The sequence below is a fragment of the Hyalella azteca genome, unplaced genomic scaffold, assembly GCF_000764305.2.
Source record: "Hyalella azteca isolate HAZT.00-mixed unplaced genomic scaffold, Hazt_2.0.2 contig10992, whole genome shotgun sequence".
Taxonomy (NCBI): domain Eukaryota; kingdom Metazoa; phylum Arthropoda; class Malacostraca; order Amphipoda; family Hyalellidae; genus Hyalella; species Hyalella azteca.
Window position 1 is genome coordinate 494,418 of NW_025941005.1, and position 72,089 is coordinate 566,506.

The 72,089-nt window shown below is 37.2% G+C and overlaps 2 protein-coding genes across 2 annotated transcripts; both read left to right on the forward strand.

Moving 5' to 3' along the window:
• The first annotated feature begins 25,138 nt into the window (after nucleotides 1-25,138).
• LOC108669799 (protein sidekick-2) lies at nucleotides 25,139-36,476 on the forward strand. The gene is made up of 5 exons (XM_047882668.1): nucleotides 25,139-25,432; nucleotides 31,519-31,729; nucleotides 32,224-32,351; nucleotides 34,686-34,854; nucleotides 35,443-36,476. Exons 1-5 carry the CDS (start codon nucleotides 25,184-25,186, stop codon nucleotides 35,580-35,582), a joined length of 897 nt encoding a protein of 298 aa, XP_047738624.1. The 5' UTR covers nucleotides 25,139-25,183; the 3' UTR covers nucleotides 35,583-36,476.
• A 25,385-nt stretch (nucleotides 36,477-61,861) lies between these two features.
• On the forward strand, nucleotides 61,862-66,839 carry LOC108669800 (cilia- and flagella-associated protein 157-like). The gene is made up of 6 exons (XM_047882663.1): nucleotides 61,862-61,978; nucleotides 62,968-63,098; nucleotides 64,017-64,107; nucleotides 64,911-65,096; nucleotides 65,676-66,277; nucleotides 66,629-66,839. Exons 1-6 carry the CDS (start codon nucleotides 61,862-61,864, stop codon nucleotides 66,837-66,839), a joined length of 1,338 nt encoding a protein of 445 aa, XP_047738619.1.
• The last annotated feature ends 5,250 nt before the right edge of the window (nucleotides 66,840-72,089 follow it).

A 72,089-nucleotide genomic window follows, 5' to 3' on the forward strand; every position in this document is an offset into this window, starting at 1 on the left:
TTGGTAGTAAACGAGTAAAATTTAATAAAAAATGTCACTCGACCGTAGTTACCTTGGAAGATCTTCTAACACAAGGCTAAAAGATCCATTAATGTCAGCTCTTTTGAAATTCGAAGGCTGAATTACAGAGAACGCGATAGCAGCAGTCATAAATATTTGAAATTGTACATTAAAGTTGGCAATGGCGAGGGTTTCTTTAGGGCAATAGGCAGTTTCGCGGCCGTTCATTGCATTCTAATTGATTCCTTCGCAACCTGATACCGTCTTAATATTCCAGCTATTCATGCCGCGCAATTTTACTCTCTTCTTTCTGCAAACATTAAATGCTTTCGCAATGAGTATTATTCTGGCATTTCTTGAGCGCTTGGAGCTTTGGGCAAGATCATTTTATCCAACCGCTATTTTTCTGATGTTCGTATTAACCAAAACCAGCGAGATTCTTTTACTTTGTTTAGCAAAAATATACGTTTGTAATCACAGTTTCATAGAGATGCTTCTTGTGAAATTTTTGTTCCGACCTTCAGTCGCCTATTTCTCTAGCAACAGTTTACCTGTCAGTCCAAATCTTGCGTTTAGTTCATACCTGCCTTAGGAGTGAATTATTTCTGTAAGTTAGTTTCACACTCCTTCTCTTTGTTCATAAAAATTGTTGCCTCAATAATTAGTCTTGTTAATATTTTGAACCAAAATGTTTAGATTATGAAATTCATTACCAATATGTTGCCAAAATTTTTAGGTTAATTGCTAATATTCTGTATTCAACTTATATAAACTATATGTGTTGTTCGAAGATTCTGAAAAAAAAAAATTTGGAAGCGCATGCATCAATTTTTCGCCTGGGCTCACAACGTTATTTTGATGTAACTATCAATTCTAGTGACATAAGCGCGCATGCCAGAGGTTTGCGTGCAATTTCAGCTCGACGTGCATCTAACCATGTTCTGGTCAATGAACTATAAAATATCCTCAGTTTGGTATTTAAGCTTTTTATTTCTTATCATACTTGCTAAAAATTCATTAAAAATGAGGAATATTTGGGTCACAGAAATCTTGAGGCACAGCTTCATTATAATTTTTTCGGCACTCAAACTCCTCACTACGCGGGTAATTTAGCATTGAAATTTCGTCGCGCACTGACAATGATTGGCCTCTAATGCATCAGCTCGAAGAGCGGCACATAAATTCGGTGTTCTGTATATTTATTTAAAATGGTAGAGCAGTAAAATTCTCTCTAACTTTCTCATGAATAAAATATACGATATATTTTGTGAATAAATTATGAAATTGTGTCCGGACACTTTGAGACGGGACTCGGCAATCGCTACATGAACGAAATTTTTTTTATTCATTACTTCACACAGCCTTGGTACGTACCCGTAGCGCGCAACTCAGTTTTGAATAACATTTCATCCCTCAATCACTTTTATTCACATTACTGAAACGGTAAGGAATTAAAATTGAAATAAAAAGTCTCAAAAAATGTTTCATAATTGTTCTTTTTCATGGACGCTCGTTGGTGTCTCTTATCCGTCTAATCGCCGAGCTCATAAGGCTCGGTTAATAGTTATGTCTATTAGAGTCCTGTGACTGTGATAAAATGTGCACTTAGAAATATACATAAAATCCTAGGTGCACGTAGAATCCTACTAGGCACTAATATTACAAATAATGTTAATTTATTTCCGATAAACTATTCTTTTATGGTCCATTTAATTCAGCGCTATACCCAAACTGACATAGAAAATTATTATTATTTATAGCTGCATCGTTTGAACCGATTTTAGTATAATAATAATGTACAATAAAATCGGCGTGATTCGTTAAATTGGTTTTATTACGTGTGGTCGACGTCTTAAATTATTAAATTAACGAATATTTAAAAGTACGACTGGAAGTGAATGCTTGATGGGTTGACTAACTATTTGTGATAAAAAGAGATCCCACATTTAAAAGTTCATGCAAAATATCATTGAAATAGCGAATTAAATTGTAGTTATCCATAATCAACAGAGAATCTTTATTAGTCTATCCGGTTCGAATGTGTATGCATTTCTATGGATATAACTCTAATCAATGATATATGGATATGCATATATATAAGTCCTTCTAAGGACTAAATTTCGAACTGACTGTTTCATGAATGATTACAAGCAGTCCCTTTCAATTAAGAATGATCGATGGGTCAGTAACTAAATAGAGGATTAATTAATAAATTCATTTTGTGGCCTGAACGTTTTTTTATTACAAATGCATCACAATAGATCATGATCGGTAGGATCCATCATAAATAGCATAGGTTTGAAAATTTTCAAATTTAGAATTTTTTGTGCATCATGAAAAAGGTGCAACGGAAAATCGTCTTTCTTGGTGACGCGAGTGGAATTAAATGAGAGTTTTCAATCAAACATTATTCGTAGCTTTGAGTTTCATCTCAAAGCTTATTTAAAGTTTATTAAGTGCAAATCCCAATCAATTAGATAATTTGTGTACATGAAAAGTAATGAGCATATTCCAGATTTCAAATTTTCCGTCAGCCTCAGTTTATCTTCTATATATTTATTTTTACATTACTAAAATTTTTAAATATTGCCACCAATACCACAATTCAAAAATACTAGTTTATTGTTATTTGATCGCGCTTTATATTCACACCAACACCAGCCGCTGACATTTTCAGGTCCCCAAATAATTTCGAAAGCGTAACAGTGAGGCAATTAAACGTCCAAGGACGGCCGCGACGTTGAAGAAATGCCGCCTTGGCACTGAAATTGCAATTAATTGGCCTCGCGTGCGATGTCTTCATTTATGGCTAGTGCCGGTAATGATCTATGCCCGCGCTTTGCCAGGGATGTTTTCTTAGAATTGAATAAATCATTCCTGAAATTTTGGATACGTTGAAGAACATAAGGGCTTTTTGCCAGGGATGTTTTCTTAAAATTGAATAAAGAAATCGAACTAAAATTCTTGATACATTGATATTAAAATTCTTGATAATAGTAGCAATTCTGCATGTAAAAATCTAAGGGAATATACAGACTTTGGCGACAGGTTCATGAAATTTGTCCCGCAGTGCAGGGAAAATGATCCATTTCAAAAAAGTTGTGAAAGAATTACAAACTTATTCATGTAAAAATTAATTGTGTCAATACTAATTTGTTTTTGCTCATAGCGAAACGTAAATTGCTGCATTTTGATTATGTAATAATTTACATTTCGAATTTGGTAACGAACATGAAAATTTTGTTATTAGCATAGTACAATACAAACTCGAAACTTTTTGCCCTTTTATATTTTCAATTCTCTTGTAGTTCAAGTGTCTAAAATTTAATATAAAAACATCATCTGCTTAGGCATTATCAACTTTATTTATATTAAAATGTTTTGGTATTTATAGCTCCATGCATGCTTTGATGATCGAAAAAGATCAACCGCCGTATTTCCACGAGAAAGCTCGTTTTTCCGACATAATAAAATCAAAAAATAAAACAAAATTTTCATCCCCGCAAAATTTTTGCAGCTGCACATGTATTCAACAGCTCATTATTTTGAGCCCTAAACAACATGTGGCGTTCCCTGATAACTAGTCGCTTAGAATGAACTTATCTCGTTTCGATTAACACAAAATCCGGTTCCTGCGCATCAGTCGCGTGCAGCGCCGGCATTTGTTGTCGGTGAGGGAACGACAACAACTCTGCCCTCACATCGCTGCCCTCACATCGCTACCCTCACATCGCTACCCTCACATCGCTGCCCTCACATCGCTGCCCTCACATAGCTGCCCTCACATCGCTGCCCTCACTCACATCGCTACCCTCACATCGCTGCCCTCACATCGCTGCCCTCACATCGCTACCCTCACATCGCTGCCCTCACATCGCTGCCCTCACATCGCTGCCCTCTATTTTACGGGCTCTTAGAGGGCTTTTTGGTGAGGTGATTGGACGCCTGTCAAGAGAAGATCGTTCAAGAAAATTACTCTGTGGAGTCAAGCACTTAACTGTGAAAACTTTCACTGGGGTGATGTGCGATAGGTGAATTTAGTCCCAAAAAGCGGAGCTGGAGATGAGTTATAGCGTCGGCGCACGAACGGCTGAATTACGAACTGTGTTGCTGAGGGTTAAGTGGGGTAAAAAACATGAATTTATTGGTCAAAGTGTAGCGAGTGAAATATAGTGAATAATCAATGCAGCTGGATGAAGTTATTATGCTGAATCGTTGGTCAGAGTTAAATTAAAAGTAAAATTTCTTTGGTGAATGATGAATATTTTTTGTTAGAAGGTCATTACTACATGAGTTTCATCGGTGTTAATCCTGCAACCGTACTTCACTATATTATTATATCATTTATCGATTATTATCAACACCACCAAATGGTTGAACGCATTTGCATCGATTTTGACATCTTGAGTCCAGATTGATTTATGTGGCAGGTAAATTGAGTGCACTTACTGTTGCTGTTGATCACGTAAATAAATAATACTTTGTAAATTATCAGCCGAACAAAATATTTAGCGGCACATGAGTCAGAAGTCGTGGGTTGTGTGCTAGTCATTCCCCACAGAGAAAGTAAGCTAGGAAATTAAACCTGGCTGTATATAAGGATTTTATATGAGTGCAAATATGTAACACGGTTCTTGGAAAATTAATTCTAAATTAATGAATAATTGTTTTGATAATATCATTGGTGACGTGAGCATCTGGTAAAGGGTAAATCTAATGAATAATCGCTTTACGAGTTATAAACAAAAAAATTATAATACACTATCACAGTTATTCAGATAAAGGAATTTATTCAAAGTACCTAGAGCTTCTCTAACCTGCTTGAGGATCGGCTGAAAGAAAATGAATAATGACTAAACATGAAAACATATATTTACTAAACAGTGTTGAAAATGTAGACGAAAAGTTATAATTTTATTACGGAGGAGGTTCACCCTCCGGAAAAACTTTTTTGTTTACGGACGGATCACTCTGAAACTTGGTACAGATATTTAAAACAGAATTCTAAGACATTTTTGTTCGTGTGATTTTTCGGAAAAATTGATAGAAAACGTGAAATTCATAGAAAACGGACAAAAGAAAGGGTACTGTAGAAATCTATCTCCTCCCATTGTTTTGAAGCTACAACAATGAGACATATACCATTCTATTTGTAAAGACCATACCAATCGATGAACGAAGCAAGATTTTTTATTTTTGCCTTAGTTTTTTTACGCATTTCATTTTTTTTCATTTTTTCTCATTCCCCCCCCCCTTCCCCCCCATTTTGAATCCAAACTATGCACAAATCTAAAAAAAGGGCTTCGTTACTCGATAGGTATGGTTTTTACGAATAGAATGGTATATGTTTCATCGCTGTATCTTTAAAAAACTCTAGGAGGAGATAGGTTTTCCGTGACAAAAAGTTGAACTTTTCAGGACAGCGCGACAAAGTTCCGCGCGCCTTGAAATAGTCACTCAATGTAGCATAGAGACCAAGCTACAGGCTTCTGTAGCTTAATTCCACTNCATGTAGGGAAGGTAAAACATAAAAATAACTGTAACTTCTATTTACTGTATCTAACCCTGGGGTAACCCATACTAGTTCGGTTAGGTTAATTGCGATAAAGTTGCATTGATATGTTTTAAAAATGTTTTATTATCATTAAATGTTAATGAGTAAATCCCAATAGCAGAACAATAAATATTTAGAGATATCCAATAATTTTGGCAATTGTAGCGGCTAATGTAGCGCGCTACATTTTACTGTAGCGGTAGCGGTAGCGCCCGTTACAATCTAGTGGGTGTAGCGGTAGCGGTAGCGCCCGCTACATTTAGAGCATGTAGCGGTAGCGGTAGCGCCGCTACATTTCCAAGTAGCGCTGCCCAGCTCTGCTGTGCAGCCATTACTTAACATATTTATCGAAACAGCAGTCACAATTCACAAGCTATTAATCAATCAAAGGCCCCATCTTGATCGCAAGTTTATTATATTGCCGATAAAGAAAATGAGCGCTGGCAGTTCAAGGTTTTTATTTAGGCCTATTTGACTTGATTAATGGCACTGGATGAATTTGTTAAATTAATAAGAATATTTACGCTAAATCTCTGGCATTGTTATTCGAGGAAGTTAATTTTTCGGCATATCCTGGTAATTACTTTATTAAATGTGTATATTTAAAGGTGTCAGTGCAAAAAAAGTATCATTATTATCTCGGGTAAATAGCTCCTAATATCAGACAGCAGGATATAAAATGAGTGCGATAAAATAAAATCAAAATTTTACATTCAGTTTAGCGTAAAAGAACTTTGGAGGTTCAACTCCGCTGTAAAAGGAGGCTAGAGAAAAATATTTAAACGGAATGTGCCGCAAAGATCAAAATGTCAACCAAATATTGAGAGCAAATGGTGTATTGGAAATCCTGTTTGAAATGTTCCGCTCTCCCAAAATCCATTGAATGACGATGAAGAATGAGGCTGATAAACGAGGCGCGCCTTCCGACAGCGATTGAAAAAAACTGAAACGCCCCCAATTCTTCGATGATTTTCAGCATCGGAACAATTTATGGTTTATTCGAAAGTCCATAAAGAAAGAACGCGAGGAGTTACGTCGGACGCGACGGTTATGGTAACGGGTCAGCCAACTGTAACTTCCAGAGTGATATTTCGGGACGACGAGTTACTCAATAACGTCGTTGGGTCTTTGTTTGTTTTGTCGTGATGCCCGAGACTAGAGCTATTTTTGCTGGTCTTGTCTGTTATTTGAAGTTATTTTTACTTGTGCCGGTGTCTATTATAAGGAGCTATTTCAAACTGGTGCTGTTATCTTTTAATAGAAATTATTTTTACTTGCGCTGGTGTCTGTTACAAAGAGCTATTTCTACTGGTGTTGTCTGTTTTTTTTTTTAATTATTTTTACTTATACCGGTTTCTGTTATTAGGAGCTATTTTTACTTGTAGCTTTGCCTGTTATTAGGAGCTATTTCTGCTGATCTTGTCTATTATTAGAAATCATTTTTACTTGTGCCGGTGTCTGTTATTAGGAGATATTTCTACTGGTGTTGTTGTCTGTTATTTGAAATTATTTTTACTTGTGTCGGTATCTTTTATTTCCGCCCAGGGGCCATACTTTCAAAATTCGCCAAGTGAACGTAAGTACTTACGCTCTATTTTATTGTCTATGATTGGTGGTTTTTACTTGAAATGCCGTTGATGATTGGCTGATGAACTTACGATCTCTTAACTTTTTTTGAAAGTATGGGCCCAGGACTCGATCGGGGAGCACGTAAATCAGCTTCTCTCCGTCCGCTTTAGCTCAGGTTTTGTAGGGCAGTCTTTGGACAGTTTAATTGCTACCTCGGTATGACTTGGCTCGGCCAACCCTTGTCATACTCTCAGGCGACTGTTTGAGTCGAATATTAGAAGTTATTTTGACCGATGCTAGCGGCATTTATTTTTTTTATCGATGCTAGTTATTTATTGAGAAGTTCTTGTCCGCTCTTTTAATTAATTTTAGCTGGCGTTCGAAAAATTTATTGCAAGTCACTGCATGGTGCCTGTATCCGCCACAGGAATTTGTAGCGCTTCATTTAGTTTCTACGGAAAGTGTCGTGTAACTCAGGATATAAAGTTACACGAATATTTTCGAAAACATTGTCTTCAGTTTGTTCACATTTCAATTAATAAAGAAAATTAAGTTGCCTTGGAAGTGAAAAAGGCTCCTTTCATTTACAGAGACTCAATTTTCCGCTGGAAGAAATAATTTGAACTTCAAGCATTGGACTGTTCCAGCTCCATTTTTAGCAGATTGACACGGTTCTGTACAAAGTTGTTTCAATTAATGCTAGAGTTTTTAATTTTTTCTTTCAATGTAACCTTATATGTATACCTGCTTCTCCTAATCGGTTCTGAATTTGCTTCGTCTTTTAATAGCCTCTCTTGATGAAAGCCTTGTTTACAACAACTTTAAGGAGGTTGTGGACGTCACGAGGAGAAAAATACCGGGCATGTTACCGAACATATTGTGAAGTGAAAATTAAATTATCAGCAAAACGTCGCCAAAAATTTAGATGTTATTCTTCAGGTGACACTTTTTGCTGTGTGGCACTTTCCTCGCAAAAAAATAAATTTTACTAAATCAGTCTGCACAGCATTGAAAACCTTTCGTCATACATCCCAATTCTGACTGTGCCGTTTAAATCGCATGGGTTCAAAAATCATAACATTCATTTACCCATCATCGTTAATTAATAAATAACTGATTAATTTAAAGTATTAACAAACATTAACGAGTATGAACACAACTAAAGTACACGGCACCGCAATTCATTACTCATGCGCGCAACATCATTTCTCGCAGAACTACACGCAGACTTACACAATTAATCACAGGGAGTGAACAATCTCCCCTCAGCGCTTGGGTCTCACAAAAGGCCAGCAGTCATAATAGTCTGTAATTAAGGGAAAAACTGCCCTTTTTGGGCGGCTTGTCTCCTCCTACCTTTAGCGAGCCAGAACAAAGCGTATTGATTGAGCACCCACGGCGAGCACCCCATGCAACTTATCGTTGAGTCATCCTGCCACCATACCTTATTTTATATCGCGAAAAAGAATTTAAACTTTCAATTATTCACCTATTCAGAGGCCATCTTCTTATGAATCTACATTTTTCAATACATCTAGTCAAACGCCATCTTCTTCTATTTCTTCTTTAACTTTCAATTCATCTAGTTAAATTCCATATTCTTCTTCTTTTTTCAATTGGTCAAACGGCTAAAACCCCATATTCTTTTTTTTATGTTTATTTTTCAAATCATCTAGTCAAACCCCATCTTCATTTTTTATGTTTATTTTTCAATTCACCTGGTCAAATCCCTTCTTCTTCTTCTTTATCTTAATTTTTCAATTCACCTGGTCAGACCCCATCTCCTTTTTAATGATTATTTTTCAATTCAGCTGGTCAAACCCCATTTTTTCGTCTTTAACTTTCAATTCGCCTGGTCAATTAATGGTCCTACTTCCCTGATGTATTACTAGGTTTCAAATTTCAATGTTCACTTAATGGACCTAAGAATAAGCAAGCAATTCTCATAGACCTTAATAGTACCTTGTGATCCATCGCATTACATTGGTAACTATAGCGAGTAATGAATACTTGAGGCCAGTTACGAACGCAAGTCCTGAATTACCCATGCATTAGACCTCACATGCGCATACGTCACAACAAACTACGCAGTTAGGGATAAGGCATGCCAATTTTTAATCCAGCTCACGTCACTCTAGGACATTAATCATCACAGGCTAATGTTCGATCAATTCCTTTGAATATCTCATGCACTTCATTTCCATCCGAGCATGATTTATTATAACATAAATAACGCGACTTCTGTTACTGATCTTTATTCTTTGACTGGAATAAGTTTCTTTCTCGAAATTTATACAAACGGTAATAATACAGTAATTAAACGGTACAAACGGTAATTTATACGAACAGTAAAAAAACAGTAAAACAGTGAAAACCAAAAAAAAAATAAATAAAAACATTAAAAAACATGTTTCAAAATGCGCGATAATTACTGTATTATCTGTTTAGAATGGCATCCAAAGCCATACTTTTTTATAACCAAAAGATTTTCTGTGCACGCTTCAGGTTTGCTACTCACATTTGCACGCGATTGTTGAGGTGTTAAGGCTGCTCATGGCATCACATTCACAGCTCATGGACTGCGGCAACGAAATGACGGTGGGTGGTGCTCACTATTCTTGCTACAGCTTCATAATTATGACCGAAGAAGCTGCATAAATCAACATGGGTCATCCATTAAGCTTATTGCCGTGACCGCGACTTTTGTATTAGGCTGATCAAAAAATAACTGCGCTCCGTACGCATCAGGGACTCTGATCGTCTTCATGTCACGATATGAAGCATGATTCTGCATTGAATAGAATGAATAATTATGGCGGTAAATTTCGCGGAGTGAGATGGTGTTCGTTAGGAAGCATGGAAATCGTGAAAATATTCGCGCTAAGAAAAGGAGCAAGTAGTTATTTAATTTCAATTCTAGTTTCTTGAAGTTTGCGTCAAAAACCAGATACTATTTTCAATTGATTTTTGTTATCCGAATTCGCGGTGTAAACGGATTTAAATAGAATTCATTTTGGATAGAATAGAAATTTAGATAAAAACAGTCCACATAATTTGACATTTGATTTATTCTACTGAATAACATACGACAAAAATTATCATGTTTAGCTCAATTGAATGCCAGAGTGAGGAATCAATTTAATCGATATTGTGTCATTCTATTGCAGTACTCTCCACGCGACCCCCACAGTGCAAATCCAATCAATAATTATTGTCATAGTTGTTATAATAATATTTTAGCAGCGATCATTTCTACGATGTTACCGCATATATGGACGCTATTAACACCGTTGCAGTACCCGGTTCAATTTTTGGGGTTAACATTTACTATTAATATTAAAATTTAATTACGTATACGCGATTTTTTTATTTTATCTATTCAAGAGATAAACTTTTAATGAATCTGTTTGTAACAACTTTAGATGATGTTTAAAAATTGTCTATGTTTGAAAATAAAAAATAAAAACTTCCCGTAAGAAATGAACAAGCCACGTGGGATTTTATCATGTGCTAAGCGCCGAGTTTGGGTGACAGAGCATTGTTGATGTGGCTTTAATTGCAATCAAATTGAATTATTCAAATTTTTTATTTAAAAATTCGAGTATCTAAGCATTACAAAAATTAATTTTAATTTTAAATAAGTTTATTATTATCAAGTTTGGTATAAAGTTAAAGTGTAAGTTAAATTTACGTATTTTAAATTAAACTGAGGAACTTGGAAAAGATTAACTATGTTAATAACATGCAAAAGCGGTTCCTTATTACCTCTTCATGACAAACCAACATCACGTTTTCTAATTCTTTATTGATGTGTTTCATTATTCACTCGCGTAAATTAATTGTACTAATCTTCATGGTCATAATACATGACAATTTTTTATGTACTACTCCCCCTTCATTATTATTCCTTGTCAATAATATGGAAAACTTCGGTCTGAGATGTAAAATTTAGGGATCGAGACACGCGATGGATTAAATATTATATTATAAATATATGTTTGATGTACTCATGCCTTCATACGGAAGTTGATGATGTACACTGCATCGAACTATTAAAGAAACTATTTTTAAAGGGGATGCAAAAACATCATGAACCTTTTATTTACTGAGTCTGGAATGAATACATGTGAATAATTCATTGTAGACATTCACATATCATTCATTAAGTATGGTGCAAAAATCAGTATTCTTGGTAGGTTTTTGTGACGTAGCTGCTTTAGGAATAAAACACAAAAACGTTTTAATGGCGATTTTGAGAAGAAATTTAGTAACAACTTACATTTCTATAACCTAGATAGATGATAAATTCATATTATTTTAGTGTTATAATACAGAAATCTCCTGGAATATCAGTAGATTCCTTTTCCCAACAAGCTCCAATTTTAAATTTCAATCATCCTTCGCTTTAAAATATGAGATCTTTAATAGACTTCAATTTTGTCCCTCTTCACACCTTGTTCCTACCTCCATTGTCTCCTTCTTTATCGGTATTTTATTTTCTTTCTGATATTATCTTTCGTCGCGAAATTTAGAAAACACCTTTGTTCCGTCCAGCGCTGCCTCCTCTCAAGACTTATCCACACTTATCTATCCGTGCGCTGGATTTGACCACGATAAGCTACCTACCAAACATCTGACGTTGGATCAACGTTGATTTGAACATGTCACATTGTATCAACTTTCATAATAAAACGTTGTTTTACGAACATTTTTCAGGTGGCTTGAGGTGCTGGTCAATCTTTTACTCCTAAGCTAAGGCGTTCGAGTCTCAAACATGTTGAGATTTTTGATGACGTATCAATTAAAGATTCAGAACCGGCTACTGAAACGACAACAATTAATCCATTTATTTTTACGGTAGTTTTAAATTTTTCGCTCTAGCTCTTCCTTGCCAGAGCTTCCGATCTAACCTACCAGGCGACCGCGCAAATTGGGTTGCTCTAAGGCTCCAGGGGAATCGCCGCCAAGAAGTTCTGACTGTAATTCCCTTTGGATAATCACGCAGATTTGTCTGCCATAATCATGTCCGGCATCGCCTAAGCCCTAATCCGCTAAGTATCCATGTCACAGGTCCTTATTACCCAATGTATTCCTGCTTAGTACTTCCTAGCCTTAAGAATAATTCTGAAGCATAATTTAGATTATTATTAATACATAATCAAATATTTAAATAAGAGTAACAATAATAAATTTAAAAACGAAAGAGATGGCATCGAAATTTACCATATCTCTTTGAAGGAAAATGTTTCGGAGAGTAGCTCCATTGTCAGTTTGACATTCCTAGAAAGTAAATGCAATCAGTTACATATAAAAAAAAAATTCACAGTCAGATACTAAAACCTAAAATTGACAGAACAAAAGACTAATCAACCTAAATAAAACTGCAAGGCTGAACCTATCTTTTAACAGACTAAAATGCACAAGAACTGATTGCTGCATTTAAGCTAGGCTTCTGCTGGAAAATATAATGGAGTTCTGAAATACGTAAGTCAGAATGACCGGAAGTGGATGCTAAAATTCTGAAGTAGTTGTCGGAAACCGGAACACGCACTGCTCGGCATTAATTATTCGCACAGCTGGGTGAGGGATGCGCAATTAGATTTTCTTCTCGATAACTCTTTCCTTTATGCTCCGCCACTCTAGAATAAAAGTTGCGTGACGTAATACCGACGTATGCTGAAGCGCATTGCATACAACTGAACTCTTGAACTAGAGATGATCGCATTAAGTCAGGGAGTTGATCGTTATACCTGATGAAAGATCTGATCTTAATATTATTCGCCGATAATTTTCCATTCCAGCAAACAAGTGATCATAGTACTTGTATGTAGATTGATGTTGCATGTGCTAAATTAACTGCCATTCGGGGAAAAAAATATGGACGCAAAGAATGAGTGTTAAAATATAAATGAATTTAGTTCATGCTAAAGAAGAATAACTTGTTAAAAAACTTGAACTATAATATTCAAAATCTACAGAAACATGCACAACTTGCCTAATTTATTATTTCAGAAAATTAGAGGCTTACTATTTACTTGAACGAAATTCACACTCCTGTTAAACTTACGATCAATTTTGCTTCATTCTTTGCTTATTTGACTACTACGAATATTGTATATGAGGCTTGCAGAGCGAAATTTACTGTGCGGGTGACCAGTGTTCTATTTGTTTTCTTCGGCGTTGCAAAGAACTCGTAATGCCATTTTTCTGCGTATCTATTTCGCTACTACGTTACTCTGCACTGCATAAGTCACCAGGATCAACGCATTTCTCGGTGGGCAGTGAAAATTTTCTGTCATTTTCTAACAATTTGTTTTGTCTCTCACAGGTCCTGGTGAAGAGCGCGATGCAGCACTCGTACAAAACGCTGCTCTGCGCAGCCGTCTTCTTTGCAGGTCAGCGATATTGAGTACTGAAACTTTCTCATGTGATTTCCCAGTCCAATTATCTGACTATTAGTATGTTCATTTGTAAAACTATTTCATTTGTAAATTTTTCATTGCAAATATGTGATTCATAAAAGTTTATATACGCAATATCAGGATAACAACTAATACCATCACAATAATTTCTTCAAGTCATTTTTCGTATGAATAAATGAAGTACTCTCCGTACTATTCGTGTCTTGCTTCCCGCCACAATTTCCTTCTTTCTATCCACTGTTATCTATATGCTTCCAAAATCATTTTTGATGCGTCTCGCTAAATCTTATATACGTCATCAACACCGCCTTCAATACAGGCTGACAACGAACTACGAAGTGCCCGACATGTTACGTTCGTGGCAACCATCAATCCCGAACCTTTTTCCTATTCCTGAGCATAAAAATGTCCAGCGCTCGGTGTAGCCGCTGGATCGTTGGACGGGCGTGTGTCCGTCTATGTTTAGCCAGGGATCGAAATCAATTAATTGGTCTTATTGGACGACAGCGACGGTATTGCGAAATGATTCATCCAACTGTTGTGCAATTCCCGATATGATTCCAACGATCCCATCTGGCTTGATTGTGGAGACAGCAACGTCGGATTTTGATGCGAAAAAGTTTTTAAGGTCCTTCGAATTCACATGAGAACACGAACTCTAGTACTCAACGTGGATGAATTCAATAATGTTGAAATATACATTGGTAAATCATTATGAGGTATGCATCTGTTCGTACAGTAGTGGTATGAAAGGACTACAGTTGTGGTATGAAAATTCCTCCTGAAAGGTTGTGATTGAGACGACGCTCATCTCTTCTTGCTTCACAACTACTCTTTGCCAGGCGTAGTGGCCTCGGATGGATTCTTAACTACACTTGGTCCGAAGTTTATATCGAACGACAAACTTTGTCAAGGTAGTAAATGATTCTCGGTCGTAAAATACCAACATGAAAAAACAGACAAATGTTCAGGTGCTTTGCTGGCGCTGCACATGAACATAAACACGGCGACATTATTTGGTGACCAGACAAGTTCCAGAGAGGTAGCGACTTTAAGGGAAGTGAAGTGCGCTGTAAAGAGCAGAGACGACACTAAAATAGCAGTAAAGGTCAGTCGGCAACCAAGGTGGAATTGTGGTGTGTCTCACGCACCTTCTGATAGGCCACACGCGAAGACTCTACTCCCAGAATTATTCGGGAAGTCATTGCCTGTTCTTGCGGCCGCGCGCTGCCAACGAACGCGTCTTGCGTCTTCAAGCTACGCCACCGGAGACAGAATTTATTTAAGTATTTCGGACTAATGGCTGCAACCGCTGACGATACGTAAATTTCTACAGAGTCGGTAAATCTCAGGTGCACGCCGGAGTTAGGAAAGTGTTTCAACTGATCGCAATAACAGATCAGGACGAATAAATGCTTAAACTGATCGCAATAACAGATAAGGACGAATAACTGAAAACATTTTATAGTTTAACCATGGTTCTTTTGAGTGAAGTTTGAATGATCTTTAAGGTGAGCGAAGGCTTTATGCTGCAACTAAGAAGCGTGTTTGCGCGTCGATCATGTTGCGCCTCGAGCTGCATTTAGGCTTAAGCCGCTCAGATAAGAGTCTGAATCTCTTGTTTACCCCATGGCTCTTTATCTTGGCCAGCATTAGCGTAATGGGCAAGCCTGTCAGTGCCTGCCCGCTGTGGAGCTTTTAACCATCCCGCAGCATGGCCTACTTTTTTAATGGTATACATACAGCATTGAATAGGTCAAGCTTTTAACCAGGGCTGTGTTAGCGAAAGATTCGAGTAAAAATTATGGTAACTTTTCGTGTTGATGGAAATAGTTTTAAAATATTAAGAAAATTCAAAAGGTCGTCAGATTAAACTCTATGGTTGTTGCAAATGCGGTAATATGCAGGTTCAATATATTAACGTAAGAATTGAATTCACAGTAATAGTATTCTCACTTCCCGGAATGTGACCAATAACATTCAAAATGCATAATATGAAGGAGTCATTATATGAAGGAAAAACAATGATCATTCCACTTCTATATCCTCGATCGTAAAAATCTTCATCTGATTAAATGAAATGGTTATTTCCATGGGTTCACATAAAATTTTTTCGTGATATTTGTTGATATTTTTAGGTGAGCTCCTGAGATCAGCCAACAAACCTCCAGTTAAAACTCACAAACTTTAATCATGAGTATCACTCCTTTTTTGTGAATTTCTCTTGAATATAATAAAAGAATCTTTCAAGCGACGAACTTTAAGAATGGCCTTTTAACTCATTCCTAGAATAATTACAGGCTTTGCTCGTGCGAAAAGATTGCTGCGGGCATATTGCTCGCTCATCAAGCGGCAATCAAGGATACACCATCAGCCGGATACGCAATCCTCTTACCATCCTACGCCCCTGCACGAAAAATTCCCGATTTTTCCCTCTGATATTTTTAACGCTTTTCAAGAATAGACGAGAATGGATCTTCTTTTGCTTGCTGCAGCGAACAATGCAATGGTTTTAGTCCCTTTGAGAGAAGGCGCAAAATTTGTTTGGTAATTCGATTACCTGAATACGATCTCAGCGTAGCAGATTTTTGCGTCGGCTATTCTGTTGAAGACTGAACACATTTTATTCTAGAAATCTGCAGACCCAACAGTTGAAGAAATTAAATACGCAGAAATTTTTAGAATTACTTTGGAATTGTGTTTCATTTTGCTCGCATACTCTTTGTTTAATGTGGGACAATATTTTCTCATATAACATTTATGATATAGGGTAACATGGGGCAGCGAGCCCACTGCGGGTCATGAGCCCATAGCGAGTTTCTCGCTAAGTATGGCAGATATTGGTCCGTGTTCTCTACCGCCGGTCGACAGTTTCACTGGGATGAAGTGTACGGATTTACGTTTTGCTAAATGTTTGCGTTGTTAAGTTATTTGTGAATAACTGTTTTAGCCCAAATAAAATATTTTTTGCTGCTAAATAAAACGGTTTTCGATAACTTTAGATGAAGCTTATGAAATTACTGTGAATTATATTTTGAAAGTAATATGTGTAGGGATAATTTTGAGATCAAGTTTAGACTATTAGCTTTTGAAATAAAATGTTGACACGATATAAATTGAAATGATACCTAGTGGGGCAACGGGCCCACGCGTGTCACGGGGCAAAGCGCCCATGGTGAAGTCTAGTGTTATACATCATTAGATTTGTCTCAATGATCTTTTTCAAAACAATGACTAGCTTTTTTAATTACAAATTACACTTCATATTGCGTGATTTTTTGATTTGCCGCCTCAAGGCAGCAGGTTTAGTTTCTAGTTATGCGTATTTATGACCCCTTATCGAGTTATTGACGCTTGCCTTGCCAAAAGTTGATTTCAGTCGACACCAATGAGCCAAAAGTCGATGAGTTTTTATGGTGTTGGCTGAAATCACGATTAGGGACGAATTCTCTGCACATAATATCTGGATTATGGACGAAACTGGAACGAAGTTTTTTTCTGATCAACTAAATATATTTTTTCTAGTCAAGGATACATATTTTCATGTCAAGGACGAATTTTTTATTGCAAGGATATATTTTTCATGTCAAGGATATATATGTTTATGTCAATGAAATATTTTTCTTCACGTCAGTGATAGGTTTTTTAAGCCAAGAGTATATTTTTTCAAGTTAACGATATGATTTTTTGAGTTGGTAATAAATGAATGAATGTCATATTTTAATTTCATGTTCTTATTTTTAACTGTAAAGTGTTATTTTATCATTTTTAAATGAAAAATATGCAATTGTGGTTAAAGGAGCAAGGGTGGGCGCCTTGCCCCAAGCTCATGGGCCCATTGCCCCACCCCTGGGGCAATGGGCCCATTTCGACACTTTACAAAATAGTGTTTCATTAAAAATTGAATAACTCTATAGGAGTCTAATTTAAATCATACATTCCTCATTAGTTGTACCTTTAAACAAAACAAAGAACCACCTCGTATCAATTAAAACTTCATCAAAAATTTAGTTTAGAAAAGGAGGGGCGCGCTGCCCCATATGTTGCCCTAAATAATATTGTTATCAGTTAGAATGTAATCGATGTTTAATCGATGATATTTTGTGTTGATGTAACGTGTAACAAAAAAAATAGTATTATTTCCATTCCATGGTGGAATGAGAAAAAAATTGAGTTCTTAACTCAATCGTACTATATAAGTCTTTGACATCAAATTTTGGCTCTTCTCTTAAGAAATTTACTAATTCTGTTTTTTTTTTGTACTGAAATATTGGATTGGAATAATTATATTATTAAAAATTCACGTATGTCTCGAAGCCTCAGAGGAAATGATAGAATATGACAGACGGATGAACAAGAGTCATAGATGAATATGAATTAGGAATGAATATGAACAGTGTGGTTATAACTGGAAATGGGGATATATCCAACAACAGTGTTGCTTCGTGCGTTTCTTAAGATGTTAATACTTCTATTGTGGAGGTTGCTATCGTTGTTGCGAAAGAACGAAATGAAAATTACTCAATGGTAATTTTGTAAACGGTTAATGTTCAACTGCTAAAGACTTACATTTGATTACATCCATGCCCAGTTTGTAGAAAAAAAGTACCGCGGTGTTAGAATAAAATTAATAAATTCAAATTAGATTGCTCGTTGTTTACAGGTAATTGCCGTGAATAATATATCAGTATCACGATAAGGTTTCAGTATCAGCTTTGAATAATTTCCAAAGTCAAGGAAAATAATTTTATGATTTGTTCATTAAAGCATTACTAATTAATGAGCGTTAGCTGGCCGGATTTTGGGAGAAACATCGCTGACTCCACGGCCTCTACTCACCTTTAAAGCGAGCGTGCCGCCACCTTTATTTCTAACCGTGTGGTATGATAACCCATGAATTTTCACGTTACATGGAGAACGTCAATAATTTGGCAGGCGTGATGGTTAGAGAGGTATGATAAAATGACAGGTTGGGGGGCAACTCCAGAACAAATGGAACGATTTTCGAACCTCATAAATTGGAATGTGGGTCACGAACAAACCCTTAAATCTGAACCTGAATTCATCGCAAAACTTTTGTGTAATAAATAAATTGAGGACACGTTTGTTTAATGAAACTGTGACAAAGACATACTCGTCGATAACGCTCATCGATATCTCATGAACTATGATGCGATCGATCCCGTCGATCGAGTCAGCGCATCGATAAGCTATGATGCGATGAAATGCAAGTAGCGATAAATTTAACACACGCAATAAACTGTAGATTTTCTGGAATAATACAAAAGGGCGATGCATGTCTATTTGATTTGTCAACTACGCCTAGTTGGTCCCTATTATTAATCTGAATTTGCCTTACATATGTCAATAAAAACGAAAGGCACATAATATAACATCGTGAACGGATTAAAACCTAAAAAATATAAATTATATTCTGAATCAAACTAGATTTTCTGAATCATGAATCAACAATCAATTCCATAAAACGCTCTCTTTATTCATCGAAATGTGTCTTTTTCTTATCAATAAACACTCTTACCCTGTGAAACATTGTCATTATGCTATCTATACTAGAAGAATGGCTAAAACAGGCTGGCTATAATTTCACTTCGCCTCTGACCTTTACCTGCGTATGGGGAACCATGCTCTGGTTGAGTATCTGGTGCCTTTTAAACAACTGATAAGGAAGAGATTATCTGCCGATTTTATTTAATTCCTTGAGTGTGTCTCCTGTAATGGGAGCGTCAAGTCTATGAAACTGCCGTGGAAAATTGCAGCCAACTAAGGCTTTTTACTCGCTAATTTTCGTGGTTACATTGATTGGTCCACGAATTTTCGCTGATTAAAGCATACTTTGAAGACGAACACATTACGCTGCTTTTTTATAATGATACTAGAACTGAGATCGAACTAATAATGATAGATGCCAGCAATATGCGAACAACGTTGCCGTACTGTGTGTTTAAATGGCCAACGTGCTGGCGCTCAATCAGTCTTTAATGCTCGATAGTGGGACACATTAGAGTTTACCTCTCTATACCAAAACTACGTCGAAATATTAACATTTTAAGAAGCATGATGTCACTTATATATCTACATTTATCAAATCTAAAATATTCTAGAAAATATCAAAGTTAATAGCACGCTGGCTTGCCTTGCACGATATTTTTTTAATCCATGACAATAATCAAATACGCTACATTTCGGGATCGTTCTGCCCTGGTCACGTCGTTAAAAACTGTGATAACTTCAGCTTGCCATAATATTCACTCTAAGCACTGCGCTGCTCATATCAATTAGGTCGTATTGTGCTCCAATTAATAACCCAAATAATTGTGACAAACGCGATTACTATCCTAAGCCGCACGACCCCAAAAGAGTTTACTAGATTTTTTCTTTGTGTGTTGTAGTCATTGTAACACTCTTCATTTTTTGCTTTCAATTTTTCCTTCAGTATTTTTTGTGACTTTATTTGCAGCTTATACAAAAACCGATATAAATTTCTGACGTAGTTATAAAATGTTATTATGCATTACTTTTCTATTGGCAATTATTGGTTCTAGTTTTAATTTTTGTCGAAAATGGTAATCTGGATACAAGAAATGGTCGAACATAAAACAAATATTTCCTCCCACAAGTATCAGTGAGGATCGTAATTCGTTCACCATTAAATCACGTACAGCAGCACACCGCATGCAGCGCCTCTGTGATGTGATGCATGGGGATAATCGAGCAGTATTCTCTGTCATCAATGTCGATTCATCATTATTTTCACGACAACTTAAAACCTCAGAATTATCGCACTCAAAATTAAGTAAAAAAATTGTTTCCGCTCGGAAATATTGTACAAATTTTTGATTTTGAATCAGTTTAAAACTATTTTTCCCGCTGCTGCTTCGGTTTTGAAATCAACTTTTTGTGCGCGAGATCAAACACTTGCTAGAACTTCGATGATTTCAGAGACTTTGGTTAATTTTATCAGAGAATTGCCTTATGTCATGATCGACCTAATATTTACTCAAGAATGTTTCGAATCTGGCTCAAAATCCATACGTTATCAATCACTAACATTAACCAAACCGGGACTCGATTATTCACATTTCGGGCTTGCATAGATGCCAACATCAAATGCCGTCCCAACCTCTACGAAGTCATTTGACTTCACGGAAGCAATTTGAGAGCTGGCAGTAGAAAAAGCTTAACAAATGAGAATATCAATCAAGCCAGATGATTTAATTCCCTTGTCGTTCTCGACCTTTCACCTGAAAAAATCATGCGTGACATTCATCTTCAGTTGATTGGCAGATATCAACGATGAAAGATTTGACTGACGAATTCTAGACCGCGCAGTAAAATCCACGTGGGAGTAATTCTGATGAGTACCGCGGTTAGTGATTCACTGGCGAAAAATTTAAGTTCTGGTCTGGATAATCGTCGCCATCGTTATAATTTTCGACCAACTGAAATGGACGAATTTAACGGAGACATCGAAATTTTATAATGAAAAGGTCTCAAAAACAATATAAAATGAACGGCGATCAGGGGAGCGATTGCATTTTTTAAGAACTTACGCTGATAACCTTTCCATGTATAAAGGCTAAATGTGTTTGGTAAATCTTTCAATATAGTGAATCCTCAATCAATCTCAAAAAGTTCGTACCAAATGTACGTTTTGTACAAAGTAGTTTAGAGCCACTAGACCTCCAGTACTATTTGATGCTCCAAATTTTTCCGAATATGCCCAAATCTGGTTAATATCAATAGCATTTATCCTAATTATTTCTCATTCATTTCATTCAAGTACCACACTCCACTGTTTTTTATTCTCTTATTCGAGCAATCAAGCAACCAAAACCTATTAATTTTGGTCTATTTCAAGAGATGACTTTTTACTGAAGAAAATACAAGCTCACATTGCCTACTAGAACCTCCTCCATCGCTTCACACGCCTGCTGTCATTATTTTGTAGGCAAATTATCAAGGAAACCCGTTTTTAATTTCATGCCTTCATATAACCCATGTTCAGTTATATTTATGTAAAATTGGTGTCATTGTGGGCAAATTAACCTCCGAGGCAATGATCAGGTTTCGGTATCACGCACACGATAATGTCTGTAAGAACGGCAGTTTGACTGCCTTTAATGTTGCCATTAGCGAGCGGTACAAATGATAATGTAATCGCCAGCAGGCTTGACGGAATTCACGTTCACGTGTGCTTAATGTAATTCAACTAAAGTCAAGAAGATTTTATTTCTCACGTTTGGAAATTTATTGGCCCAAAATTATAATGGATTCAAGTCTAATTTTAAGTAAACTGTTCGAAAAAAAGCCATGAAAAAACGGTTTCACCGGCGTTCTAGTGACCGGCTGGCCAGTGAAAATAAACCGATTCGCGTTTTTTTTTTCAGACAATGTATTGGCTTCTAGTGTTAAATTGGTATAAAAACGGCCACACGGCGTTTTTCTTTACGAGCCGGCCGGTCACTGGAACGCCGATAATACCGTTTAACTGATTTTTTCAAACATTTTATTCATTCATTTCGAACTTTCTATTTGAAACTATTAATTTTAGGCTGATGATTCATTGATGTTAATCTTGAAGTAATTGTAAAATCGCTTCCTCAGAATCATTCACATATATAATATACTTGTTTCAAAAACCTTTTATCAAATCCATCTTAATAATTCTACCTCATAAATTGATAGATCATACATGAATATTGCATTTTATTTCATAAATAAAGTTATGTAACGTCTTTACCAATTAGCCGAAGTAATAGTTTCTGTACACGTTTAAAGTAAAATATGTATTTTTGCAATCATGCCATTAGTACAAAGAGATCAGCAAAAATACACATGGCAACTGAAAGGGTAGATGAATGGTTTACTTATTTTCACATAAAAATACCTCTATAACAACCACAATCCAAATATCTTAGGAATAAATGACAGCCATTTCTTCCTTATGGTTTAAATAAAATTTATCGTCTCCACAAAAGAATAAACGTTCGACGAAATTTCCGCCAAGAAGTTACGTGATAACGTAACGTAAAGCTGTGCCAAAACACGGAAAGTTCCTTATTGCGCCTGTGAAGACTGCGAACCGTCGCTCATTTAGCTTTAATAAGGTAATATGCATGCAGGGTTTGTGTGAACAACCTGGCCTCGGCATCGACTTTGCCAAACGGTCGCCAATCGAACGATTCATTTTCTTATTTTTGCACGATAATATATGCTTATGTCTACCCTGAAATTAGGCCCTCTGTGTGAATTGAGACGTCATGAATGTATAGTGGTTCAGAAATTTGTGGGCAAAAATAACTGAGAAACTTTTCATGTAAAATGTTGCCCCTTTCCTGGGAAAAATAGTGTACAATAATTTTAGTTTCCGTTTTTAGTTCTTATGGGAACTTGCCAACTGAATTGGATAATGAAGTTATATAGTAATGTATTGGTTTTCAAAATTTTAGCGAAGACCGTCATTTGAAAATATTGATGTAGAACAAAACCTTATCTACAACGATGTTCCCCTGAATAAAGTTGTACATGGATTCAGTATACATTAATGAAAATCAGTATAATGCTGAACACCATTAACGAAACTCAAACGGTGTTAATTGAATTCCCGAATTTCAACCATTCATAATTGGTTTTTGGTCCTCGTGTATATATCGTCGGGACACTAAATTTGCCCAAAGAAAAATTTTTTATTCAATAATCGTGAAGATATATTGTTTTAATAACGTATTCTCAATATAGATTAACTGCAGTATGCTGAGATTTTTGCAACGCGTGATTCAGAGGACAAAAATGGGCACCTTAAGTGAAATAATTATGCCGTGAAAAATCTGTAGATTTATATGATAGTAACATATTTAATTATTAACAATTGTGCATCCAATGCTAAAATAAAGACGAGTCATTCTGATTCATTTAGACTGTGAATATGTTGGTGCTAGATCAACGTATTGTCAAGCCAAAGGCAAAATTTTGTCAACTTCTGTTGAAAGAAAATCGTAATTCTTGATTGGAAAAGCATGACCGCAGGTTTCAATTAAGCATCAATATGAAAATTTATTGATGATTTTTGATGTTATTGACATTCACCGCCTGAAACGTAGTGCCCATTATTTTTGCTCAATACTCAAATAGATTAGCGTACTCCAATTCGTGTTCTTATGAATATAAGAGAAACTTAAGATTTGTTCTGCCCACGCAATTTCGTGTTGAGCGAGGCCAACTTAACGAGTGAGGCTCAGTGAGCACCAGGGGACGAGTGAGGCTCAGTGAGCACCAGGGGACGAGTGAGGCTCAATTAGCACCAGGGGACGAGTGAGGCTCAGTGACGTCACCCCCAATTAGCCGTAATGAGCGCAATCGTCCCAGCTTCCTCCTCCCTCTCTAGCGCTGTAAATGAGTTCTGAGATGTGATTATAATATACACGGTTACATGAGGTGCTTCTTACGTTAATTAACAAGAATTCGATTCATAAAGTTTTCTTTAATACATTCTAGGAATCCCGTTCAGAACTGAGCTCATATTGTTATGTAATTTCAGCACGGCAGCTAAGTTTCAGCATCGAAAATCTTCTGAAGCATGCTCGTGTATTTATAATGATGCCTAATGGACATTTATTTATCATCTGCATTTATTTACTCGATAGACATATTATGCAATAATTTAAAATCTCAGTGCATACATGAAATTCTGATAAAGCATTTCACTATAAAGCAAATAATACTACAAATTTCTTAGTTTTTTCGTATTAATTGGCTTATTTCTTATTCATAGATATATTTCGATTATGTGTCTAAGTACTTCTTGAAAGTTTACACAATATAAATGCATTTGTTTGTCAGGCCAAGTCTCGAATATGCGTGTGTAGATACAATAAATTCCCTCACGTTCTACTTGTAACTGTAAAAAACAAGCGAAATCCATTCGTAATTGACCAACAATATCATGTAATTACGTTCATAAGGCTCAATAAAAGCCGCAAATACGGGTAATTGCCGCTGGCTATTATCAACTTACACGCGGGTGCCGTATGATAATGATAATGGAACGTAATAAGTCACGGTGAAAATTTTCATTGGTTAAATTATTGGACTGACAATGTATGCAAATATTGCATTCGCGCCACAAAAAAAAAACTAGCTCAACTTTTTCATTGTATAATCTGTAGACTGCGAACCACGCATACAATTCTTTTTATGTGAATGCATTTAATGCGACACGTTTATTTTGAGTTCATTTTTTGAAACTCCATTCATTTTTAAGTAAAATAGTTCGATCCGTTGTGAAATCTGACAAATCATTCTTTCCACTTTTTATGTCATAAACTCGGTTATTTTGATATTTCCTGCAAAATTATGATCAGAAGAACATCCATGTGTTAAGTTCTAACACCAAATATCTTGTTTATTTGCCGCATTATGAAGTTAGTTGTTCAATAAGTTATTCAACCAAAAATGCCTGTATGAAATATCTTGTTTATCTCCCGCATTATGAAGTTAATTGTACGTTATTTAATCAACAATGTCTGTATTTCCACCAGGCCCGTGGCTAAGCATCGTGTGCAGCGCGCGTGGTCAGTTCTACCAAGCGGGGCGTAGCGTCCGCAGTCAACCCACCTCCATGCCCCACGACCCCACCTTCAGCAGCGGCAGGATCCAAGAGGGGTCAAAGGCGTCTAAGGCGCCCTTCACGGTCGTCAGGGGGCAGTACTCCAAGTCGGAGCTTGTGAACACCCAGAGCCTGGCCCACAGCTACATCTACGACCCCGACATGCCCATATTCGACCTCGATCACAGCGCCAACGTCACTGGACTTCTCGGCAAAACTGCTGTGCTAAACTGTAGAGTCCGCAACATCGGAAATAAAACCGTGAGTGATTAGCTATGTTTTTTCATTTTATTTACTTTTTTGATAAGTTCTCCTACACAGCGGATTACTCCAAAGTTTTCCAAAGGCATATCGTCAAGGAAGATCAGGAAAAATGATCTTTATTCAGTTTTTTATAAGTTCTCCTACACGGCGGATTACTCCAAAACTTTCCACCGGCATATCGTCAAGGAAGATCAAGAAAAATGATCTTTATTCAGTTTTTTATAAGTTCTCCTACACGGCGGATTACTTCAAAACTTTCCTCTCCCAGACCGTCTAGGAAGATTAGAAAAATGAGCGAAAAAATGCCAGGATTCAGAAAAGTTTTCAAAACTTGTCGGGTTTGAAAACAGGTGCATTTTGATGAGTTTTAGTTTATGATAAGAATCGTGTCGGCTGTAAAGTAATTTAAAGCTCAAGGTTCGAAGCTTAAGACTTCAATAAATAATTGACTTTCTTGACTCTATAAAATGTAAGCGTTCTACTCACAAACCTCATGTGATGCCTCCTCGAAATTTTATTTGAAATAATATGTAACTTGATTTGAAATTAGCTTTAATTAAGCAAGTCACTAAGTTTTAATTTATCGCCATGATTTTGAATCAATATTTAGTGCATTTAGTTTATAACGATAAATTTTACATGAAAAATACGTCAGAAGCTTCAAAATACATTTGATTACAAATTTTTTAACGTTAATGATTAAGTTCAAACAATTTTAACGTGAAATTTAATGACATTTTCAAAGGTCCTTACAGCTTCTTTAATCTTATATGCGCGCCCAATGGCATCTCATTAACGAATTTAACGAAGATATTTACTTCGCGAGAACGACTTCGTTGGAATTAAAATCAGAAGAGGGTTTCGAATTCGCGAGTCCGTATAAAAATGAGGGGAAAGGCCCTCTTCAAACGAGGGGATCTTTAGTCTGGGTACATAACTGGGCCACGAACTCTGACTGAATGTTAAATCGGAATTCAGATTTGATTTAACATTAATATTATATAATGATCATGTTAAACTGTGGTTAAATTCAAATCGTTGCCAATTTAACGTTCTTATCGTTTAATTTTGACGTACTGATAACGCCCTCTCTGTGACGAAATCACTTAGCAGCTGAAACCCATTGTTTCAACTCAGAATTTTTCATATCAAACTTATATGGAATAGCATTATGGCATTGAGCCTGAGTCAGAGAGCAGGTTTGATTACAATTACAGTACACACCGTGCTTGCTCTGCCAGTTCTCTCTGCCAGTGCTCTCTGCCAGTTCTCTCTGCCAGTTCTCTTACTCTGCCAGTTCTCTCTGCCAGTTCTCTCTCTGCCAGTTCTCTCTGCCAGTTCTCTCTGCCAGTTCTCTCTGCCAGTTCTCTCTGCCAGTTCTCTCTTCCTGTTCTCTCTGCCAGTTCTCTCTGCCAGTTCTCAGAACTGGTGCTAGCAGCAGGGGCAGTAAGCAAAGCTTAATGCTATATTAAACGTAATATTAGAGCCCCTAATCTCACCAAATGCTAAGGAACTCGTTCACTTTCATGTCTTCGTAATTATGAGCTTTTGCTGCAAAGTATCCTGTAATTTTGGTTGCTCCAGATTACAGTTCCTACGAACTAATGACTTCTCATGATCCAATAAAATGCCTAGCAGCTTAATTCGCTTGATGCTCCACCTTCTCCTATATAGCGTTTATGATGCTTTTCATTTTGATGTCTCGTTAGCACCATGCGATACACTTTATTTGTGCTTGTTTTCATAAGTAGAGGGGTAATTTGATGATAAAGGCTCCACAGTGATTATTACCCGTCATTTCGGTCTAAGTACCGCTCTCTGGCATCCGTTTTTATTAAAATAATTATAATTTGCTGTAATTTTTTTGAGTTGGTCAGCCAAATGAAAAAAATTCATGACGTTTTTGATAACCCGAAAATCATTTTGCCCGAGGTCACTGTGTATTATATGTATTAGTTGAACCTAAAAAAACTGCCTCTAAATAATCGGATTCAGGAACTAATTAATTTCAGAGCCTCAAAATTCCGAATAAAAATAGTGAAAAATTGTAATGCTAACCAAATAAATCTTCAAATTAGTCAGCATGGCTACGATCAGCGATCAGAGATAATATTATTAATAAATAAAAATAAATTGTATTAATAAAAATAAATTGTAAAAATAAATTGTAATAAAATTGTATTGATTTTGAATATCAAATTTTAAATGGGAACCAAATACTCAATCAGTAGATCTCGTTCAGTTTCTTCTATGTTGCCTGGGCCACATTTTTTCGTCTACATAGGTTGACTTGGTCAATTTTTTCTTCTATATTGGCTGGGAAAATTTTTCATTTTATATTGGCTGGGCCCATTTTTTCTTCTATATTGGCTGGGAAACATTTTTTATTCTATGTTGGCTGGACCACATTTTTCTTCTATGTTGGCCTGGCCCCATTTTTCTTCTATGTTGTTAGGGCCACATTTTTTCTTATATTTTCACTGGGCCACAAAACTTCCTAACAAGATTCCTCATTAATTTTTTTCTACAAAGGAATTGGGTTAGTCAGCCCGAACCTGCGTCGTCTCTTTTTGCCGAACTTTCACTGTCGGTAATCAGAAAAAAATTGTGATGGGAGCTGTAATTTTAAAAATCTGTTTCTTTAATGTTTCACATCTTGTTTCTTGAACTTATTCTACTGAGATAAATACGAGTTATTTTCAGAGCTGAGCAGCACTACTTTGAAATGTAGCGGCGCTACCGCTAACGCTACATGCCCTAGATGTAGCGGGCGCTACCGCTACCGCTACCGCTACAGTAAAATGTAGCGCCGTTACATTAACCGCTACAATGGCCAAAATTATTGTAAACCTCTAAATATTTATTGTTCTGCTATTGGGATTTACTCATAAACATTTAATGACAATAAAACATTTTCAAAATATATCATTGCAACTTTATTGCAATTAACCTAACCGAACTAGTACGGGTTAGATACAGTAAATAAAAATTACAATTGTTTTTATGTTTTACCTTCCCTACATGGATGTTTACTTTAATCTACCAATCACAAAAATTATCCACATAATATATAAAATCAGTCTTTTATTTGTATATATATGTGGATTATTTATGAGATTAGTAGATTAAAGTAGACATCCATGTAGGGAAGGTAAAACATAAAAATAACTGTGTAAGAATAACTGTAAACAAAGTGAAACATGAAAAAATACCTGTAAGTGGTAACTGGTAACAACTTAACTAGTAACAACTAACATGTTGACATTAGTAACAGGCTGAGGTTGACAACATTACACCGAAATCTTTCGTACAGTTTTATTATGTAATTTATATTATGTATGTATCATGCTGGTTTTTAAATAATATTTAATACTATTAAGTAAAATGTAAAGGCTTCATCTATAAATGTAGCGGTAGCGCTGTAGCGGCCAAACCTCGTATCGCTGCTTAAATATGTAGCGGGCGCTACCGCTACCGCTAAATGGCCTTAAATGTAGCGCCACGCTCCCGCTACTGAAAATGTAGCGGCCGCTAGTAGCGCCCGCCACATGTAGCGCGCTACTGCCCACCTCTGGAACTTATATTACAAAAAGGGCGCGGGTTGTAGTAAAGTATTCCAACAAATCGTTTTTGCCGACAAATCGTGTGCGAAAAGTTGTAATGAATTAACGAAAAAGTTATTAAATGAAATAAAAGTTTAAAATAAACAGTCGACGCAAATGTATGTTAGTTCTCTAAAATACTTGCTCAACACGTTCATCCCCGCTCAATAAAAATTGTAATTATTTATTCACACAATGATAAGTTAAAAGTTATTCCTCAGCTGCTCCCTCAAATGATTAAAACAATTTATTTCAAACCGAAAGTTCAATAAAGCGAGACCGATGTTGATATTTCAGACCCAAATCTTTTAAATTTTTGTAATAAAAAACAGCTGTCGGTGCTCTAACTGAATAAATATTTGTTGTTCCGATGAAAAATGAAATAAAATCACCCATATTTATTGTAATGAATAAATGTTGGAGTTATGAGCTACAGTGTCCTCACAAGGCCGAATAAAAACATCGGAACTTGCCGTCGTGACTCTTAGTCGTAAATGGCAGGTAGTTACGATAAGACACAGCCTAATTGACTCTTTGACGTAAACTGACCAGAGACCCGCAACACTTTAGGTTTACGAGGAAGACTGAGGACTAAACTTTATCATTTACAGCTTCATGTGAACTGAACACTGCAGTCATGAAATTTCACTTTTTAGCGCATTTTCTCATTTATGGAAAAAATGCCCTATTGTGCTCGTTATGTCCGTCCGTCCGTCTGTCCGTCTTTCTGCCTATCCGTCCGTGACTTCACATTTTCGTCGACGAGAAAATGCGCTTTCTGTCACTCACTGCAGTGAGTACTGAGTTAAATTTTCTATATTTTTGATCATTTTGATCATCTCTTGGCAGAGGAAGTAGTCAGAGAAATAATCCTCTTTCCATTTTTATTTATCAGTCGTAAAAAATAACTGCAGATAAAGGAACGCGTGACATTGCAGTGAACGTAAAATGTCTGTCACTTTTCAATGTCAACAAGCTGGTCTTGACACCTTGCAGTGTAACGATGACAATCACTTGTAGTGTCTGAGGTAGTCTTGCAGGAACAGCGCTCTAATTAACAATTATTCTCATGTTATACACGCACTCATTCCCATTAAGATTATTTCTACCTGGTGGTCAGTTTTAGTTTAATTAATATCAGTGACGCTTTACTCATCAACGGTCCCGTTTAAAATTACCCGTCCACTTCCCAACCCGCTGGAAAAATGCACTTGCAGTTGAAATAAATGTATATGAATAGAAAAAATTAAAAATTTCCATTTTCAAAATGTACATTTCGTTAAAATAAATATTATTCTGATCTATTCATTAATTCCAATAAATAATCTGTTTCAAAGGGATTAAAAATATCCCTAACGAATCTTGCAACGAAATACATTATTGTACGAATCATATTGGCTGATACATATTATCAGCTATTCTAAAATGGCCATCGTGGATATGTACCTCGAAAGTTCTTCTATTTTCCTGCACAAATGACTCGAAATTCTGAAGAATCTTGGTGCACTCTTTATTTATTGTTGACTTTCGGAAGTGCGAGTCGTTTGTGTTTTTTATTGCTAGGATTTTCGGTGCGCTCATGGTACGAACTTTCTAAACGCGTCACATCTCTCATACAGTGAAGTTTTTTACGTGTTCGTGTTAGTTAAGCCTCTCCGGTCACACAATGTAATAAGCGAAACCCAAGGTGACTCATAGAGAGCATTATTCAACAAGATCGCAACATCCAGAAACAGAATAACACCAATATATAAACATAACTAACGTCATCATTAGGGATATTTTAATATGTGAAATGTCTTACAAATAAAGTAACTACTTTAAAACTTGCATACAAGGAATACAGTAGTTCTAGGTCTTAAAAGCACAATGAAAGAGCCAGTCCCCATTATAGCCAATACTTATTGTGCCAAGTAAGGTACTGACATAAACTATGGTGCGCAATACTTAGTACATGTTAAAACTGAAACAGAAATTTTACGACACACATTCATTTCTTTCTCGAATTAATTTTCTGCGTTCAATGCAGCTACAAACCTATATCAAACGCATGCACATTCATGATGGTGGTAAGTTAAATGCATCTACAAACCTGTATCAAACTCATGCACATTCATGATGTTGATGAGTTCAATGCATCTACAAACTGAAATCGCTCTATTTCTCACTCACTGTGAATATATATTTATTCAAGATACAATACAATATACACTCTCCAGGTGAGCTGCAAACCTAGACCAATCTCTTACTCACTCGTTATGAATATATATTTATTTAAGATACAATACAATAACCACGCACCAGGTGCGCTGCCAACCTAGACCAATCTCTGTCTCACTCGTTATGAATATATATTTATTCAAAATACAATACAATAAACAATATACACCCACCAGGTGAGCTGCAAACCTAGACCAATCTCTTTCTTACTCGTCATGAATATATATTTATTTAAGATACAATACAATATACATCCACCAGGTGTCATGGGTTCGCCACCGGGACATCCACCTGCTGACAGTGGGCAGGTTCTCGTACACGTCAGACCAGCGCTTCACTGCACGTCACGCTGACGAGTCAGAGGACTGGCTCCTCAAGATCCACTACTTGCAGAAGCGCGACGCTGGCTGGTACGAGTGCCAGATCTCGACGACTCCTCCTGTCAGCCACATGGTCTACCTCACAGTCGTGGGTGAGTTTGTGCAAGAAAGCAAATTTTACAGTTTTAGCGCATTTTCTTATTTATGAAAAAATTCACTATTGTGTTCGCCATGTCCGTCTGTTCGACCGTCTGTCTGTCCGTCCGTGACTTCACGTTTTCGTCGACGAGAAAATGCGCTCTGGGCCACTCACTGCAGTGAGTACTGAGTTATATTTTTTGTGCTTTTGTTCATCTTTTGAATTCCAAGTTTCTGTTTATATATTTTTTTTTATTTTTTTAATGAATGCTAGGAATACTGTTGATCTTGAATTGTGTCATCAATTGGAAATAAGAATAAGATGAAATTTTTTGTTGTTTTTAAAATTCATTTCATATCTGATAGGCAGGAAAATTCTCTTAAACTACTATTTTTATTTTCCCAATGTTATTATTATAATGACTTATTTAGGCGCTCACAATGTATGTAACACCAATTTGCTTAACTGAAGACAAAACTTTAAATAATAAGTTCATCGTCACCGCAGAGCCGGAGACGAGCATCCTAGGCGGCCCTGACGTGTACATCAACAGCGGCAGTCGTCTGGTGCTGACGTGCTCAGTCAAGTACAGTCCCGACCCTCCTGCCTTCATCTTCTGGTACCACAACGACAGGGTCAGTGCAAGGGTTAAATATTACCTAGTCTTCATAATTAGTTTAATAATTATTATTGCTACCAATATTATTAATGCTACTAATATGATACCTGCCTTCATCTTCTGGTACCACAACGACAGGGTCAGTGCAAGGGTTAAATATTACCTAGTCTTCATAATTAGTTTAATTAGTGCTACTTATATAATGCCAGGCTTCATCTTCTGGTATCACAACGTTAGGGTGAGTGCATGCGTTAAATAATGCCTAATCCTCATAATTAGTTTAATTTATACTATATATATAATACCTGGCTTAATCTTCTGTTATGACAACGATAGGGTTAGTGAGGGGGATAAATATTAGAGAATCTTCATAATTAGTTTGATAATTATAAATGCTACTAATATAATACCAGCCTTTATCTTCTGGTACCACAAACACAGAGTCATTGCGGGAATAAAAGATCATTGAATTCTAGTAATTACATTTAAGCTACAATTAAATAAGATACATCGCCTTCATCTAATGGTAACATGACGATGCTGTTAGACAACGCATGTCTTCAGTCAAGTTATCCAAAAGAATTTAATTTTCGTACTTTGGTGAAGCAATGCTGCAAATATGCAATAAAACCATCCAATAACGGTACCACATGTTAAATTAATGCTGGAAATATAAAATAATTAATACGCCAAGCAGACTACGCCAAGCAGACAAATTCTACGCCAAGCAGACAAAGTCAGGCATTGCATGCGTTCCTCACTGAAGTATTAATAATTTATAATAATAATTATGTAAATAATAAGTTTGAAAGGTTTTGGAACAAATATTGGACTATATGACAAGATAAAATACAAGTTTAATATATCCTGTCTTCGCACATCGCGGCACCGAGAAAACAAAGTAAAAAAGCTCATCTGTTATTGTTAATTCAGGTACCATCAAATTCTCTATTATGGGTAAAATTACGAATAATATCATGCAAAGATTTAAACGTATGGAACTGGTTATACATCGCGAGCAAGATCTAAAATGCTTTACTTAAATTTATAACGATTTTCCTTCATATCTAAAATTACTGAATTTGTATTTGTGTACTTTTTATAATCCTCTTCAGCTCGATGATAACGTTAGATAATTTCAACAATTTCAATGCTGTTTACTTTACTACCGAGGGAAAAAATATTGTTTAAATTGCAAACCTATATGTAATAGTGATCAAGTCAACCGAATGGCGTTATTAACAGGAAAGGAAACCGTATAGTATGAATAGTGCAGGTAGCGTGCCGACATTGCCGAGTTATTCACGTACGAGTTTTTAACGATAAATACTTAAGAGAAAGATTAAATCGAGCTCTGAAATCCATTGCGCTCGAGGAGAAAGAATCGAACGTCATGTTAATCTTATTCGATTACTGACAATTTATTAACAGTTTGTCAGCATGACTTCTTAAATGGGCAAGTTCTTCGCCATCATGAACATATTATTCGCTGTTATGAAGCTGCGTCGATATGAAACTGGGCAGGGTGGCCTAGTGGTTAAAGTTCAGAGTACCAAGATTGGCGCAGAGAGGTGCGGGTTCGATCCAAGCTCTGTGCGTCAGTTTCTGGTCAGAATCGGCGAGGAGGCCGGGCGGTTAAGTACAGCAGAATTGTTGCAGTGAGTTGCGGGTTAGAGACTGCAAATGCTGTGAATAATCTGCGATGTTAAGAATCGGCGACAGGCCTACAGCATACTAAACGCTGAAACCGCTATAACTGCTGGTTCACTAAAAAAATACACCTCAATTAAGTGTCGCATGACAGAGGTCCTCAAGTGTTCTCTGCCATCCTCAAGAGGAGCTCAACTGACAGTAAAGCGATTGGTGGGGGTTGAAGCGGTAACAAAACAAGAGGGGTTGAGTCCCGACTGCCTAGTTAATCCCCCTGGGGCTACCAAGTGTCGTGTCCTCAGCATCCTTAGTGTATTTTGGACGTAGCAGTCCCAGGCCACGCTGGAGATTCAGTAGTCCTCAACCCCGGTAGACAAGTCGACCTCTTCGCCAAAGTCCCGGAGGCTAATCCTCATGCTCCAGTCTCGCTGGTGTGGAGAGTTTTATTTGGACCCACGTTAACATTTAAACCATTAGTTTTATGCAGGAATATCTCTGCTTTTTTCTCTAATCGACAACCCACGAATTGCAGAAGACGCTATCTTCTGTTTTGAGGACAGAAGTTCGTCAAGTTGAACAGCAAAAGTTTTCAATATTTTAAATAAACTTCCAATGTTATATATGTTTATTAACAATTATAATTTGTTGCCTTTGATATTAAAAATTATAATGAATTGTTTCCTGTGGAAAACATGCGCAGTTGGTGAGTTACGACCACAGTGACAGCGGCGTGCAGGTCGTCATTGAGAAGGGTGCAGTGAGCACCTCGCGCCTGCTGGTGAAGGTCGCAGGCACCCGCCACTCTGGCACCTACAGGTGCGACCCTTCCAACTCTGGCAACCAGAGCGTCACCGTGCATGTGCTCGAAGGTTAGTGAGAATCTCAGCAGAAATTTTATCATTTGACTAATTTATTTATATCCCTACTCATTTCAACATTATTTATATCCCTACTCTAATCAAACCGCACAAACCTACAACCGACCCAATCATGCCCAACCCAATTTTTCATTTCCTAATGTCATTTCAATTTCGCCTTCTTCTTTCTGGCCACTCTGTGCCACCACTTGTTCTCATCCACTCTTTCCTAGTTGCACCGCACCACCATTATTTAAATCAAATTTAAGTACTTGTATGATTAGCCTTCTGAAACCTAAAATTCTTAGAGATTTCGTAAACAAAGAAAACTCTAAATAAATTACCCATATTTCTATTGAAACTGTTTTCGATGGAGACATTTTGAAGTTATCGTGCTAAATCTTATAATCTTATCCTTAACTTTTTAGAAAGATCTTTCATTGGTTCAGAGTGTGAACATGGAAGTTGATGAGTAAAAGTTTCATAAGAATTATGATTCTGAATATTATGATAAAACCTATCTTAGTTACACTTTCCATACATTTTTTACACCAAACAAAAATACTTAGAAAAACATTGAATGTACTCAATTATTCACAGGCGAGAAGCCAGCCGCGATCCAGCACGAGAATAACAGCGCGACAGCATCTAGTCCCCCAAGCGGCGCTTGCTGCGCACTGCGCACAACAATAGCATCATTTACCCTAATATCAGTCTTAGTGACGGCCATCTTGCGCTAGACTCCGCGAGCCGTAGCCAGCTACAGCTAGAACTAGCACTCATTCTATGCTCCTTGTGTAAGTATGTGTATTTAGCTTTGTTTGCCGATGGGAACAATTCTCAGTGAAGTGATGAGATTGCTTCCGAGGTCAAATTTAAAATTGAAATTACTGAGTCTCGGTGAATTATCTGCAAATTGATCGTTTTATATAACAAGATCTATAATGTTCGGTATCAGTGCTTTGGCATCGGTGCTTCTGAATGCTTTGTAAATATTTCGATGCCAACGTGGGAACTATACTTTATATTGAAACAATCTCTTCTCGTATAAAAAAAATATGTAAAGTCCGAGTCTTACGTTGAATGATGGTTTGCAATCGAATGGAATCCGCAGATCAAGCTGCATTTTCCCGAGTGGACTAGGCATAAATTTGAAGATTACATTGAAGTACAGTGCACTAACCCCTTAAGTATCAAATATCCCCGCCCTGTATATGCTCCTTAGGAAATGTTCTCAATGGTACCTTATAGCAAATAGTTTATAACCGAGATGGAATAGTGTAAATAAAAAATTCTTGAACGGAACTGAGACGAAATACGAGAAAGAAAATCCCTTCTTTAGTATGAAAGTTCAATTTCATCACGTGAAACTGTTTCATCTCGATATGAAAGCCAGTGTAAGAAATTCTCAATGTAATGTATAGTTCCAAATTCCACAAGCATTCGATGTATAAGAGACTCTTGGTGAGGTGCCTCTATCCCAACATCGTTTGTCATAATACCATTATTCAATTCTTTTCACTAATATTTATGAAGTAATGGAACTGAATTTAATTTCATCATTATATACCATCTCAAGGCATGCCTCATTTGTGTCATTTTTTGTCATATAACGTCACGGATCAATTTTTAATTAATTGCTGTTTCCAAACCCCTTAAAAAATGATTAATAATATAGATAAATAATCTTATCAGACCTTATTTCTCAGAATGACTATCTCTAAAGCCCTTTTTTCAAATATATAGCCGTTTGACCCTCCGTTGTTCCATGTGCACAATTTCATCCTTTCCCCCCGTTAAATAATTAATTTATTCACATAATATTAGTGATTATTTCTAAAATACAATTTCTCACACCCTAACAAAGTCGCCTTGCCGCTTGATTACAGACACCTCGCTCCCCATGGTCAGATTCTTACAGCATGGCTCCCGCGGGATCCTTTTGTGATTTTTGATCGATCCTTAGGGCTCATTAAACGGCTCCTGATAGCTATCATAAGCTTCATGTTAGTGCCATTACAAAAATTGCATAGCAAATCTTGCGCGAATAGAGTCTAAAAAAGTCATGAAGACAATGGCATTTTTAATTTTGCTTGTGCTGCGGTGTTCATTCCCCAATTTTATTTGTCACTCATGCACTTGCCTACAGTCCTCAAAGTTTATTGTAATGTTTGGATGTGTTTGGCTTCAGCTATCACTATCTCGTTTTATTATTAATGATTCCGCTTACATGCCCGCCACAACCACCCTGCCAACAGGGCAACATTTTTCCTGCTATAACACCAACACCAGCACTGCATTCGCCTTGCAGTTTATGCCTTACAAAATTCTTACGTACTTTGGAATTCCTTCTAATTATTACTAATTTTGTAATTTTGCTTTTTAGATGACTTATTTAAAAATTCTGCGCTGCAAGCAAACAGGTGTTCTCTCCAGCCCGCTGCTCCTGCTGCTTCGATGGAGGAAATATATTGCGTTATTATGTCATTAACATTCATATTCTTGCGTGATTGTGGCGTAGTTTGATGGGACCTGGCGTTACGGTGTGACTCGTGACGCGCTTCATTTAACGGGCGGTGATACGCCTGACTTTACGACACATTACGCGCTTCATTTAACGGACGGTGTTACGCCTGATTTTACGACTCCTGACGCGCTTCATTTAACGGACTGTGTTACGCCTGACTTTACGACTCGTGACGCGCTCCATTTAACGATCATTTAACGGACTGTGTTACGCCTGACTTTACGACTCGTGACGCGCTTCATTTAACGGACTGTGTTACGCCTGACTTTACGACTCGTGACGCGCCTGCAAATGACTTGAACTGTCTACTGTCAAGTATTCATACGAAGAAACTACAATAATATTCAATTTAATAACTGTCTGAATTTCACATGAAGTTCATAATTACATTGAAGGTGGCATGAGTCAAAATAATATTTGAACCCACAACAATATTGTTTGAATATTCGACCTACAATAGCCGCATTATATTGTTCATTGTCTTGTCACTAGATATATTTGAGATAGTTTCATGCACAGCTGTTGTATTTTAAGAATAATCAAATCCTAATTTATGCTGCAATGATTGAAACTGAGTCGATTCTCGGCTTGCCCGAATCAAAATTTTGAGCTGCAAATGCAGTTTTCTGGCTTTTCGACAAAATCAAAGTAAAATATATGTTAGACTTCCGACATATAAACAATAAATTATAAAAAATAAAACTGATATTACACAGTATTTAACACATTACTTGTTCGTTTCATGTACTGATCACTTTATTAATTAACATCATCTCATGTCCCTCATAAAAATCTCAAACTTATATATTAACATCTTCTCTTATCCTTCATAAAAACCTTAAACTTTATTTATTAACATCTTTTCTATGCCTCATAAAACCTTAAGCCCTATTTATTAACATCTCTTATCCCTAATCAAATTTGTTAAAAATTGAAAAAAATACCCTCTACATTTTAACCAAACTACCGAGCGAAAACCATACGTAACATAATAACCAATGCCAATGTGATTTACCTTCTCAGTTAAACGCTTTACAACCATCAGTAAATTTAGCTGACCCCCAATTGCCTTGGGGAACATTGGCACGCATGGTGATTTAGTGACGGCCTTAAAACTACCTTAGGCTGACCATTGATTAATGTCACCACACTGCATGATGCATCTTGTTGCATTAGCGGTCAGTGACCTGCACTCGCCTTGATTTATTAATTATAAACAATACACATTCCTTTGACCCCAGTAACTAATGCATGTGACGTCGAAAATAAGCGGAAAATTATTAGAAAATTTATATATCTTCTCTCATGGACGTAATCGCCGAATAAGTGTTCCCATTATAATACAGTATTTCGTTTGCAATCCGAAAGACATAGTCAATATATGACAAAAATTAGATTTGCTATTTGTACCATGCATTACTTTGTCAAAAAATGTAATTAATTATAGCGTGCAAACATTTTAATGTTATATACGGCATCAGGAATGCTAATGTTGACGCTATTAATAAGATTTAAAAGTATGGATGAATAATATTATTGTAATTTCCTACCTTAATTACAGTTCTTACTAATTAGAGAAGATTGAATGTCATACCGTTTAGTAGCAACATTATTTATGCGATGAGTCATACTCGTGTAAATGAAATAATTGAGGAGATTCATAAATGATTTATAAACACGTTCAAATTTGAATTCACCATTTAACGAAGCATGGAGATTATCTGAAAAATAAATTACCGCTGACGTATATATGGAGGAAAATGTTCAGGAGGTTATATCAAAAATGTTCCAGCAAAAATACTTGCTCTTTTTAATAATTGTCTTAAAAATAAGAAAATTCTTCAGTGAGCCTAAAATTTTCAACGGAAAAAGATCGAAGTCGATAACGATTGATCGATGTTGTTGTATCTAAACTTCAAAAATTGGCAGGAAGATTAAAATGTAGATTAGAAAAGTGTTGAGTGTCGTTTTATCTTTAATGTGTGTAAATAAAAGTCTATCAAATAATTTATTGCGGAAATAATAAAGAAAATATATACTAGGTGTAATCAATTATATATAAGTGACGTAAAGTTTAAAATAAAGCAGAATTTCTGTATTTCTTCATTATTGTCTTAATTTTATAGTTCCTGCTTCTATCCTGTTGGAGTTGTTGTTATGAAATTTCAATGAAATTGTCATTTTAGGGGAAAATATTGTCTCGTAAATATTTAAAAGAGTATTTATAAGCAATATTTTGAATTAATTTTTTTTACTCAATGTCAATTCAAAACGTGCAACTGGCCAATATTTATTGAATTCTTAGGTGCTTTGTACTGCGAAACTTTTCTCAACATATCTTAGACACTTCACAAATATGAGCAGAATGTTCACTGAAAATGTAATTTAGTAGCTTTGTCGGGATTTTTCTTGGAAAATTAAGGGTTGGCGCTAGTTTTTTTCTAATCCGAGGCTTACTGGCCTCAAAATCGTCAAAAAACAGACGCCGAAGACCTTATTTTAGGTGTCCGGCACCTATAAGAACATCAAGTTCTCACGTCTAAATTGGCTTTCAATTCTTGGTTTCCTTTTTGTTTTTTTAAGGAGAACTCAAAGAAAATTTATTGTGATTGTCTCATCAAAAGTGCTAGAATTACTTGATGAACGTTCCAGAAATGTTATGTTTTTAACAAACGAATACGGTGAGCTATCATGCGTCAGTAAAAGCATTTTTCGCAACCCGCTGGCTGCTCCTGCCGATTTTATTTTATTTCTTTATTTTTGTGTTGAATTAAAAACGCTTTGGACCAAAACACTGAAGACTTGGCGGTTTTAAAATTAAGGCCATAGTTAATCATGTGTTTTAATAATAACCAATTCTTTGATAATTAAACAATTTTGCCCACATTCGAACTCATAAGGAATCTCAATGTTATTATTACTGGATAAGTTGCTAGGACTATAGAACGAAGACTTTGTTATAAATAACCGTTTTGTTTGTTAACAAATATTCGGAACACGTGGGAGACGAAGCTAACGAATTAAAAGCGTATATATAGCCAAGATATTTTGGCGCGTAGAAAAGAAATTCTGAGATCCAATGTGAACAGAAACGAGATTCGCATGTGCCGAGTTCAAGTTAGTTTATGTATTGTGTGTTATGTAATTACGTGGTTATGTGCCTAAATTTTTATCCTACATCTGAATACAATTTACGGTTTTATTTAATTATCTTAAATTTAGTACATATTACGCATGCTTCGTTTTACCGTGAACGCGAATCAATAAGGTAAATTTCGCAGTTGCAATTTTTTTTTAGATGACTAATAACCGGTAATATGGAATTAAATAATAACTGTAATTAATTAGTGAGAGTATCAGCATCGAAATTACATGGTTCTTTTGATGATACTTTCCCTACATATCCTTACTGTAGAATTGATGCATGTCTACTAGATATGCGTAGTGAGAAGATGATTAATTCGTTAAACATTGAGTTACATGTTATTATTATGTTATGTTTAAGCTACAAATGTACATATGTATACATTAACGCCGGCATATGTTCATTCCTATATTTTTTCATAAATAAAATTTGAAAGCTATTGATTTTCATTAGAAGCCACCTTCCCGCCCTGAAAATCACGCTTGATATTTGTAATTTGAAAAACAAAAAAAAAATTTTTTACTAATTCTACACATGTTGTCTCTGATTAAAGTTTTAAGTGCCAGAGTGAATAGAAAATCAAAGTAGCAAACAGAAAACAGAGTTCTCACCACATGGTCTATGTATCACTAACAAAAAATATAACTCAGTACTCACTACAGTGAGTGACAGAGAGCGCATTTTCTCGTCGACGAAAACGTGAAGTCACAGACGGACTGACAGACAGACAGACGGACAAACAGACTGAAAGACGGACATGACGAGTACAATGACACCTTTTTTTCATAAATGAGAAAATGCGCTAAAAATATTGTTTCTATTTCAAAATCCCTTAGTATTACAGAAAAAAGTAGTCAGATTACAACCCGAAATGTATTATTAAGAAACATCTTTTACCTCAAACTGATATATATAAGCGTGTGTCCAAAATGTCATTTATATTTTTTCCCGCATTTTGTAAGCGCGCATGCAGAAAACTTAGCGAATCATCGCCAAAATAACGATGCACCTTTTTGCCGTAATGTGGGTCATCCTGACCCAGTTCAGCCCGACTTCAGGGCGTGTCAGTACTGAGACTCTCTAGTCATGTTTTAGTTAATAATAAAGTGAGCCGCCATGTATTTGGACGATTTGACCTATTCGGTTTTCTGAGGGCGACGTGCGTTTGAGCCGTTGCCGTTCAATTCACGCTTCACATTGGATGTGGTTGTTGTTGTTGTTGTTGTAATTGCCCATCCTGGTTGTGGCGACTAGGGAGGGGGTGATAGGTCAGTTTTTCCGGGCATTCGGTACCACTGGTAGTTCTACTCGGTAGGCTCGCTGACCCGCCAGAACCATTTGATTGCATTACACAACACCCTGGACAAGCCAGGTACTCATTTATCAACCAGAGTTGTATGAATGGTTGAGTTGACCATGAGCTGAGCTTCCCGGTAGAACTTGTCCTCAGTGGGACTCGAACCCGGGCGCTGGGTGCGAGAGACAGAGTCTCTCACCAACGCACCACCACAGCTGGTGGTCACATTGGATGCCCTGGCGTTGTGTCTGTGAATAAACATAACTCAGTACTCACTGCAGTGAGTGACAGAGAGTGCATTTTCTCGTCGACAAAAACGTGAAGTCACGGACGGACGAACGGACAGACGGACGGACAGACGGACATGGCGAGCAAAATAGAGAATTTTTTCCATAAATGAGAAAATGCGCTAAAATGACACCGCATTGGAGGCCGCGACCGGATGACGGTCACTGGCCATTACATGTGCAAAGTACATGATCAGAGAGATCGATGCGTGTGCAGTCATTGAGGCCGATACAATCATTGCTATTGCTGTTTATATGACCATTGATGTATTTAAAGTGAGATCTGATATTTGACGCAATAAGCCTCATAGTTATTAAGTTTATAGCAATCACCGCTGATCACCGCGTTGGTATACTTGCTGAATTTGGCACAAATAAATAAGAATTCTTTATTTGGCGGTTTATATGTAAATATTATTTGTTCTTCTGTTGAAAAATCTCAAACCTACTAGAGTATTCGCCGCAGAAAAATCAAGTCTCATTAATGATTGCTCGTATCAAGACCAAAATAGAATATTATTCTTAAATTGTACAGTAGAGCTTGCGATGTGAAAATTAAAATATAGAGTTGACTTTATCAAACTATTGTCGGCTAAAGGCTGAAACAAATCCAAAAATATCGTTATACCGTCAACTTTGGGTTTGAAGCAAAATTGTTCCTGAAAATCCAGGAAATTTAATTTAGTGCAGCGCCTCTACCGTCACGAGTTTGGCTTCAAGAAAAAACTGTTCGTGACCGTAATTTGGTCGGAGTGGCCTCCGTAGAGTTTCTGGCCCCTCGGCCTCGTGGCAATTCAGACTCTGCACCACTGGCCAATATATCGTGAAATTCCAGGGCTTCTGATGGAAAGCCGTACTTTATACAGCGGCCTACAAAAGTGAGAATAAAGATGGCCCTGGAGGCCACTGTGCGTAATACTGATATCGGGGCCGCGGATAGAGCAACGCTAAAGTCCTCCATAGGGATATAAATAAAGAGGAGTTTAGGCACTTCATATTCATGACAAGAATTACGGATAGAAAAATATCATACTTTTTAAAAGAAAAAAAAGTTCCAATTCATTTAAGCGAAAAATTCCCGGTTCATTTAAATGAAATATGCCCATGATGATAACATCTTGGATATGCTGATGAATAAACGGTTCAATAATTTTTGAAAACTTGACAAATTCAACACTAATTAGTTCACTAAATAATTTAGTGAAAAATTCCCAACTAAATTTATTCACGTTAGTCATTATCAAGATTTATCATTCATATTAAATTTATATCATTACAGTTACACAAAGAATCTAAATTTTAGTCAACATTTCTGATCGGACAGGCGAAGATTAATGGCCATCTAATTATTAATTTTAATTGATCTATAATCTTAGACCCAATTATTATTCGTACACCACATTCGTACACACCAAGGTGACGATAAAAATTAAAACAATAAAAATGGGTATACCTGCATATTTTCACTAGCTACATGTTTTCATAAGGCGATTGGTTTAAAATAAAAACCCGAAAATGTTGAAGGACAAATCTGTCATGATCGTTAAAATAAATTTTAAATGTAAGCTTAATTATGTATATCTTTTGAACCTCTTTCAAGGTCATGTTCATTAAATTTATACATACAGTAGTAAAATATCAGGTATTTCCTGGCCTGTTATTATAAAATTCTTTACAGTAGCACAAAGGTTTCTGACTCAAATTCGAATTTAAGTTATTTTCGTGTCTTGCATCGAGTCCCAGGCAACTTTTTGAAGCAGTGTTAACTTCATCAAGAAAATTCTTAGTGTTTCTTTCCTTCGTAGAACATTATAGATATTTTATATACTCAATAATTACTCAAAAAGTCAATAAAATCCAGGAAGGGCGAATACATTTAAAAATGAAGTAAATATTATCTCAACGACTTTACATCAAATAAATCACCTTTTTTTTTCTTTGTGAAAGGTACATTGCAGAAATGAAGCCCATCTCTTTGCATTATTTAAAACTTTGCGTAGTAACTTCACTCGAGAGACTTACGTGACTCAGCAAGGAGACACTGGACATCGAGCTGCCGAAATATACATTGTGTATCACATAAACATGACATTCTTGAAACATGTACAGACTATAACATTATTATGATCTTTTGTTTGTCTTTGTTAACCTGTTTGTCCCACGAAATAAAGGCGAAGAACTGTTTTTATTTGCAATAATGGTTATTATATCACTATTTTTACTTTTAATTTAAATTTTGATGATATTTCCTGAAATTGGATTCATGCTCTTTTCTCATGTTGAGGAACAAATTGACGAAAATTAACGAGATACAGTTTGTATGGGTTCACTTGTTTGCGTTTTGTAATTTTTAAGATATTTCGGTATTCCAACAGTTTGTTTGGAGTCTAAATTTCGTTCCACTACATTTTTCGATCTATTGAAATATTGTTCGGTCTATTGAAACCTGCATAAACTGCATTTTTCGTAGCTATTTTACAACCAGTAGCTCTTCTTGCAACTCGGAATAGAATTTCACGATAATATAAGATGGAGAAGACAATGATAAAATTGATATCAAATGTGAAAACTCGTCAACTTTTGGAGTTCTTTAGAAGATTGAAGCGAACGAAGGCAATAATCAGTACAAATAAGATTTGTATCCTTGATTATGGACTAATTATTATATCGAGATCTTACGGAGTAATATTAAGCGAAAAAAACGGAACTTGTTGCGAGCACGGGGACTGGGAACTTAGGTAGAGTAGATCCTGCTTAGCAATACCCAGATTCAACACAGTTCGTTTATCAATGAGATATTGTGAGCATATTTAATGTAAGTCCCTTTGCATTTATTTTACATTCATTTCATTGTACTATTGTACATTCATTTCAGAAAAAATTAACCATTGCGCTTATGCACAATATTTGCTTTAATATTACTCAAACAATCGATGTTTAGCAATATTACCTTATCTTGATTTAATCTACATTAAATAAATGCAGCCCATATAAGGTTATTTTCAATAATAACATTAACCAAATTAATGGATTTTTTCAAACATAAAGTTTGGTTCTATTAAAAAAGTGCACGCTTTGTCAAAGGTCACAAACATACTTGCTCATTTTTTGTGACAAGAATTACGCCGATAAGTTTCTTATGTTAAAACTTCTCAAGCTGTCGAAAGTTTCACGATAAGAAACGAATGTGGGAAGCTCTCGTGTAATTTTTATGACAGCAATTCTGACGCAATAAATCGAGTGCGCTTTGGAAGACAAAAACCGTTGGATCGTATCATTGCCAGACTTTTGTGTTTGATGACCAACAATCATTAGACACTTGCGCAGCACTAGCCCTTCAATCACACGACGTGTTCACTCATATAAGTGTCTTTTAACGGACCATGTCCTACAAGACACTCAGGTCGAACCCGTCTAGGTTATGGGGAAACTCTGAGCCAATCTCTCTGTCATTAGAGCCAGACTTGCACTGCGGAACATTAGGAATGCCCGGCACTGAATTGTGTGCCCCCAACAAACTTTAGGCCAAACCTGATGTGATTTCCAAGCGGCCTTGGCTGATGAAACGAGGGTGGTAGATGTTGGTTTGTTGAAGGTTTCGGACACTTGGTTGCTCATGATAATTTGAATACATCTTTGAAGATGACCGCGATTTATGTACCTTCGCTTGATCTGTTTTCAATTATTTCATGCTACTTCCAATTTTATATAATTTTTCGCACAAATACTGTGTGCATGAGCGGCATTGAAAATTTTAAAGGCGTCCATTTTGAGTATATTAGCAATAAGCAAAATGTATATAATGTGCATTTTGTGATATTATTCTACGTGATCAAATGCTTAAAAATGTAAGACTGTGTATTTGTACGGTACAAAATATTATATTGGAGTTTTAAACTAAGAATTCTTCGGTTTTTCTCTATATTTGTACCGTTTACGCAACCTCATCAACGGTAACATTTTCGCAACATTTAGACGGCAGAAAACAAGCAGTCTTCAGTCCATTTGAAATAATATAAACAAAATCTAACGAATTTACATCGTTTTGATTTAATATGTTTGTAACTTAGCTATCATCATAAATTGAGGGCAACGTGCATTTGAGGCTCCGCGACCATAACAAAATTTAGAGTCGCCCCAGCTTCTGGTAGGTACTCCAAATCAGAAGCTGCCGCGTCTGTAAATTTTCACTGGGTAACAAAATTTAGAGTCGCCCCAGCTTCTGGTAGGTACTCCAAATCAGAAGCTGCCGCGTCTGTAAATTTTCACCGGGAACGTGGCGGTTGTAGTTTAATTAACGCGTCACTGTGGATGTCTGATGCTGCTCTACGTGAGAGTTGTTACTGTTGTTGCTGCTGCTCTACGTGGACGTTGTTACTGTAGTTGCTGCTGCTCTACGTGGCGTTGTTACTGTAGTTGCTGCTGCTCTACGTGGCGTTATTACTGTAGTTGCTGCTGCTCTACGTGGCGTTGTTACTGTTGTTGCTGCTGCTCTACGTGAGAGTTGTTAGTGTTGTTGCTGCTGCTCTACGTGGACGTTGTTACTGTAGTTGCTGCTGCTCTACGTGGCGTTGTTACTGTAGTTGCTGCTACTCTACGTGGCGTTATTACTGTAGTTGCTGCTGCTCTACGTGGCGTTGTTACTGTACTGCTCTACGTGGACGTTGCTACTGTTAATGCTGCTGCTCTACATGGACGTTGCTACTGTTAATGCTGCTGCTCTACGTGGACGTTGCTACTGTTCAACGTCCATTCAATAACGGAGGACTGATGATGACGAGTTGCTGCGTGTTTTACTGTTCAAAGCTTGCAGTAGCGCTGACATCTCGAAGATGTTGGTATCAGTTTTTCAATATTTTCCATCAGCAGGAACTACGACAACGGAGACTGCCGATGCACCAACGATGAACGCTTTCAAGAATTTACTTCTTTCGGTCATGTGTTATTATACGTGCAGTATGGGGACTATAGTTATGCAGTTAGCATATTGACTATATTGTGCAGTGTTGAACATAGACATTTTGAAATGATATGCTTCACACGAAGACATGTAGTGAATTGCTGGTTCAGGCAGATCTATAATTATTTGTCTGATGAATTTTGAATCACACGTTGGCTTCTTTGTCTTATACGAGGTAAATCCCAGTTGCAGGACAAAAAATATATTGAAAGTCGCAATATAACGGATACCTTGAACATCATTAATATCAAAGAACATCTTTAATATCAAAGAACATCATTAATATCATCATTTAAACTGACGATTAGACTTGTTATGTTGTCTGGTATCTTTGAATACATAAACGCTTGCATTTGTTCACAAGAGTCTTCTGAATCATCTTTCATCATCAGACCAAGTTGTCCAAAAATAAATAATTTTGTCAAAGAAATCCCAGATCGTGGGGTGTCCTGCAGTTTCATTAGTGTCGATCCTACTTTAGTCGTTTCGCCGCATCAGAAAAAAATCGAGACGAATTATCTCGCGGGTGCCGGAAATATCTGACGATGCTTCTGGATCCGCAGAAAGACATTTTGCGGACCAAGATCCCCGTGGTGTCTTTGATATGATCCGGTATCGATTGGATCATCTTTATGATGTTGGATTAGCCTCAGGAGGCTGGTCGCCACATCTACAAAGGATCGAAAGAATTTCCGTCCGCAATTCATGCCGAGACCCAGCGGATGAAGATGACTTTTCGACGTCGTAGGAGGACTTTGGATGGGTGATCGTCAAAGCGATTATTTGAGGTATGCTTCAGTGCATTTATTGCATTTCAAGACGCATGTTTCACTGTTATTAATTAAAGTATATAAGGGGTATGGGTGACCTATAGGTACCGCTACTTTTTCGTTTGTTCATCAAATCAATTGGTTGATGAATAAACGGGAAAATTATTCAGCAATCAAAAAGAACTCAGTCACAAAGGTGCATCGATTAGAAATAAAATATATTTCAATACAACACAGATTTGAATTTTTTAGAATTTTTTGTGTTGTCCGCAATGTTTTAAATTGAAATTACATGATTTAAATAGTAATGCTGAACTTTATATCACTGAACTCATATCAAGTTTACTAGAAAAACTCCAGAGAAGAAAAATCATAAAAATTATAATGGTTTTTTATTTAGAATGTATAAAATCCTGACCGCCGAAAAGGTAACAATATTATCATGCAACTAAATAAATCTAGCGCAGTAGCCCAGGGAGTTGCACAAAACATCGAACTTGTCATGACCAGAAAAAGTTGGCATTTTTGGCGAAGCGTTAGACCGGGCAGGGAAAATTAGAGCTGTCACTGGAAATTTGTCCCTGGAATTTACTGGCGCGCTAAAACACGGAGCCGGACAAGCAAAAAGCTCAATCAATTCGCAACCTCCGTTCGATCCGACGAACGCAGGCATTAGCATTGCAAAGTTTGGATTACTTCTTCGATAATTTAAAATATGTATATTGTGGCTATCAGCATGACTTTGTCGAAAAAAAACGGAGGAGAATAAAATTCAGGTTATGCACTGTGATAAACGTGGCATTTTTTCATGTATTCATCTGATGAAAGTAAGTACGTAAATCTTGAACGAAAACGACTATTTGACCGCATTATTAAGTTTTCGGCGAATGACTGCTATATTCTTTTTGTGATTGACAGTTTTGGTAAGTGGTGGAAAATGTGCGCACGCTCAATTAATGCCAATTCAAAAATCAATTAATGCTAATTCAAAATAGTTTTTGCCCATTATGCTCAAATATACACCTAGTTAACTGTCCCATGTATCACCGCACCCGTCTCATAGACAATCCCACACATTCTGTGCCCGTCTGATATATAGCCTCACTTATTTCCCTTCTGAATCACGGACTGTTACAAAGCCATCCCTGTCTAATTGACAGTGCTAGTGCAGTGCCCGTCTGACAGGAGCTCCTGTCAATGCTGTGCTTGTCCACTGTCATTTATGAACGTGGTCACACAACACAAAAAGGACACAACATTTGTGTACGTCGTCACACAACACTGAAAGGACACAATATTTGTGTACGTGGACACACAACACAAAAAGGACACAAAATTTGTGTACGTGGTCACACAACACAGAAAGGACACAATATTTGTGTACGTGGTCACACAACACAGAAAGGACACAATATTTATGTACGTGGACACACAACACAAAAAAATCCACGACAGCTTGGCTCGCGCAACTCATCTCAAGTATCCGAAGTTTGCAAGGGAAAACTCTTAAGTTCTATCAATTTTACGGGGAATTCAATCTGCGACGGAGTCTACTGCAGCGGCTGCCAAACTTACAGCATTGATTTCTCATCGCTTCTTCTTATTACAAATTTTACATGAGAAGTTTCCATCAACGGAGAAGACCATCAATAAATTCAAGGATAGAAATTGATGGCGAGCAATCCATCATTCATGCTCTCGTGCTGGGGTTTGAAAAATGGATACGGAAATTGATTACTGTTTTTCTTTGATGTGTTGCGCTTCACTGATTGGTGATCTTGAATTGATTCACTTGACGCTAGAAAATTATTCCAGATTAGAAGAAAAGGGAAAAAATTATTTCATACGCTTTACTTTTCCCAACAAGCAAATGCAACTAATTCTATTGCAAAGTTCGAATTACAAGAAAATGATGATTCCCATGTTCGATGTGAATTCAATCAAAATTTTCAAGCGAATTAACTGGAAGCTTTTGAAAGACACGAGAGGTCCATTAGCACCGCATCGTGTAAACGCGTCATTTTTGTAACGCATATTCGACTATTTTCCGTGCCTGTAAGGTTTAAACCAATGTGATCATTCTTGCGCCAGTAAGGGGTTTAAACCAAAGTGATCAAGCAAATAATTCTCGAATGGAAATGAAGAATCAATCATGGATATATTATTCGGAAAGTATTAATAGCACAACTTGTGCAAAAATGAACGAAACTGATTCAACAGTCAATAAATATGTCATATATAATTCGCATATTCAACGTAGGCCATAAATAATTTTCTCCCTTGAAATAAATTCATCTAAATTAAACTTAAAAATTCATTTAAAAAATTCATTTACTTAAATGTAAATGAATTTTTGTAAATGTTGCACTTAAATTCATTTAAATTCACTACACTGCAATCAGAGACAGCGAAGCAGGTCCTGGTGGGTGACACACACGGCCAAATGTAAAATCAAATATTTATGAAATCAGAAAACTAAACTATGTCAAATTTAAATCAGATAAATAAATTAAACTAAAGAGCTATTCCAGTTTTGTATAATTAGGGATACTTAATTATACGTGTAATAATTATATTAATATAAACAATTTATTATTATTAACCGGTGACTCATTAAATCCTTGTGTACTTAGCATGTTTCGGGTGTAGCAGTATCATGCCACGATGGAGCATCAACTCATCCATTACTAAGCCAGAATATAAGTACCGTTACTAAGCCAGAATATAAGCACCGTTACTAAGCCACAATATAAGCACCGTTACTAAGCCAGAATATAAGCACCGTTACTAAGCCAGAATATAAGCACCGTTACTAAGCCAGAATATAAGCACCGTTACTAAGCCAGAATATAAGCACTCACTCACGACCAATAAAATTTTAAGAAACAAGCCGCTGGTCGCCGCCATCTATAGGCCTCAGCAAGTGAGAAAAGATTTATTGCGTCGCTGAAGACAGGCCTGGGCAGGGACATCAGGTGTTCAGCTGTGAAACAATAGGAAGTGAACATAAGAGTACATCGAGGTAAGTTATCTGCCTCATAATTTATTGAGTAAAAGCCTATCTGATTAGTGACACCACTCTGAAATCATTGAGTAGTTACATGCTTTGTAATCGACAAATATTTTAAGAATTCATGTAATGTGCGTGAAACTCACGTGAAAGAATCGTTCAACATCATGTACGCTCGTCCCGAATTTCAAATATAATTCATGCAGCTTAGTTCTAAAACTTGAACGCGTAAATGGAAATTATTGCGCGAAGAAAGTGCGCTGCCATTGTGCAAGATTAAAAGAAAACGCCTCATTTCACTGCCGGCGCAAGAGAGGCTTTTATTACACAGCTTCCTCTTAATAATTCGCCGAGGAAATCATGATGGTGCTAATGATACCCACAAATATTAAGAAATTAATTGAGGAAAAATTATCATTGAATAGTGTCTGAAATAATTTATTCGTCCTACGCATGTTTTACTTCCGATCAAAATTTAATGAATTCTCACGTGATGTAGCGTGTGCGAGAGGCAATTTATAAGCAAATAAGATCTAGTTTTGTGTCAAGAAAGTTAACTGCATTGCGCTGAAGGCTCTCGGGACTCAAATAAATCTTATTGAGTTTGCAGCGAGCGGCAGTGAAGCTTTATTAATTAATCTAAAGCTGATGTGTGACTGAATTTTACCAGTTCGCAGCAGTTAATGACTTTCATCTTGATAGCTTCTATGCCATCAAGATAAAAATGTAGAGCCTCGCTCATTATCTAACGAAGCGGCATGGAAATATTCTTTTCATTTCACAAGTTAATACAAATTAAATGTAGCTGATGTGGTAATCTTTATGATTGAGGTAGGCTTCAGAAGACAAAAACCTACTCTAAACTTTTTCAAAATACTGTAACGAAGTTCAAGAATTAATTAATTCGAGACATAAAACGTTGATATAGCTTTTGATGAGGTTGATCAAAATTAGAAAAGAAATTTTCTTCAACAAATAACATAAAATATGTTTCATAATTCTCTCCCGTGAAGCGTATTACAAACTGAAGAGGTATTTTCATTATGCTTTGATATTTTCATGTAAGCCAAGAGAATTAGAACCGAGATTAAGTCGGAGTTTGTAAAATATTATTGAACAATATTATTAAGTAATAATATTGAATAATAATATTGGGAAATGTTATTGTGTAATATTTTTGAACAATATTATTGTGCAATATTAATGGAAAATAATATTGGGCGGTTTTATTGATTAATACTTTTGGACAATTTTATTAGGCAGCATTATTTGGAAATAATAAAGAGTAATATTATTGGGCAATATTATTGTAAACAAAAAGTAAAATTCTGGTATCATTCCCCTGCCCAGTTACTTTCATTACCTTCGCCGTTACTGTTACTACCATGCCAAAATTTCTAATATCATTACCGGCAACGTTACTTTTATTACCGGGCTCATGTTCTTGTATCATTACCGGCAACGTTACTATCATTACCATGCTCATGTGTCGTCCGACTGGAAGGCTGGATTATTCAGGCAGCGACGAGTCTCGATGACCACCAATTCAGGCCTGCATCAACAATTCATGCGACTTTAGAATCAGCAAAAAATATATGGTGTAGAACGTAAGTCAACCTTAATTTAATGGCCGCATTTTCCGTAAAAGCTTAGATTTAGCATATGATTTATTGCCTCCTAATTTATTCATGGCTGTTGAGCCCGTGATTCATTGGGTCTCAAAAGCACTTTAAATAATCAATATCTAACTTTCAAGAAGTTTATGTTCGAGGACTGTAAGCCTTTCGTTTACAGATGACAAGCAGTCCAATAAAATGATAAATCTTATGGGAATTCCGAATGCCTATTACGGTCATCCTATAATGCTACGAGGAGAGACCTTATAATTTATCAAGAGAACACACTTCAGTACATCGCTCTGGTGGCTGCGGTTTGCATTCTTCACCAGTAGCTTATATGGTTTTTATGGTCCATCCATCATGTACTGAGCACCTCCCTGCAACATGCTAAACTCTGTGCAATATTCATGGTATCGCGGCAGTGTCTCAGTAGGGTCGACTTTTTTATTTATAACATATGTATGCTCGCGGTAACGAACTCCAGAGAAAGGGTGTATAAATGGTATTTCACATAGATAAATGCTGCAAATGTAATATTTAGTAATCCGCAATGATGAGGATATGTTATGGAAATGACTTTTTCCTACTTATAAATAAATAAAAACTTCTTCAAAATTCTTAGTTTTCAAATTTCATGCTTGTTGAAATTGTGGTATTCAATTAACGAACCTTCAAAAGGCAATCACTTGAAGTCTTTTCCTTCGAGGATGGTGGTTCTCGAATGCAAATGTGCTCAGAAATACCATGGAGTGGATTACTCATCGAACCCAACCCGGTAGGTATCGTTGAATTAGTGTTCATAATTACTCGTCAGAGCGTTTCGATTATCATTACGCCAATCTGTGAACATTGAATATCGTAATTCTGAATAATTTATTGTTGTGGATTTTTTTATTTTGTATCCCAATACCCGTTGTTAAATACCTCGTAATGCCACCAGTAAAAATACAATTTCAGGTTCAGAAAACCCACGTTCAAATTTACCGAACATATTCAAACTCACAAACACTCACATACAGAGAGCATACTACTCGTATTAACTAATACATAAAAAATTAAGTATGGATGCATTTTTTATCAACCCTTTATTTGCTATGGTCATGATTCGTTACCATTTTGAAAATGTTTTGATCGTGTAGGTAAAGCAAATGCGATAATGTGCGCGATAGTTAGAAAGTTAAGTACGCGCACCACCAACGAGCATGCAATTACAATTATGGGTGTCAAAATCCGTTTCGCGTTGTTAGGGGACGGAATGCAACAGTGTTTCATTACAGTTAATTACAGTTAGGTAGTCTAATTTTTAGTTTTAAATCATCTCGGACGTGACCTAGTTAAGATAAACTCTGCATTTATTCACTGCTGTGGGATCCACTACGGAGATATGCATTAATTAATCATTTGGTTTGTTTATTTTTGTGATAGTTTTCTGTTTCAATTCAGTGGTGGTAATTAGAGGTGTTCATGATTATTATTTTATCAGTCTATTATTAATTTTTCTTGTTTGCAAAATATTCTGATTTTGTTGTAGCTAGTAATAAATTCTTGTTTATTTGTTAGTGAAAGAAAGGCTCCGAATCTTTAATGCAAAACTACTACTCGATCAAATTTGTTTATTAATATAGTTTTCATTTATCACTATATTTACCTTTTATTCGCCACTATACCCACAACAACGTGAATTCGAAATATATTTCAAGCATCAAAGAGGCACATTATCAAACAAGAACATTTCCAGAATATTAACCTATTCCAGCAAACAATGAAAAATATGAAAGATTATTCATAACCAGTAGATATGCGCCTCCGTCATACTACGATCGAACGACTGATTGATGAAGTGAATGCTTCAAGTACGCGACGGTCGATTCCACTGTCAGCACTCTAAATTACAACATAAAATGTCACGCTACATAAACGCCAAATATGTAAGTTTCAATACTATTGACCTAATCTCTTTTAAAAGAGGTAGTCGACACTAGGATTTTCACTAGGACGCAATGGCACCAAAAATAAAAAATTAATATTATTTTTGTGCTCTGATGATTGAATCAAATGCACATCACCACTGATTTTCTGAGGGACACGAAACTATTTATATATTCGCGTCTTATGAGAATGTACAGCAAGAGATACTGCGACAGCAGCCACACCGCATTACCTCTAACGATCTTGGATTTTCATTATAAGTTTGGGAGGTCAAGTCCCCACTAACTGGTGTAGTTGATTTGAAAAGTTAGCCCTGGAGATATCCAAGTTAAGGACGGTCACGGTCCACCAGGATCACAACTGATCGCCTTCTCAAGGAAAGATCTTGTCGCGTTTGATGTGAACGATCAGAGCCGAAGCGTTCGGCATGTCTGTCATACCGCAGCAACTTTGGCCCTCATTTCAACTCTAACTTTGAACTTTAACTTGCATGAGAAATGCTACCTTTAACATCTTGCAGTCCAGATACTTTAAGGTATCAAATTGACGAGATAGAAATACTAGGCCACGTCGAACGTAAAGCTTTCATGAAGAGCGACGAAATGAGAGTTGAAACATCTCATTCGCACTTATATTCTTGTACAGTCCTACGAAAATTTATTAAAAAATCAATATCAAATTGTAGAGCTTAGTAAATCATTAGACAATTCGTCAGATCTGTTAGAACTATTTTAGATACAATTATAGGCTGAATGTGAATGATGGTAGACGGGTTAATTACAACTTCATGTTCAAACTTATCACTGAACAGTCCTTCTGTCTAGTATCACTTGAACAATAAATATTTCCACAAATGGCTTCTCCCCAGAACTTTAGCAATCGTAAATTATATATTTAAACCACCTTAAATAATGCAAATGAATAGGCAATTTTCATTTCACAAACTGTACGGATTACTCAAGTCATGTTTAAATAAACAAAAATTATTTTTATTTATTGCACATTTCTGCTGCATTATGCACTGTCTGTTTGCATTCACCGCTCTGCCATTCATTAACTCGAATACAATGAATGCATTGTTAACCATGTCAGCCACAAGCCCCTGTTTATGCATCATGTCAACTGCACGCCCTGGTCATATGGTTATGCATCATGTCAACTGTGCGTTCTGGTCATATGGTTATGCATCATGTCAACTGTTCGTTCTGGTCATATGGTTATGCATCATGTCAACTGTTCGTTCTGGTCATATGGTTATGCATCAACATGTCAACAGTTGACACATCATCAATCATGTCAACAGCTACTCATGTTCCACTCTCTGTCAACAGTTGACACATCATTAATCATGTCAACAGCTTTTCATGTTCCACTCTATGTCAACAGTTGACACATCATCAATCATATCAACGGCTGGTTCAAGTTAGGCATAACGCTAGCTGCCAGCATAACTCAGAAAACAGCTTCTCAGTCTCGCCAAGTTTCAAAGCTGCCATAAAGTTGGCGCACGAAAGGGAAACTTTGAGCCGGACTTTACCCTCAATTTGTCAGAAGATTTTGACAGGTGCGTTTCTTTTCCGCATTACAGGGAAGGAATTTGGTTCCGTGGTTTAGGATGACGTCGGGTGCCTAGCCCTGCGCAGCAATCAGCCTAATGAGGGAACCTTTAATTTTATGGCTTCCCACAGGCCAAGGAGCCACGATCCTGTGAGACGCATCCTTACTCTAACGCAACCAATACTTGCGTCCAGGGCGTAATTAAAAGTATTAGATACAAGCCGAAACCTTGCATTGTGCTGCTGTTACCGCACATTGTAGTTCAGTACCTCAGACACATGCATGAGCAGCAAGAGCTTCTTGTGTCTTAATTATGCAATTTGGTGCAAACGCGGCAAATGTCTTGTTTTAATTGGAGGAACTGGCTAGACATTTCTAGAGTCTCACCTAAAAAAAACACAAAAAATAATTCGTCCCTGGCTACTGCGTCAGATATCTAGTGTTATTCATATTTGAAAAAAATAGCATGAAATGAAGAGATAGCATTAGCACGCTACTGCCACGATAAATGCTCTCCGTCATCTTGATCATACAAGCAAAACACTTTTAAGAAGTAATCATAGACATATTTTCCGTCAGCCAGGCTTGTAATGACTAGAAACCATTCCCCCCCCCCGGCCAACGTATTTTCGCAATTTCAATGTTGCGATTTGATTATATAATTTAAAATATTTTGAACATTGAACATATCAACATCGTCTATGCATGCCTTGCAATAGTAGAGCGTTTGCCAACTCTCCGCTGTGGAACGCTTTAGAAATGAATGTTGACCTCGACGTCTCTGCAGCGCTGTCTCTGTTTGAGAGTCATGTCTCTGTGGGGAGTTACGTCTCTGTTGGGAGGTCATGTCTCTGTTGGGGAGTCAGTCTCTGTTGGGGAGTCATGACGCTATTGGGGAGTCTCTGTTGGGGAGTCATGACGCTATTGGGGAGTCATGTCTCTGTTGGGGAGTCATGTCTCTGTTGGGGTGTCATGTCTCTGTTGTGGAGTCATGTCTCAGTTTGGGAGTCAAGTCTCTGTTAGGGAGTCATGTCTCTGTTGGGGAGTCATGTCTCTGTTTGGGAGTCAAGTCTCTGTTGGGGAGTCATGTCTCTGTTGGGGAGTCATGTCTCTGTTGGGGAGTCATGTCTCTGTTGGAGACTCATGTCTCTGTTGGAGACTCATGTCTCTGTTTGGGAGTCAAGCCTCTGTTGGGGAGTCATGTCTCTGTTGGGGAGTCAAGTCTCTGTTGGGGAGTCATCTCTCTATAGGGGAGTCATGTCTCTGTTTGGGAGTCAAGCCTCTGTTGGGGAGTCATGTCTCTGTTGGAGAGTCATGTCTCTGTTGGAGAGTCATCTCTCTATAGGGGAGTCATGTCTCTGTTGGAGAGTCATGTCTCTGTAGGAGACTCATGTTTCTCTAGCGCGCTCGTTGCTGTGAGAATAAAGCAGTTGGCCCGAGTGTACTATACAAGTTTAAGTTGAAATCACAAAACTTGCGAGGTCCGTAAAAAACGACGTGGCCTTTAAAACTTACTCGAGTTTGTTGGAAGCAATAACTTTGTTTGTTGCTCAAAAGTAGCGGGCTGCTGTGGGTTCCGTCTATACCCTTGCAAAATTTAGAGTCGCCCCAGCTTCTGGTAATCAAAATCAGAAGCTGCCGCGTCTGTAAATTTTCACTGGTTATGTAGGCCCTTAAACTGAGACCTTAAATAATGCCCTGGTAGTGACGCTGTCAAATTCAAACGTTTGCAGCCAGCGGGTCTTATAGAAGCTGTGAGAATTGCCGTCTCTGTGGTACGACATAGCGTCGACGGAGTTTTCTGTAGTCAAGGTTTTATAATGAAATCATTTTTGGACTGTTATGTTGAGCAACGGTTTTGAGAGAGCGGTTAATACGCTGCTTTTGTGTTCGTAAATTGCGCCAATAGAAATACAAAAATTGTAGCACGAGTCTAATGAAATGATTTGGGGGCGAAATAAAACACGTGTCAACGTGGCATAGAAATTTGTTTCATTTAATTAAAAGCACGGAATGCCAGAAGCATGCCAGCTACTCAAGAAATTGCTCGTTGCTGCCCCGAAAATATCGAAGCGACTCCTTTTTACGGCTTGCAAGGAGGCAAAGTTGTCGCTGCTTGCTACAGCTTCTGCCCAACCGGTAAATCAAGTTGAATTGAAGACAGTTGATACAAACCAAAAGCTCATCAAGATGCCTCAAGCAAAAATGTATTAAATTACTTTGATTCGTGGCTTAAATTCATCCTGTGTTCCATGAAACGCATATATTTTCAAATGTATCAGTAATAAAGGTAAATTCATGTATTTGTTTATTTAATAATTTATTTCATTCAAGAAAAGTCCCAGAATATGAATCTCCTCTACGGATAAAGTGCGATGTCACGTAAAAGCTTTTAATTTAACGTCCTTAATATTTGGTTGACTCTAAGTGTATAGTGCACATAACTATGCAATTAAATCAATGCTTGCTCTATACTGAAAATTTTTGACGTATCTCAAGCACCAACAATCATCAGATGAATGTTTGCGTAATATCGTATTACGCACCGCGTCGACGCTGGGGCATAAGGCTTGGTAGCAACAGTGCGAGCTGGAGCCGCAACAACGTGAGCCAGGCCAGTCAAGTGAGCACTTTTTAATAAGCCAGCTGACCCGGAACTGAAAATCAGCAATAACATAACGTGTGATGTTTCTCTCAAAGGGTTGCTTGGACGACAAGGAAAACTGAAAATTCAGCTTTTGAGTAAACACTTAATTAAGCACCTGCATCTGTCACAGATGCCGGAAAATTATCTGCTGAATGTTTTCGAAATGTGGGTGAAGTAAGAATGTAAAGAGGCTGTGGTAAGGTCACTTCATTCTAAATGTTAATTCTGAAGTTGTTTAACTCCATACGAAAATTAAATTAGGCATAGAGTTGACATTTATATAAGGCAATGACCAAATTTTCATATCAGATAGTAAACTATGCTTTATCAATATTTTCTATAAACAACTAAAAATGTACAAAATTGACGAAACTATTCATAATGATTAAGTTCATTAATTGTGAATAAAAACATTAGTCGCTCATATTTAACGTGAAGAAACTTGAGCAAATATAATTTATTTGCAAATGGAGAGTGATGCCATGAACATGAGCAGAATTTATCTGCTGTAAAATCACTGCGCGATCGCCCGGGACCGAAAGTATGCCGATGGGGGCTTTAGATGCTTTTAGGAGAATCAGAAGTCCTAAAAAATTGTAAGAAACCAAGCGGGATTTTTTAGTTGAACCGTGCTGGCATAGCACTCCTGGAGCTTCCATTAGATTGAGAGGACATGCATTTGATCTGCATGGACTCAATGACTCAGTAAACTCAATATGCTTATAATTTAAAACACCCTTATAAATCAGAACAAAGTTAGGTTAACAGCAAAATGTCATTAACACTTGGTGAGCACTATTTCTGTCATTGATCTTTCATCACTCATAGAGACGTAAGACAATCCTTTTAGCCAAAATAAATTGTTAATGAATAAATTGTTAATGCATAGAATGTGAGTGTTGAGTCTGGAAGATAAAAGGAAAAACACTACTAGGACCGTTCCGAAATAGTTTTACTTATATAATAATTATTTTTATTATATCCTAACAAGCACGACCTTTTTCAAGTAGATGATGTATATAGTGCATGAGGCAGTCTGACACAGTATTCAACCGTCGACAATAAAAATGTTGCTACAGAGAAGCAGTTTTATCAGTAAGAATAATTTAACATCAGATTAACATCATTTGAGTTTCAATATATTTTTGAACAAAAATCACGTAATAGAGCGAGCAAGAAGTTTGCCTTACCTGGGAAGCTCCTTGAACTGCAGCCAACACTTGCCAAGCTGCAGCTCCGGCAGCAATCAACTAAAAGAACTCGAGTGTAATTCCAGACGTCGTTTTCTGGTTGTTTGACTGAAGCGTTTCTCCTTGTAGTCCGATAGGAGATTCCAGTTTCGCCTGAAAAACCTTAAAAAATTAAAACATTGCTTTGTGCTAACGTTCTCGAGCACCTGCAATACATTCTGGAGTGCACAATCTTACAATTTTTTTAATTATTTATACACTATGTTTCCTTAAATTAGAATCCGATGTTTAAAGTAGAATCCTTCTCCACAGTCATTCAACGCGCTCTAAATTATAGAATCAACAATTATTAGAAGAGTTGTTACTGTACTCTGTGAATTTTTGGCGAAATTTTTCACATTAACGTCTAATTTTTCACGTCAACGACCTAGTAGTAGTAATTAACTGCCTACAGTGTCATGTCCATGTACGTCAATTCTTGGTTTCAAAATTTTATATTTATCGATTGCTGTATGTTAGCATCAGCCATTTCAGCGCGGAGGGATAAAGGGAATTTCGAAATTTCATACAAAATAGCCGAATATTACTGTGAATGTAGCGTCCTTGTTGTCATGGCAACCGTTCCGTTGGTAAAGAGTCAGTTCACTTCGACGCGCCCGCTGGCAGGTCCATAAATGTGTGCTCACATTTTCAGTTTTTTTATTCCACGCTTTTTCATTCAGAGCAGCAGGAAGATGTTCTTATTCTCTACTGCTACTTGAAATATGGTCAAGGTTTTTGCTTTATGGTGGCAAAACAAGATGGATATCCTTTGAATGGGATTATTCTATAGGAGACTTTTGTATCTCTGATGGAAAGATTCACGATTATATGACAACTTAGTTATAAAACAGGTTCCAGATATACCTTCTTGTTGCATACTATTCACAAAATATGTATCTGAACTTTCTTAATCCTTAAATTATTCATGTTCAACTTTGAGACAAATTTTTATTGTATCAACCTATAAATTCAATGTTAATCGACTATCAATTCACTCATAAATTCACCTAAAGTCTCAAAAATATATATTGAAAACATGTCCATTCCTGAAATTCAATGGGAAATTTGAAAATTAGTTGAAAATTTTAAGAAATTATCAAAATAATGTTAGTATCAAAATGTTTGTTAGTAGGTCTACGGACTTACTAACAAACATTTGAGTATCTCCCATTAATGCACATCGTGCGAGTTCCCTCAACTAACTAGAAGCTTGTAGAAGTAATTATCTTCCAGTAAATTTGTCTCTGTTTTAGCAAGGCCAGCGCAATAATCAGCCGCTAAAGAGAAGATATTTCCTTGTCATTATCTCGTTCCGCTTTAGAGGTGGCAGGAATTTTTTCGAATAATGACTGGTACGCTGAGTGCAAATAACCAGCCGTTCTGGGGTAAAGTGCCTCTGAGGACGCGCAAACGTCTGCCTATTACCGCCTCTTATTTTTGTGAACTCATTTTTATTGCGAAGCAGGCCAAGTTCTGAGAGACTTTCCACTCTGCCAAAATTGTGGTGTATTGTTCGTTGTTTCAAGCTAATGTTTTAACGTGCGATGTTTATATTTGATTTACTTTATAAATGAACTGAATTTAAAAATGAATTGAATTTATGAAATGGTTGAATTTATGAAAGAGAATAACTTATGAATGAAATAAATTTTTGAATGAATTAAATTGATGAATAAATTAGATTTGTGAATCAATTGAATTTATGGAGGAATTGAATTTATGAATGAATTAAATTTATGAGAGAGTTGAATTTATGAATTAAATGAATTTATGAATGAGTTGAATGTATGAAAAATATTAATTCATGACACAATTGAATTAAATGAAAGACATACGTAAGGAGAAAACATTAAAATTAATAAGTAAAAAGCAATTTATCCGTTATTTTTATGTCATGAATAAAGTTTAAATTTTTACCTTTCTCTATAATTTCCAACTTTGTTAAAAACAAATCAGAATAAGTGGATGGCAGAAGTTAAAAATAATAAATAGAAAGAATTATAATTATATATATCGACAAAAAGACGACAAAATAGAAGATGCCTCCAAAGAAAAAGGCAGGTGCGAAAAAGAAAGAAAAAGATAAGAAAAAGGAGGAGGCCGAAACAGAAGAGTTGACGGAGCTTGACAAGCATTATTATCTGAGCCAAATCGAGGTATGAATGGTGTTCCTGCCGCAAAATAACTTAATAAATAGATTGAGGGATCAAACGGAATTTAGTTAAAATAAAAAATTTGCTCTTTATATTAATTGATCTTCAGTGTTAGTCAAGTTTACAACAATATTGTAATGCATTATTGAATGAGAGGCTGAAATTTCTTTTTAGAAACATTTTAATAAAAATTGATTAGGGATCATATAGACAATGCGATGTTATTATTATTCATTTTTTTCACGTTGACATTGATGTTGCAATGTTATTATAATACATTATTTTCAGTACAATATCGAATACTAACGAATCTAAAGGCGGAAAAATTCAATTACGTTGAAATTTACTTGAAATTTAAAAAAAAAAACTTTGGGACAGCGTGTGCTTATCATATTTTTATGCCAAAATATCAATCTTAAATCCAGTTTTCGTGCGCATGGAAAAATTTGAATATTCTGTGGCCAGAAGCTAACACTAGGAGCTTTTGCTATTCGTTCCAAGCGTCAAAATTTCCTATCCGTGTAATGATATTAAATCCAGATAAATTAAAGAATTTTTCTCTTGAATATTTATCAGAGAAACTGAATTTTAAGGAAGTCTTCGACGTTAACGGCATACTTTTTTAATAAAATATTCAAATTCATTAACACATCACAGTTAGTTTATCCGTAATTTATATTTTTAGCGCATTTTCTCATTTATGGAGAAAGGCGCTATTGTGTTCGTCTTGTCCGTCTGTCTGTCCGTCTGTCTGTCTGCCTGTCCATCCGTCAGTCCGTCTGTCAGTCTGTCCGTCCGTCTGTCCGTCCGTCAGTCCGTACGTCAGTCCGTCTGTCTGTCTGTCTGTCTGTCTGCCTGTCCGTCCGTCAGTCCGTCTGTCTGTCTGTCTGTCCGTCCGTAGGTCCGTCTATCCGTGACTTCACGTTTTCGTCGACGAGAAAATGCGCTCTCTGTCACTCACTGCAGGGAGTACTGAGTTATATTTTTTGCAGGCTCAGGCTAGCCAGCTCGCGGCGCTGAGCGCACGTTGTCGCCTGCTGGAGGAAGCTGAGGCACAGGCGAGACTCAGGCACGATCAGCTGCTGCAAGACAAGGTTGACGTCACATCGCTGCTCAGGAACAGGCGAGTCTCAAACGCTGGCAAGTTTAACTCGATGTTTCAGGTGAATTCAGGATTTAATTTAAAAAATTTCAAGTTATATCAGTTATTAGTCGATCTGCTCCTAAATTTCGTGCGTATTAATTTCGTGCTTATTAATTAGAATTAATAATAATATAAAAATGTCATAGTTATAAAATAATAATAGTACTAATTAATGAATAGTATTAATAGTTAATAGTTTTTAGTTCAGCAATGCGAGGGTGCTTAGAATTTATCAACTCGCTCACAGGGGTCATCATAGTGTGACTTGATTAGTAATAATTAATGATTGAATGAAACAATTTATAAAAATTTTTCTTTTCGGATTTTAATCTATTCAATTAACTAAAAAATTTCCGCATTCGATGCAGAAATATCAATGGAATCGACCCAATATTCACGTTGCAGTTAGAAGCTCACCAGGCCGTTAATATGCAATAACCTGGGGGCATGTGCTGGTAATTAAAGTTGTCATCAATACTGCTGATTAAGAAACTGTTTTTATCATCAAGCAGTGCATTTAGCTATCAAATTTATCCTGCATACATTATTGCTTGCGGTGGTGTTTGTAATCTTCAGTGCAATTTATTTAATTGCAGACACGAGCACTGAAATTTTGCGTAAAAATACAAAATTTTGATGGGAACAACTAATATTTACTTACGATATACTCATCACTTACAATCATAAGTAAAGTTTTCACCCATGATTCCCATGGAATGTTGAAGCACCATTTCACCCTGAAGCGTACCTCCTAACGAGCCGCATTGCTGTCTTAATATTTATAGCGACATTTGCGGGCCTCGCTGGAAGCAATTTAAGAAGGCAATTTTGCGGCCATTATGAGGAGGGAATTTTGAGGGAGCTTCATAAGATGGAGGAAGCAATTGACTTTTGCAGATTGAAGGCAAGAGGCGGTGAGGCTGAGGAGCTGCAGTCCAGACTCAGGGCGCTGCTCATGAAAGGCGATGAAGAGCGGCAGCTTTATGAGGTCAGCGCTAGGTATTTTGTCGATGGTAATTTTGTATTTAAAAGTCATAATAAAATTAATTTAGGAGGTTAATTAACATGTGTGCAATATTCTTCTAAAGTTTTGACATTATAGATAATTTGAAAACTGAGTGCAAGTGAAAAGATCGGTAATATTTAGTCATATTTTAGATTAAAAAAATATTCCAAAAGTATGCTAAAATATTGCTCAAAATGAGAATATTGCTTGATCGTGATCGAAATAAATATGGTTTAAAGCATGATTATCGCGTTTTTTAGCTGCTTTTCAGCTATGTAACGAGAAATTACTTCAATCACTCGTAATCGACAACGAAAACCGTAATTATTAAAATCATTTCTCATGCCATTCAAAGCTTAAAATAAAACCACGAGTTTCCTTTAGAATATTTGCGAGAACTAAACAACTGTTAACAATTCTAAGGGAGACAGGCCAGCTAGTCGGTTATGTTTTCTTTAGAATCTTTGTGGAATGTGTTATCACGAGTTTTCTTTAGAATCTTTATGAGAACTAAAAAAACTGGTAACAATTCTAAGGAAGACAGGCAAGCTAAAGTTGGAGTCAACACACTGTACGTGTCGTGCAATGTTTATAACTCATCAATATTCTGTCTCATTTTCTTTCGATGTTCTCATTACTACCTCCCAAAGCATGTATGTTTCGGGAGTTTATATAACATCCAAAACTTTTACGTTCTGAGAGCCATGTTTCCAACGAGTAATATGCCTGCTCTCACATCACCATTCGGTCATGACTCACTTAACTCGATTACGTTGCCGCCTCAGGAGCGATTAAAAGAACAGCAAAAGACTGCACACGAAGAGCAATTGAATCTGAAGGACCGACTCATAGCTCTCTCCAGGCAGCTCGAGAGTCTCGAAGAGTTCCGGCTCAGCAAGGACCAGCTCGAGTCGCAACTTGAGGAACTCAAGTCATCGCTGCAACTTGAGAGCCAGCAACACCAGGAGCAGGTGGGAAAATATAATTCAGTACTCACTGCATGCAGTGAGTGACAGAGAGCGCATTTTCTCGTCGACGAAAACGTGAAGTCACGTACGGACAGACAGACAGACAGACAGACGGGCAGACAGACGGACATGACGAGCACAATGGCGCCTTTTTTCCTTTAATGAGAAAATTGCGCTGAAAATATCATTGTCGCTGCCTTCGTAATATTTATTGCTTCCTCTCAAATAAATTCATAAAATTAAAACTATGGTAAATATTTTGGATATAAATAGTATAGACCATGGCATTACATTAAACCATACATCACGTACGTTTTAATTACTTTCACGGGGGAAACAATTACATCTGATACAATTTTTATTAAAGTGCGCTTACAACAAGCAGTGACGAATTAGAAGGCACGTTTCCACACCAATATAAAAATATGCAGTTAATTCCCTCGATAAAGTAAAATTCATTACCATATAAAGTGCCACGACAATCTCTTCGTGGAATAATAATAATAATAATAACAATAAAAAGAAAATTAGCCCCTACATTAATAAAATCTACCATTCACGCTTCATTTTCATATCGTTCAGATCAGCAAGCTGGAACGCTCTTCCATCCAAGAATCAGAAGCCCTGAAGTCCGAGGTCGAGCTGCGAGTCACCAACCTGGCGAGCAAGTTCCGTCGAGCGGCGGCCGCTGAGATGCACTCAACCACCAGACGCGCCCTGCACCACAACCAGGCGCTGACGAGCGTCCTAGAGACCCTGCGAGCGCGGCTCCTACACCTGCGGGAGGAGAACCACAGCTTAAAAGATCAGCTACAGAGCGCCAAGGTAAAGGAAAAAATCCAGAAGAATCTGGCAGAGGAGTTAGCGATGAGGTCACAGAAACGGGGGCTGTTGTTGAGGTGTGTAACGGAGCGAGCAGAGCAACACATCACACAACATGAGGAAGACATTCGACACCTCAGTGACGTTGAGCAGCTGAGGAAAGATTTGCGTCTGCAGCAAGCTCAGCTGGATGCTACAACAGAACTTATAAGTCAGCTTAAAGAGAAGGCTTTAGAACGAGACGTGGCTTTGGAATTGACGGCTGTGCGGCTACAGGAAGAAGATGTCTTGAAGAAATCGCTCCTACGAACTGTCCGTATGGTACTAAGTCTCTTGAAAACTTCTGCTTTCGAAAATAATAACGAACGAACCCTTGAAGACTTTACATACGAAAATTCAAAAGTTGAATCTGAACTCAGTGATATCGGGAACCAAAACGTTAGTAATTTCACTCTAAAAGGCAAATTTACGAAGGAAGAAGATAAAATCATGGCAGAAAGTGAGAGTGGTGTTAAAACTTCCATGGACCAAACACCGGAAAATTATTTGCAATCCGAATCTTGCCATTGCGAAGTAACAGAAAAACATGGTGATAGCGAAGCGGCCGGCTTACAGTCGCCCATAAGGAAAATTACGCATGAAACTGAAACAAATTCTCCATCTGAAGACAGAGAAATGCCTGCGGTCTCAAGCAAAAGGAACATGCAGGTCATGAGTGGCGATTATGGTACGTCATTCTCCAGCCTGATACGTCAGATCGTCGATCTGCTGACGGCAGCAGAAGAGGCAGCGACTGGGGGAGACGTTACGACGTCTGGCGGAGGCAGTGACGCTATCGCCAACTACGAACAAAGCGACGTACTAATGCACTACCAAGGAGGCGATCTGGGCCTGCTTCCGCGGAGTGGCAGGAATCGGAAGTAGAGTTTTCCATGAAACATGAGAAATTTGTAAATTTGTTCCAATAGCAATGCACTTTTTTGCCCATGTTCGGGTCACTTCGACTTAGTTTAGCCCGCATATAGGGTTTTTTTTTTTATTATTATTATTATTATTATTATTATTATTATTATTATTATTATTATTATTATTCCACGAAGAGATTGTCGTGGCGTCTCGTTTGGATCGAACTTCGAGGGCACGTTACAAGTAGCTAAAAAAGACACGAGAGGATAAAAACAGATGACGTCTATGCTAAAACAGACATATGCCAAGACTGACGACGTCTATGCTAGAACAAACAACACCTATGCTAAACCAGTAATATACGTAATAGATTAGATGACGGCTAGGTCTAAGATTCAAAGGCTCTACGGAAAAGTTCTGTTTTTAGGCGTCGACGAAACAACGGCAGCGAAGAAGCAGATGTCACCGATGCTGGCAGACCATTCCATGTTCTGGCCGCAGCGACCGGGAACGCTCTGTCACCGACTGTGGACAGACGTGAGGACGGGACGACGAGGTCAGCCTTCGACGAGGAACGCAGGCGCCTTCTAGAAGGCAGATCCGACACGCGCCGCAGGCCTTCAGCGAGATAAGGTGGTGCTAAACCATGGAGGCAGCGGAACGTCAGAACAGCGACTTTAAACTGCGTGCGCTGCTGGATGCGCAGCCAGTGAAGGTCACGCAAAATCGGTGTCACGTGGTCAAATTTCCGCCGGGCACAAACGAGTCGCGCTGCAGCGTTCATTACGAATTGCAGTTTGTTAAGTGCCGTGATGGGAAGTCGTAGAGTGTGGCATTGCCATAGTCCAGTCTGGTCAGCACAAGCGCCACCATGAGGGCCTCGAGGACCGGCCTCGAGAGACAGCGACTGACGCTACGAATTCGCCGCAGGATGCCAAAACAAGCAGCGGTTACTTTGGCAATGTGGTTGTTCATAGATAGTTCTGAGTCCAGCTGAATTCCGAGGCTGCGTACAGAGGATGCAGGTGCGACGAACTCGTCGCCCACTCGCACAAGGTTTGCTGCAAGCTGATGTTGGCGACGAGCGGTCGCGAACCAAATAAATTCGGTTTTCGATGCATTGAGCTGGAGCCGGTTGGAACGCATCCAGTCTGAAACGGCGTCCATGCAGGCAGACATCCGGTCTTGCAGCGCTGCAGCGTCCGCCGGCGCACAGTAGCCATAGATTTGGGTGTCGTCGGCAAATATGTGCGGATTCAAGCTGTGTGAATCAATTATGTGCAACACGTCGGCAGTATATAGCAGGAAGAGTATTGGGCCGAGAACCGAGCCCTGCGGTACACCGCAGGTGACAGTCGATGGTGTAGAAGAGGAGAGCCCGCGACCGTCAGTGCAACGTTCACTCTCCTCTCGTACTGTGGTTAAGAATGTGGGTCACCCGTTCATTTTTATTATAAGTGTAAAACAAGATAGATTGTACTTACTTCCGGCATCTGTCGCTGAAATAACGTTGGTCAAACTTTAAAATAATGTTGACTGCTTAAAATATAATTTGTTAAACGTTAAAATAAGTTGATGGACGTTAAATAACGTATACTTACGTTAAAATAACGTTGATTTACGTTAAAATAACGTTTACTGACGTTAAAATAATGTTGATTGACGTTAAAATAGCGTTGATTAAACGTTAAAATCACGTCGATTTAACGCTAAAAAAACGTTGATTAAACGTTCAATTAACGTTGATTATTATACGTTGTTTTAACGGCATCAAATAATATTTAACGCGGTTTCAACTCCTTTTGCTTGGGGTGAACCTTGCTAGTCAGGCTGTCATAAGAAGAATTATTCAAATATTTCAATGGATTTTATAATTGTTCGTTATCCTAAAATTTATATTTATCTGTTGTCCTATGAATTGCCAGTCTCTAAAATAAACGAAAAAAATTACTTAACACAGCTATCAATAATTTTACTTATGAATTGAAATTTTTTTCTGTCATGATCATCAGTATTGTGACAAAAAGATCCCCTTAAATTTTTCGAACTCCCTATCAAGCTTACACCAAAAACCGCTATGCCTGGACGTGTCATGCAATGTTTATAGCTCATCAATATTCTGTCTCATTTTCTTTCGATGTTCTCATTACTACCTCCCAAAGCATGTATGTTTCGGGAGTTTATATAACATCCAAAACTTTTACGCTCTGAGAGCCATGTTTCCATCGATTAATATGCGTGCTTTCACATCACCAAAGCCATTTATCCGTTTCATGAAACCCGTGCCTCGACATCAAAAAAAGCCATTTATCCATCTCGTATGCATATTCACGCTTGTGCGCCACCAAAGCCATTTATTCGCCTCGCCACATCCACGCTTGTGCGCCACAAAAGCCATTTATCTACCTCGTCATATTCACGCGTGTGCGCCACCAAAGCCATTTCTCGCTCATCACATCCTTGCTTTTGTGTCAGCTAAGCCAAGCATCCACTTTGTGACGGCCATTATACATGCAAGCGTTTGTTTAGAGCGACACACCCGTAACCCCCACAAACAGTATAAGTGTTACAAGGGGCACTGAGATACTTCACTCTATACTTTCATATATGTTTCACTACTATTTGTAATTCGTTTATATTTCCGTTATCCATGATTATCATGTTAAAGTGTTTGCAGTCTAACCTCATATCAGGTGATTATTATCTGTAAATTGCGCATTTGTGTTTACAATTATCTGCAGGCGATTAACTCGATTATTTTATGGTGAACTTAATATACCACAAGCATCAAATTATATCTTTAGAAACCCAAAAGTCTTCGAAGATCGATTTTACCTTGAAAATTGTTGCGTTCGAGGACAGGATAGATGATGCTAGATGATATCGATGATTTATTTTTTAAAAAAGTGCTAAAAATCTAAAATTATTTTTCGTCAAATTTACCCAACGTTTTAACATCTTAGAATTCTGCGAGCCCTGGACATACCAGCTATATACGCAACACTCACCACCGAATACGTGACGTCCCTGACACAAACGTGCGCTATTACTAACGAATTCCTAAGAAAGTACGACACGAATGCCAAAAACTTCTAGAACAAATATGGGAACATCTGCTGGTACAAAAACAGAAAGAAAGAGAACGTAAAAACATAAACCTATAACGGGATAAAGATGGATGTCATATAATTTGTTAGGTAATAACAATAGACAGTCCCACGGGCAGCAAAGTAATGATTTTGGACAAAAGTTATGACAAAAACTCACACACTTGCAAAAACTAATCTCAGGACGAAAAATGGGATTTGTTACGAGGTTGTATGGTAGTAAACATTAATCGAACAGTTACTAACATCCTGCGTTACTTACTAACACCCTTTCTCATGATAACTAACAGTTACTTCGTGAGTTACTTTAGTTACTAACATCCTTTCTCATGATAAACTCATGTTTTAGCCGATACTATAACAGGCAAATTTGAGGAAGCATCTTAGAGATGGAAATTGCGACAGAATTGGATCAATTTTATTTGATTGCATAAACAATAGACTGCACGAATACTTTTTTAAAAAATCATTTCATCTCTTATATTAACAGGTAAGTTTAAAATGGGGTATTATTAACATGATAGGTAACAAGTTTTCAATTTGTCTTAGCCAAGCGAATTCACCACAAGAGTGCACTCAGAAAAATTAATGGACCAAGTTCTCATATAAGAGTGATACACTTTTATACCCGCAGCATGTAGCACTGGTATATACGTTTTTTTGCCGGGCTTGACTGGATCATGATGACCAACAGTAGGAAAAAAGGTACATCTCTATCTGAAAATTGCCCCTCTCATTCCTCCGAGTGTATCACTGAGACAGTCATTCCGTAGTCATGACGATGCTGTGCTGAGTAACATTGCTGCTCTGAAGCTATGTCTGCGGCAGCGCTAAACGAGGGTGTTGGTGCACTCTTCATGGGCCCAACCATACATAAACACGACGCTGCCGACGCTTGGCTAGGACTCACTGCTTCGTGCTCTCAGTGAAATAAGTGAGACTTTGACCAAATAGCATTGCACATTTTGCTCGTGTGTGGTCATACTGGCATTAACATGACGCTGGCAGATGTTTGGTTCAGACTTTCTGATTCATGCACTCAGTGAAATAAGTGAGACTTTGGCCAAATAGCAATGCACATTTTGCTCGAGTGTGGTCAAACTGGCCTTAACATAATGCTGGCAGATGTTTGGTTCTGACTTTCTGATTCATGCATTCAGATAAAGGAGTGAGACTTTGGCCAAATAGCTATACATTCTCTGCATGTAGCACTGATATGACTTTTTGCCGGGAAAATCTAGGTACCCAAATAAAAATTATCGGTGGAGCATCGATGATTATTAGTGGCTATTTATGGAAATTATAGGTGATGCACAGATGGCGAAACGATGCGGCATCAATAACGTGTCCGGCCAATGTTCCACCCTGCCGATGGCCACCATTAACGAAAAATTCCTCTTCCACCAACGACTATCCATTGTCATTGGTGGAGCATAGGTGAGCCTCCGATGGCCACCTTTAGAATGAAGTCGATGATAAATTTTCATTTAGTTTTAAATCCGATGCATTTGCATTCACAGATATTGTTTATTACGATCACGCATTACGAGGAGTACGTCCACATCCGCGATGGAAGTGCAAGTAACAATTTCATACATGTAGCAGGAAGGAAATGTCACAATACCTGACACATTCCTCATCAGAAATAGACTTGACAAAATATTCCAGCCTGTAGGATTAGAGCTCCGATCTCCCGCACGTGAATTGCAGGAATTTGCATTCGAGTCATTTTAAGAGACTTAATCGAAACAATGCAAGTACTAATTTCATCAACTTGCAGAAATTAACCGTTAATATAAGATGGTTCATTTAGCATATTATTCGAACATGCTGTTATATTCGAGGAAATAGCCGCTGAAAGAAACTTCTTTTATCCATAATGAACGATGGTTCAGCTCAAAGTTAAGGGGTAAGGTTGGCCCACGCATGGACAATAAAGGCATCGCTGTTTAGACAAAGTTTCTCCTTTTTCCGAGTGTTGGCTTCTAGCTTTCAGCATCATGTGCTTGTCGCAAGTACCGAAACCGTGGAGCGTTCTGACCACGTTTGCTGACGTGGAGCGTTGACAACCCAGTGCAGCAAATACGAGAAAATATTCCCTGAAACTGACTTTGAGTAGTAACTCATACAAGTACTCCAGAGATTGAAAATAGGCTCTGAC

What these genes read in the sequence shown, in the direction of transcription:
- LOC108669799 (XM_047882668.1), top strand. Translation starts at nt 25,184, where the DNA reads ATGCCCCACGACCCCACCTTCAGCAGCGGCAGGATCCAAGAGGGGTCA. An exon ending in GGTCTACCTCACAGTCGTGG is followed by an intron (nt 31,730 to 32,223) that starts GTGAGTTTGTGC and finishes TCGTCACCGCAG; the next exon opens with AGCCGGAGACGAGCATCCTA. An exon ending in TCTGGTACCACAACGACAGG is followed by an intron (nt 32,352 to 34,685) that starts GTCAGTGCAAGG and finishes AAACATGCGCAG; the next exon opens with TTGGTGAGTTACGACCACAG.
- LOC108669800 (XM_047882663.1), top strand. Translation starts at nt 61,862, where the DNA reads ATGCCTCCAAAGAAAAAGGCAGGTGCGAAAAAGAAAGAAAAAGATAAG. An exon ending in ATTATCTGAGCCAAATCGAG is followed by an intron (nt 61,979 to 62,967) that starts GTATGAATGGTG and finishes TATTTTTTGCAG; the next exon opens with GCTCAGGCTAGCCAGCTCGC. An exon ending in ACATCGCTGCTCAGGAACAG is followed by an intron (nt 63,099 to 64,016) that starts GCGAGTCTCAAA and finishes TGACTTTTGCAG; the next exon opens with ATTGAAGGCAAGAGGCGGTG.